The sequence below is a fragment of the Nyctereutes procyonoides genome, unplaced genomic scaffold, assembly GCF_905146905.1.
Source record: "Nyctereutes procyonoides isolate TBG_1078 unplaced genomic scaffold, NYPRO_anot_genome, whole genome shotgun sequence".
NCBI lineage: Eukaryota > Metazoa > Chordata > Mammalia > Carnivora > Canidae > Nyctereutes > Nyctereutes procyonoides.
In genome coordinates, this window is record NW_026575126.1 from 62,571,101 (window position 1) to 62,623,470 (window position 52,370).

General features: G+C 60.0%; 1 protein-coding gene across 3 annotated transcripts; it reads right to left on the minus strand.

Annotated features, from left to right (window-relative positions):
• Positions 1–25,101: 25,101 nt before the first annotated feature.
• Positions 25,102–45,381, minus strand: MICALL2 (MICAL like 2). 3 transcript variants are annotated; one of them, XM_055341080.1, is made up of 19 exons: positions 44,293–44,503; positions 44,058–44,207; positions 38,599–38,756; positions 37,771–37,819; positions 35,906–36,047; positions 34,896–35,083; positions 34,064–34,179; positions 32,572–33,357; positions 30,630–30,895; positions 29,595–29,688; positions 28,496–28,632; positions 27,922–28,083; positions 27,372–27,436; positions 27,154–27,277; positions 26,944–27,034; positions 26,734–26,807; positions 25,964–26,078; positions 25,646–25,692; positions 25,102–25,308 (listed from the first exon to the last, which is right to left on the minus strand). In XM_055341080.1, exons 2-19 carry the CDS (start codon positions 44,205–44,207, stop codon positions 25,217–25,219), a joined length of 2,856 nt encoding a protein of 951 aa, XP_055197055.1. In that variant the 5' UTR covers positions 44,293–44,503; the 3' UTR covers positions 25,102–25,216. The 3 variants fall into 3 exon arrangements, with proteins under 3 accessions (XP_055197055.1, XP_055197056.1, XP_055197057.1); XM_055341081.1 differs by lacking the exons at positions 44,058–44,207; positions 44,293–44,503 and adding an exon at positions 45,066–45,381 and having other exon boundaries at positions 38,599–38,649; XM_055341082.1 differs by lacking the exons at positions 38,599–38,756; positions 44,058–44,207; positions 44,293–44,503 and adding an exon at positions 45,066–45,381.
• Positions 45,382–52,370: the final 6,989 nt, after the last annotated feature.

Below are 52,370 nucleotides of genomic sequence, written 5' to 3' on the forward strand. Positions count from 1 at the left end.
CCAGCCGTCTACACCTTGTTCTATTGGGACACTGGCTCCTGGAACCCAGCTACCATGCTGCAAGAAAGCCCTACAGCCATGGTGAAGCCCACATGGGGAAGAAGGAAAACCCAGCTCACATCTCACTGGACTCCCAGACATAGCCATGTGGACAAGCAGACCTGAAAATGGGCCATCCTGCAGAGCCATTCCCACATTGCACATTTGAGGGCAAAATAAGTACCTGCTGTTGTTGGAAGCCAGTACTTTTGGGGAGAGGTTGTTACACAGCAGTTGGTAACTGGCAGGTCGAAGGCTGGACGCTGGCGCCCTCCGACACTGCAGCCATAGCCTTGGCTGTTGTCCACACAGAGCCGGTGGGGCCGGAAAGAATTGGGCAGACTCGGGACGTGCTCAGGGGTGGAATTGCCAGAATGTGTGGGGATGGACATGAGGGGGCAAGTGGGAGTCCTGGAGGGCTGCATGTTGTGGGGATGGCAGGGCTACGGGTTGAGCTGTGACATTTGGGGAAAGGATCAGGCAGGGGAGGGGGTGTCTGGGCTTCACTCTGGGGTTCTGGGTCTGGAGTGTATGGCCAGGAGGTAATGTTGCAAGAAGGGAAACAAGCCATGTGTGTGGGCAAGATCCTGTCCCTCCCAGGCAGTGATGGGCTGAATTGTGTCCCCCTCCCCCAGAACCTCAGAATCTGACCCTGTTTGTAAATAGGTATGATGAGTGCATCCTGGAGAGGGTGGGATCCCAGTGCAGTAGGCTCTCATAACAGTGGGACATTTGGACACAGACACACAGGGAGGACATCATGGGACCGTGATGGCAGAGCTCCAGGGTCGTTTCTACCAGTCGAGGGGCCCCGAGGACTGCCAGCAGACCACCTGCAGCTCTGGGGGTGGCCTGGAGCGGGGAGTCCTCAGAGCCTCCAGGAGTAACCAGCCCCACCACACCTCCATCCTGGACTCCTGCCTCCACAGCAAGGAGACAATGAACTGCTGCTGAAGTCACCTGGTTTATGGCTTTTTATTAAGGCAGCTCCCGGGGAAACTGACCCAGGCCTCAGTCTCTGTCTGCCAATCAGGGGACAGAGGGACGAAGTTGCCCAGTGGAAGCTACTCAGATGCAGTGGATAGCCAAGTTCTGCCCCGGTGGAGGCAGGTGGGGTGGGGAGGCCTGCCTCAATGCTTTAGACATGGAGCACAGCTGCGTGTCCAAGCCGGATCCTCACCCCCCACCCAGCAGGTGGCATATTGGCCACTGAGAGCCGATGGTTTCCAGGAACAGACATTGATTGAGCCCCTGCTGTGTGCTCACACAGGTTTCAAATATGACAATAGACAAGCTTCTATGTGTCCTTCAAAGCCCAGCTCAGGGGTCACCTCCTCCTTGAAGGCTTCCCTTTACAACTTCCAAAGAGAAGGCGAAGATCCACACCCTGAGTGACCTGGGTCCCTTAGCATCCTCTTCATTTCCACTGTGGGGCCCTAAACAAAAGGGACAGCACTGTGAGCACCTGAGAATCCTGTTCATCTCTGTGCCCAGCACTGAACACAGGGTCTAACGCATAGTCAGTTCTTAATAAATGTTTGTTAAGTGAATCAATAAACAAAAGTTTAGTCTAGTGGATTTGGTCCAGTGGAGTTCAGCTGAGTTTGCTCATTTTGCTAAATACAAGGAGAACGTGGCCTGTTGCCTTGCCGTGGGCACCTGTTGGACATCGGAGTCTAAGGGGAAATCCAGGAGGTCTTCGTGAAGGAGGGGACATCTGAGAACACTCTTTGAAGCTCAAATAGGTTCACCATGGGGATGAGGAAAGGGAAAGTGAAGTGATGGGTACAGGACTGGAAGGGAGAAGAGAGGGGCTGCCCAGAGCCCCCAGGAGGCCCCCCACATTGCAGTCCTGCCTCCCACAGGCCCCCATCCCTGCTATCCTGGAGGGCTAACGTGTCCCTGCTCTCAAGTGCACCTCATGAGAGGTAGGGGGTGCTCTGGGAAACAGAAGGGAATGAGCATGGGCAGTGGGGACCCTCTAGGCCACCCACCAATCACCCTGGATGTGGCTGCTCCTCAGCGTGCACTGGACTGTCCACTCGATGTCCCCAAACTCTCCTGAGACCCTGGGCGCCCCTGCACCCTGCTCTAGGCCTCGGCTCCCCATCTGTTCAATAAGGGGTCTCTCCCTCCCAAGCCGGTGTGCCCTTCACGCGCTCCTCGCCCCTTAGGCCCTGGCAGCCTCAGTGAAGCTGACCCTGACGGTGGCCTGGCCAGCGCCGCTGCCCAGGGTCCCCGCCAGGAAACCAGGGATCAGGCGGGGTTGGGTGGACGGGGCGGGCGGGAGGCAGCAGCCCTGCCCAGCGCACACTGGCGCTCCACCGCGGGTTGTTTGTTTTCATAACCAATTCAATATTTAAGACGCGGCCAGCCGCCGCCGGAGCTCTCGGGCTCCCCCTTCCTTTGTCTCCGCTGCTCCCCTCCGCCCCTCGCACCTCCTCTGACAAACCCTGCGATTCTGATGGAAAATTCATTAGTCTCTCCCTCCCCTTCCCGCGTTCCCAGGCAGCTCCGCGCCTGATGTGTCAGCCTCTCCATCCTGATTATCTGGAGACGCCAATTTCAAAGAGACATCTTAATAGTGATGTCAACGAATTAATTAGATGTGTTAATGAGCTAAAAGCAACCCAAATTAAATTAATGCGGCAATAAGCACAGACAGCAAAATTAGCTCCGATTTCTCTGAATGACTCTGAACTGTACACAACACCTCATCTCGCTAGAACATCACCATCCCCCAAAGCTAATCAAGAACCCGGCGCAATTAACTGCTTAATTACAAACAGGCACGCGCGCACACGCACGCGCACACATGCAAACACGCCTACAAGAAATTCAGCAGGCAGGGAGGGTCCAGCCGCGGCCAGCCTGGAGGGGTGGCTACGAGTGCCCCCAAAATAGCACCCATCACCAGCACCCCGCCATCCCACCCCGATCGGAACCCCGACAGAGGGCAGTCAGAAGGGCCTGGCTTGGAGGCCCCGGCGTTCGGGTGTGCAAGCCACATCAGGTGGCTGGACCGGCCAGCGGGGAGGAGGGGCGGCTGGAGTGCTCATCCAGAGCCCCTGGGCCTCTACCTGGGGGTGCAGAGTGGCTGAGGGGGAGGCCACAGGAAGAGCCAGCAGGGAGGAAGAGGAGCAGGGGGAGGGAGGAGCCCAGCGCTGACTTGTTTATTGCTTGCATCAGAATCTGAGTTGCAACTAAAAAGCTAATTGTCCAGCCGGCTGATTTCCCACCGGGCAGGGAGAGCTGCTAATAGCTTCGCAAGCGGCTCAGGTATCTGATTAGCTGTAATTGCAGCTAGAGACAGGAGACGGGTAAGGACAGAAGTGGAGAAGAAGGGGGAGACTGGGGCCAGATGGATGGCGGGGTCCCAGGCGTGGAGGGCACCAGGCAGGTGCCAGGGAAGAGGGACCAGTGACCAGAGGAGGTGAAGGAGGAAACAGAGGTGATGCGGGGGCTTCCCCAGCAGCCTGTCTGAGGACCCGCCCCCCATGTGTGAATATGGGATCCCGGATCCCGGCAGGACCCCCAGCATGACTCCTAGGCCGTGCCACCCCAGCGGACGCCTGCACCACTGTGGGCCCGTCTATAAGACAGGGGCATGGCTGGCCTAGCCCGGCCCTGCGTGATGGCTGGGCCCATGACCCAGAGGCCTGGTGCAAGGAGCAGGCCAGAGCTGTACACAGTTGGTGCCAGGCATCAGGGGCACGCCCAGGCCAGCAGACAGTAGGCCCAGACCCCTGCCGCTGCTCCCACCCTCCCACCTTTGACAGCCATGAGTTTAGTCTCCTAAGTCAAGGATGCTTTTTGTTCATTTCAGATCAGGGTGATTGATTCGGGGAGAGAAGGAAGGAGCTGATCGATCTGGCCCCTCCAGGCCAGCCTCCTGGGGCGCCCAGCCCCCATGGAGAATGGCTCTCCCCAGAGCAGGGCAGGGGAGGGGGTCGCCGGGAGACCCACAGGTGGGGGCTGGGGGCACAGGGCACAGGCCCTTCCCTCCCTGTCCTTCCCTCTTCGTTCATCCACCTGTCTGTTTCTCAACCGATCGATTCATTTAAAATATGTCCATTTCCATCCTTGCTCCACACTGGAAACAAGGCAGCACTGCCTCATTAACCTGTGGCTGTGGGCTGTGCCCTCATGGTGGACACCGAGCCCCCAGGACCCCAAGACAGCCATCCCTGGCCTCCAGAGCTCCTGTGCACTGGGACAGGAAGAAGCAGTTGAAACCCGGTGACAAGTGTATTAATGGTGTACACACAGGGCACTGGGGCTCCAGAGCACCCCGTGGGGGCACAGGAGAGTCCCCAGGAGGTGGGCTTGGAGGGAGTGGGGTGCAGATTAATGGGGGGGAGAGTTGAGGACATGTTCTGTGACAGGAAAGCTAGGGGCTGCTGCTCAAGGAGCCATGGGGGACTGGGGGGCCTAAAGGTTATGCTCCCACATGTGTGTGAGCAGATGCAACCACATTGCCCTGCAGAGAGGTGCTGGGCTGTTGATTAGACCCCCAGATTGCAGTTACAGGGAACCCACCCCCAACTTCACCCCTCAACGCCAGCCAGGCCTGTGATTTCACAGATGTGAACCACAAGCATGCTTTTAAGGAAGGAAAATCTTCAAGGTCTTTAGAGCCACCCAAGCCACAGGCCCACGGAGGTGGCATCATGCAGTTCTCAGGAGGGCGGGCAGGGCCGCATCCATCACAGGTTCAAATTCTCAGGCTGGGTGCCTGCCCCACGTTACAGGCAAGGAAGAGTGAGGCAGAGGGTCCTTAGTCTGTGTCACGCAGGACCCCCCGCTTGCTCTCCTCGGATGCCGTGCCATCACCTTTGGATGTTGTTACAGGATTTTATCTCCCAGCAGGAAAAAGGATTGTTTTGCTCAGGCAAGTGCTCCAATGAGCTTTCCAGTCCCTGAGCCTGGGTGAGTCCCAGAGGCCCGCTGGGGGCGGGGACAGCAGGATGGGCCAGGCGTCCCTGACCTGCTCTCCCCTTGGTGGCCGCCCCTTGGTCTCTGTCCTCTAACTCAGGGAGGCACCAGGGCATGAGGTGGGGGCTTCTGTGCTCGCCCGTGTGCACACAGACAGGTGTGAGTGTGTGGCGAGGCTAGGGGAGTAGGCTTGTGCCGTGTCAGGCACACACCTGGAGGCTGCCCAGGCCCCGCAGCCCACACCAATTAGGAACTCACTTTACATTATTTTAATTTGTCTCTGGGGCCCTGGAAGCAAAGTCATGCGATTATTATTATTATTTTTTTGGCTGGAAACTCCAGCAGCCATTATATAAATTACATATAATTGAATCCATCAGAGGCAGTTTCCCTTAAACATTCATGTTTTCCCTTTCCCAACAACTGGGCCACCCACTCCTCAAAACATGTTCTGAGGAGAACAGAACCTCAGTTCCCCTGGGAGGAGGAGGGAGGCTCTGCATCACCCAGGCCACCTCGCCTATAGGGGACAGGGGCTTTGGAATCCATCCCTCATGGGATCCACCTGCTGCTGCACCACTGGCTTGCTGTGCAACCTGGAGTGAGTGGCCTAAATTCTCTGAGTCTCTGTTTTCTCACTATCAGAGTGCTGATGTGAGGTTTAGAGAGAGAAAGCCTGGAAGGTTCTCAGTATGCTGCCCATGCGGAGTGTCCCGGTCAGAGAATTCAGTGTCCAGACACCTAGTACATGGGGGTTTGGCTTTAATCAAGTGCCAAAAGACACATAGACATGGAAAGGAGTGTCGTGAAGGAAAAGTTTGTTATTCTCACAGTCCCCTGGAAACAGGAGGCCACACACACACACACACACACACACACACACACACATAGGACCACAAAGGAAGCACCAGGGTTGGGCAGGAGGTGGGAGTGGGAAATGTGAGGCAGGATGGGCAGGCCTAGGATTGGTTAGTGTGAATGATCTCAGCAGGTTCTGGGCTGTGGGGGCCATTCCTGGTGTCTGGGGTGATTACAGGCAAGCAGATAGGGCTTAGGAGGTGAGGGCTCCACAAGGGAGGGTTGGGGTGGGGGCTCTGCACTCACTGGTTTGTATTTGGAAAGTGTGCTCTCATTTCTGGGACTCCGTTAATCAGGGAGGGAAAGTCCCTCCAGGGTCAGCAAGGCCTAGATGTCAGAGCATCAGACATGTAAGCAATGAGAAAACATAGTTAATACAAAGGGAATCAAATGGATGCCAGCAGTCCATGGGAGGGCTGTGTCCCGACTGAGGAGCTTAGCCCTTTCCCTCAGCTTTGTGGACACCACAGTCTGAGCTTGGATGCTGCCCCTGGTGTATAGCTGAGGACACTGAGGCCCAGCAATGGAAGCCACTGCCTTGAAGTCACCCAGGGAATTGTGCTGGGCCAGGGTGACCTCAGCCTCCTTGGAGTTGGCAGAGAGAGGAAGGAGCTTGCCAGTGGGTCACATGTGGGGCCGAACGCCAGGCTCCCCATCTGCGTCAGGGCCCAGTGAGGCTCTATCTGTAGTGCGCTGGCGCCTAACAGGTGCCAGGTAAGCTCTCACTCTCTAGGTGAGCTTGGACAAGACCCAGCTCCTCCCCAGGCCTCCGTTTCCCTATATGTACCTTGAGGGATACAGTGGTTAGGCCATGGGCCCAGGCTATAAGACAGCATACACCATTGGCCCTGGCATCCTTACTCTGGGAACCCACCCCATCCATACTCTTGTACATGGGAGCTGGGGTGGGGGTCCCAAGCTGCTCCTTCCCTCTTGTGCAAGGCAGCAAACACTCCAAAACAAACTACACAAGGGCTGGTGGACGTTGTGGTCACACCCTTTGTTGGCACACTTGGTGGCTGACAAAAGGGACAGTACAGCTCCACATGGAAGCACAGTCAAGTGACATGGGTTAGGCCAGAAAGACACAGGGCACTGTGTGACATGCTATCACTGTGGGGAAGGTGGGGGGCTTCCTCGGGTCCTCGTACAACTGTAGTGTAGAGTGCTTCTGGATACACTGGACGCTGGGGGGGGACACTGCAGCCAAGGGACTGGCAGTCTGGGGTCCATAATAGAAGGGAAGCATTTTCAATTCATCCCTTCTGTACTGCCTGTGATAGCTTTTTTTTTTCGTATTTGTTTTTTGTTGTTCTTGTTTTGTTTTTATTTTGTTTTGTTTTTACCAGGATAAAGTTTTATCTTTTACGAAAAGTACCTGTACTTTATCTTTAAAGAAGTTTTGAGCACTTCTGGGTATATATCCAAGAAAATTAAAAATGTACATCCATGCAAAAATTTGTACACGAATGTTCACAGCAGGATTACTCACAATAGCCAAAAAGTGGAAACCACCCAGATGTCCACAGACTGACGGATGGATACACATGGTGTGGTCAGTCCATATGAGGGAAATTGCTCAGCCATAAAAGGAATGAAGCCCCGACACCCACTCCAATGTGGGCAACCCTTAAAGACATTCTGCCCAGGGATCCCTGGGTGGCGCAGCGGTTTGGCGCCTGCCTTTGGCCCAGGGCGCGATCCTGGAGACCCAGGATCGAATCCCACGTCGGGCTCCCGGTGCATGGAGCCTGCTTCTCCCTCTGCCTGTGTCTCTGCCTCTCTCTCTCTCTCTGTGACTATCATAAATAGATAAAAATTAAAAAAAAAAAGACATTCTGCCCAGAGATAGAAGCCAGGCACGGAGAACATATAGCATACTACGACTTCTTTACAGAAGATGTACAGCATGGAGAAACCTACAGGGATAGGGCAGTGGTCTGGAAGCAAAGGGGGGAGTGGCTGCTAATAGGTTCGGGGTTTCTTCTGGGGTGACGAAAGCGCTCTCAAATTAGACAGTGGGGATGGCTGCACAGCTCTGTGAACTCACTAAAAACATGCAAGTGAGCTTTAGAAGTGAGAACAGTAGGCTGTGTTGCCTGAATTTCTAGGGCCACGGGGACAAAGTCCCACAAACCAGGGTACATGAAACAGTAGGAATGTAATGTCTCACAGCCCTGAGGGCCCTAAGTCTGAGATCCAGGTGGCAGCAGGGCATGCTCCCTCCAAATGCTGTAGGGGAGGAGCCTTCTGGATTTGCTCCTGGGCCCCCAGCAACACTGGGCATTCCTGAGCTTATGGCCATAGGACCTCCTCCTCCTGTCTACACACTGCCTTCTGCTCTTCTTATGAGGACACCATTCCCCCCAGTGACCTCATCTGAGTCCGATGACCTCCACGCAGACCTTACTTCCAGTATGGCCACATTCACAAGTACCAGAGGTTAGAGCTTCAGCGTCTCTTTTTGGAAGCACAGTTTAACCCAAAGTTTATGTGACTTTTATCTCAATAAAGCTGTTATTTTTCTCAAAATTTTAAGCTATATAACACAAAGAGAGACAGAGAGACAGAGAGACAGAGACAGAGAGAGAAGGAACACAGGCCATGGTAGGGATCATGAGCCTGATCGGCTCTGGGTGGCAGGCACGGGGTGCTCCTGAGGACGGCAGTGGCAATAATGCTACCCCTGGCCTGCATCCCCACCTGCCCTCCCTGGGGGTACCCCCCCCACCCTCTCTCCTCCTCCCCCAAACCTCCCAGGCCTGTCACGTGCACACACCCCCAACTTGTGAAGTAACAACCTGTCACACGCACAACCTCTTTGCACCCAAAACGTTCTCTGATCTGTGTAAGCTGCTGGATGCTGCACGGCTTGATATTAATATCTTTTGTTTGTGTGTCAGGGTTCTGCAGAATCTAATTAAGGCGTGTTCCCGGCGTATCCGGGGTGTTCAAACAACTCCGTGGAGCAGACGATGCAAGCTGTTGACCTGCACAGATAAACTGTGCGTCTGGAGGGTCGGGGGCTGCGGGCGGGGGCTGCTCGGCTGTTCTTTTCTGCCGGGGAGGCGCGCCTTACCGGCATTCACTCACACTTGTATGAGGGCACCCTGGCATCTCCTTTGGGGGGCTGACCACAGCAGTTTTCCGTATGTACTTCTGTGTATACACACATGGGCACACACGTGCACCAAATATGAGAGCCAGGCCTCCCTGGATGAACGACCTGTCTCAGTGTTCTGTCTCCTGTGTCACCGTTCCATGCACAGAGGAGGCAGCTGAGACGTTGGGTGGGACCTCAGGGCTGCCTTCAAGTAGCTGTCAGGTACCAGAGAATCCCACATTTGGGAAGGCTCGGCCGGTCAGCAGGTGAGATGACACACAGGCCTGCCCTACAGCCTCCGGGGCCAGCCCAGGTAAAAACTGTCTCCGCCCCCCCCCTCCAAGATGGGAAAACTGAAGTCCAGAGAGGTCGGGGCCTTGTCTGAGACACACAGTGGGCTGAAGGCAGTGCTGGGCTTTCCTGACCCTGCAGGCCACAGCTGAGCTCCCTTTCTTTTTTTTTTTTTTTAATTTTTTTTTTTTATTTATTTATGATAGTCACAGAGAGAGAGAGAGAGGCAGAGACACAGGCAGAGGGAGAAGCAGGCTCCATGCACCGGGAGCCCGACGTGGGATTCGATCCCGGGTCTCCAGGATCGCGCCCTGGGCCAGAGGCAGGTGCCAAACCGCTGCGCCACCCAGGGATCCCCTGAGCTCCCTTTCAAGGAATTTGCTTAAGCTCAGACCAAGAGGCCAAGGCCAGGAATGAGTGTCCTTCTGTCTGAGAGCAGCTTTGGGACCCCAGACCTGGCCCCATCTGCCCCTGACCTTGGCTAGGTTTGCTCCCTCCACCCTCAGTTATTCTCAGCCTGGGAGATAACAGGACCCAGCAGGCAGGTTGGTGAGAGCCTTACGGTAGCGAGATCTGCCCATCAGATCCTGCCCTGTGCTGGAGCCCAGGAGGTACAGCTGCTCAGAGTTGCCACCATCACTGGTGCTGTGGTCAGCGACCCTGCTGCCCAGTGGATGGGTGTGTTCTGTGCTGTGCACACAGGACAATGTCCATTCCAGCCTCCACCCCAGTTCAGGGTCTGTCCACCCCCCAGTGTGGCCAAATAGAGATGCTCGCTCCAGGTGGGAGGGATGTGCTCTTGACTTGCCCCTGACCTTGACATCCCCCAGACTCTGGAGGCCAAGTCTGCTGAGGGGCAGGTAGGGGCAGGCCCCAGGCCCTGGGGCTGCAGAGTGGAGCCGGCTTGCAGAGGAGGCAGGAGGAGAGGTGGTGAGAGCAAGGCTTGCAGACAGCCTGGCCCAGCCATTCAGGATTGGAGCACCGGCTAGGGTAAGGACCCAGCGTGATCGGTGGGCAGCGAAGGTCTACCCCCACGTGTGCAAGTGTGTAATGGATGCGCAGGCACGCGACTTACGTGTGCGTGCAACCGGGTGCACAGCGCCACATCTGTGCTCAGTACCTGCCCCGCGCCGCTTAGGAAACGCCGCAGCGCCACCTGCCGACCGCGCTGCGGGCCACGGGGAGGGCGCGAGGCTGGACGCGAGGCCCCGCCCCCTCAGGGCCCCGCCCCAGGCCCCGCCTCTCAGTCAGGCCCCGCCCCCAGGCTCCGCCAGGCCCGCCCACCTGCCCGGGGCCCGCCCCAGGCCCCACCTGTTCCCCCGAGGCCCCGCCCCTCTGCCAGGTCCGCCCGTCAGACTCAGGCCCCGCCCCTCTCCCGTCCGCAGCCCCGCCCATCTGCCCGCGGCCCCGCCTCGTGCCCTTGGGGCGCAGCCCGGGAGGCAGGCTCCAGGAACCCTGACCCTATAGTTCCCCAGGGAGGCAGGCACCCGGATCCCAGCTTTAGGGTCCAGCCTGAAGTGGACCCAGACGCAAACCGGGAGTGCAATCAGAGCGCTCACTGTGTCCATAATTCTGCCGCTGGCTATAGGACCCCATCTTACGGATGAGGAGACCCGGCGGACAGGTGTCACCGGCCCAGGTCCCACAGGGAGGAGTGGGTTTTGAGCCCCACAGCCTGGGTGCACAGCGTGCACTCCACAATGACCGGCAAATTGAGATGTATTTGTTGCCTGGTAATTAAGTTGTTTACAACTGTAAACCGGTGTGACCCTCACACTGCTGTGCAATAGGTGTGCTGACACCCGTTTCACAAGTGAGGCGCACAGATGCGCCCGCACCTACAAGTGTCAGGGCCGGATGCACCTCAGCTTTCTGAGCCGTCGCCAGGACCCGACTTGAGCAGGAGTTTGGGGCAGAGGCCGAGGGCTCTCAGGGTGTCAGAAAAGAAGGCATAGGATCAGGAGCCGGGTGGGCAGAGGGCCACGTCGTGGGCAGCACTGGGAGGCAGGGCCCCTGGCTGCTCTCCACTGAGTGGCCTGTCTCCCCATCCTCACAGTGGGGGGGCAGTGGGAGCTGGGGTACATTCTCAGGGTCTGCCGGCGCCCCCTCCAAACAGTGCTATTCCAGGATTCCAGCAGGGACTGTGCTGGTGCGGGGACTCAGGGTTCACCGGTTTTGTGGCCCTGCAAGCGCCCACAGGCCCCTCCCAGAGCCTGTGGCTGTCCCTGAGGGGGAATTTCAGGGCCTCTGTCCAACACAGCTCCATCCCCTGCCCCATCCTCATCTCTAGTGTCCCACCCCGAGGGGAGGTGTCTCTGGGGATTAGGGGCTGCCAGGGGCATATGGCACCAGCCTGGGTTCCACAGAGCCTGCTGCCGTGGAGAACCTCTGCCAAGAGTGTGGCAGGTCCTGCACTCGCGGCCACCTGGGCATGGGAGAGGACAGCCACTGGCTAGGCTGGCTCAGCAGTGCCCCTAATAAGCATGACCTTGGGCAAGTCCCTCTGCCCGGCCTCCTCCCCCAGCCCCCAGCTCTCCCTCCACCAGCGACTATGTCACTGGGGGCCCAGTCACACATGGCTCCCTGCACACCCCAGCTGGGATGCTGGCTGACTGTGTGGCTTTGGGTGAGTCACTTCACTTCTCTGAGCCTTAATATCCTCATCAGGGGCCAGAACCTGAGCCTCGAGCAGAAGAAGGTAGGTCTGCAGCCCCCGGCCGGACCAGGACGGTCTTGGGAGGCCCTACTGTGTGCTGGTACCGCATCAGACTCGATGTTGCTGCTGGCCACTGCATCCCACAGCTAGCCGGCCAGCCAGGCTGGAGGGCCTTGGTCAGCCCCATTTTACAGGTGGGAACATGGAGGGTCAGAGAGGCAGTGTGATTTTCCCAAGGAGTGAGGAGAACAGGTCTCTAACCCCATCCCAACCTCAGGCCCCGGGGCCCCCAGGCCCATCTGGCCTGGCCTGGACTCTGGGACCCTTGGAGAAAGGAAGGAAGTCCAGACCCTTTGCAGATGCTGGGAATGGGCTCCTCCCACAGAGTCACAGCAGGGCCTTCAGAATGTTTTGCAGACAGGCAGCCGAGGCTGGGGTGCAGCTGAGACTGGGGTACAGCTGCCAGGAGCCAAAAGTATTTGTCTCCAAAGAGCAGCAGGATGGTCACACCATGGGCAGGAAAGGCCACCATGGGCTGCTATTGCCCAGCAAGTGCACACACGGCCCTCTACCCACAGCCACACCCCACACCGGTGCACACACACACACCCCTCTGGGGTCCTGAATAGTAACAAGAGCAGAGACCAGCCTTCCACCAGCCTTGTGGGGTGAGGAGTATCAGAGCTCCCACAGTTCAATCCCCAGCCCCTGCTTGGGCAACAGGCCTGAGACCAAGGTGGTTCAGAACCATCCACGACGTCCCTCCAAGCTGTAACCACTTGCTTGGTCCCTCTCAACTCACATGGGCACACCTGCATGCAGGTGTACCCAGGCTCACACCTGCCCACCCACGCACTGTAGATGTGCCTGCTTTTGTAAGTTCAGGCGCTGGGCAGCTGATATAACTTACAAATATCCACTTCAGGGCAGCCAGGTGGCTCAGCAGTTTAGCACCGCCTTCAGCCCAGGGCCTGATCCTGGAGACCCGGGATCGAGTCCCACGTCCGGCTCCTTGCATGGAGCCTGCTTCCCCCTCTGCCTGTGTCTCTGCCTCTCTCTCTGTGTGTGTCTCATGAATAAATAAATAAAATCTTTAAAAAAAAAAAGTCCACTTCAGTTATTGGGTGTGTGGGAGGCTGGATGGAGAGGGAGGGACAGATGGATGCTGGGCACTGGGCGCTGGGCGGTGGGTGGCCAGCTGGAGGGACTGAAGCTAACGGACGAAATGCACTGCTAACTCCCCCATGGCTGCGTAGTGGATGTGGGTTCCTCTAAGTCCTGCCATGAGCCCCATTTCAGAGGGAAGAAACTAAGCAGGAGGCAGGCACCACTGGCATAGGCCCCCAGCGGTCTCCGCAGAGCTCAGGACCTGTGGTCACAGAAGCCCCTGCCCCGTGGAGGTGGCTCGGTGGTGTCAGCACACCCCAGCCCCGCAGACCCTCCGAGACCCCAGATGGGCCCCGGCCCCTGCACCTCCTGCAGTCTTGTCCGGAGCCATCCACCTCCTACCCAGAGCCTGCATGTCCCCCCCTTCCAACCCCCTTTCCACTAGCTCTCCAGAGACCCCTCACAACCTGGGCCGGACACAGGGTGCTCAGAAGCAAGGCCTGACGGGATGGGCCCCTCCCAAGGCTCTCCAAGTGCATCGTTACACAGAAGTTTGTAATTAAACACTTGAGCCCCATCAGACTTCCCCACAAGGTGCCTGATGTATTAATTAGGAGGACGCCAGACCCCAGGTTTGTGGCCTCACTCCTGAGCGTCGAGTGGTGGCCCTGAGCCTGCACTGCGGGGGGAGATGCTGTGGGGGGGCAGGGTGTGACAGAAGCAGACCCAGCTCTCACCCTGCAGCCCTCTGCAGGGCCCCCCAGGCACACTCAACAGAAATGGAGGTCCTCCTCGCCCACTCCTCACCACCCTCAACGCCCCCACCTCCCCAAGTGCTCCAGACCCACCTCCATGAGTTCCAAACGTGAACCCCTGCTCATTGTCCTCTGGCACTCCAATCCCTCTCCCACTGCCCTCCTGACCCCCAAGGTCTGCTCATCCCACCCTAAAGTGCCCAGATGTCCCCCCCTTCCCCCAGTGGCACCTCCTATGGCACCTCCCCAGGTGGCCAGATCTGAAGATGGCAATCTTCCTCCCAAAACCCTGAGCCATGAGGAAAACCCCAGACAAACCCTAATCGAGGGACATTCTGCAAAACGCTCAACTAGTACTCATCAAAACTGCCAGCGTCATCAAAGCAAGGAAAGTCCGGAACAGGAGTCCAAGGAGCCGTGACGCCAGATCACGGGGGATCCCGCATGGCATCCTTGAGCAGCAAAGAGGGCTGAGGGAAACAGGAAATCCCAGTGATGTGTGGGCTGTCCTTCCTGGGCATGCACCTGCACAGGTGTCTCAGCGGTGACCTAGAGGGACGGGGATGCTAATAGTGGCACACAGGTACCCTCCATGCTGTCGCTGAAGCTTTTCTGTAAACCCACACTCTCCTAAAGTAAAAGGTTGATTTTAAAAAGAGAGAGCCCGTTCAAGAGATCTGCTTGAGGGGATCCCTGGGTGGCGCAGCAGTTTGGCGCCTGCCTTTGGCCCAGGGCACGATCCTGGAAACCTGGAATCGAGTCCCACGTCAGGCTCCCGGTGCATGGAGCCTGCTTCTCCCTCTGCCTGTGTTTCTGCCTCTCTCTCTCTCTCCCTGTGTGACTATCATAAATAAATAAAAATTAAAAAAAAAAAGATATCTGCTTGAAATACGTAGGAACATTGACATCTGTTTCATCATGGTGACGGGTTAATGGGGATCCATTATACTGTTTCTTGCGCTCCTCTGTGTGTAGGAAATGTTTCATAATTAAATACATTAAAAAAAAAAATCCAGACCTAGCGCATCGCCCTGGTCTGACACCCTCCGCGCTTTCCCTGGAGTCCTCAGTGTCAAGTCCCAAATGCTTAACCAGCCCACAAGGGGGCAGGGGACCCTCCCGCCACACACTGCCTCTGATGCCACTCAGGGCCAGGTGCCTTCCCGTCGCCCTGCTCCAGCCCCTGGACCACATGCCAGCCTGCAGCTCTAGTGGGTCCAGCACTTGGAGAGAGGGGCCCGGGTCCCAGCCACCGTGCGGTCACCTCGCTGGAAGCCACTATGTCCTCCCTGCTCGGCTGGCTGCTCCTGGGTGGGACCCATAGTAAGGGCTCGCTCCCACACAGGCAGGGAAACTGAGACTGAGAATAGACGGAGCCTCTAGCAGGGACAGCTCAACTGTCATTTGCTCCCGATTTGTCTTCTAAAACTCACATTTCACAGAAATACCCACACGTGTGCACGTGGGTGTGTTCACATGCACACAGGTAACACAGGTGTAATCACAAGTGCACACGCTAGGGCTGGAAGTCTGTGGTGGGCTGCTGGCCAGGTCTGTCACTTACAATGCACACGTGTGATGTGACAGGTGTATGACGTGTCCTGTGGCGGTCCTGCGCCGGAGGCACAGCATAACGCACGGTGGCACGTGTATGTGACATACTCCCTCTCATGCAGCGTGCGGATGGGCAAAGTGTTTTATTCCCATGTGGATGCACATGCACGTGCGAGGGAAGGCTGGCTGCAGTGGGCATGCAGCACTCTGTGTCAGGTGTGGCTGGCGTTGGTGACAGTACAAGGACTTCGGGTGTGACTGCTGTGTACAGTGTGTACCCTGCGCTATGTCTAAATGTTTCCAATGGGATCAATACATAGCAACAAGGACACCATGGCAATCAATCGATCGATGGATCAGTCAGTGGATAAATTGAGAAAGATGATGTTGAGCACTGCTATGTGCCAGGTCCTGGGGATACAGCAGTGAACAGATCCAGTCTCTGCCATTATGAGACTTTCACTCTGTGTAGTGGGGGGGGGGCTCTGACAATAAATAAGCAAACATATGGTGTCCTGACCAGAACATGGATGAATAGGAATGCAAGAGGGAGAGGGGATGGGAAATCCTGTGGGGAGCCATGGGAGGCCTCAAGCAGCTGAGGGAGCCACACGAATACTCCAGGAAAGAAGCATTCCAGGCAAGGAATAGCAGGTGCAAAGGCCCTGAGGCATGGGTAAGTCTGCCCTGTTTGTAAACCACAGAGAAGCTGGCGTTGCTGGAGAAGAGTGAGGGGGCACCAGGAGACTGGTAAGGGGCCCTACTGACCCCGCTGATGACAAGCCCTCCAGCAGGACAGCCACAGTCCTGGACCACAAAAGGCCAGGCTGCTGGAGTCTGAGGACTGACCGGGTCCGCAGGACATAAGTATCCTGAGCGCCAGCTGCACCAAGCTGACTGCCGTCCTCAGAGACCCTTCTGGTTTGGTGAATGTCCTCCCCTCCCTGTCACCACAGGACAGGCAGGGAAATGGGGAGGGGGGTGGCAGGAGGGGCAGCAATAGTCTTCAGTGTCCGTGCAGCTCAACTCCTATTGTCCCAAAGGTAACTGAGACCCAGAGAGCATGAGGATCCCCCAGGACCTCCAGAACCTCAGGACAAGCTGCTGGGACTACCTATTGGGTCCCTGCCTCCCTGGTCAGGTGTGTACAGGTGGGTAGGCAGCTGCAGGGCACGCCTGGTGGGCAGGTGTCCCAGGACACAGCAGTGTCTTTTGATGGGAAAAACTTGACCAAAGCACCAGTCAGAGCCAAAGGCCCTGTGCAACCCCAATGGGCTCCCAGAAAGGGAAACTGAGGCCCACAGAGGGCCCGCCCCTCCCCTGAAATGCTGTAGTGCCCCCCGGCCAGACTGGGTCCCCGCACCTTCCCACCCTGTCCCCCTGGGTCTCGTGACAAAGAGAAATCTGGGCCGGGGGCTGCATCCCACCCTGGACTCTCCCCGCCCCAACCCCCGAGGAACAATTTACCTTTCAGAGCCGGTCCAAGATATTAATTAAGATAAATCTACCTCAATTTTGAGATTCTCTTATCATGTAATTTATCAAAATTATGTTAATTATTTCTGTAGGGCAGCAAAATTATTACCTCTTTTGTGTCTGATTTGTATTAATATTCATAATTTAATAATTCAGCATCCTGGCCATCTGGTCCGAGAGCAGGCTCCCTTCCCTCCTTTGGTCCCAGCCGCCGCGTCTCCACCCCGCCGGGCGTCCCCGGGGCCCAGCCCGCCCTGTCCCCTCGCCTTCCCGCCTCCCGACCCGGCGGCACGGCCCCTGGCCCGGACCTGCCTGCCCCGGTGGCCCCACGCCGCCTGCGGCGCCCGGAGGCCCGAGCACAGGTACGCGCACAGCACCGCCACCCCCGCTTGGCAGGTGAGCCAAGCTGAATTGACATTTTCCACACTTTGTGAGTTTTACACTGTAATTTGACATAATTAATGCCTACATTACTGCTGATAATTTAGCTAGTTAATTAAACTCAGAGGAGATAATTAAGGAAAGGCTACTGCTTGGATTGCTAATTGTTTTTGTCATTATTTCAGGGGGCCGACAGCTGCCGGCTGAGTCATCCTGTTTTGTCAGCTGACGGGTCATGTGACGTGGGGGTCCCCTGGGGTCCCCCACTTCCAGGGAGGGAGGTGTGCAGCCGGCTACCTGGCTGCTGCCTGGAGCCCTGCCAAGAGTCAGGCGCTACTGGCTGGCTGAGCCCCACGTCTCCTCCTCCACCTCCTCTCGGGCCTCCTCCTCCTCCTCTTCCTCCCCTACCCTCTCCCTCCCCACCTCTTTCTCTTCCTCCTCCCTCCCTCTCCTACCTCTGCCTCTCCCTCCTCCCTCTTCCTCCTCCTACTCCTTTCTCCTCGCCCACTTCCTCCTCCTCCTCCCCTTCCTCCTCCCCTCCTCCCTCTCCTACCGGCCCCCCCCCAAAAAAGCCCCTAGAGAACTCTGGCCTGGGGTCACACGAAGGTCAGCCTAAACAAGCTGAAGGAGGAGAGACCCCTCCCGCCCCGCATCCAAGGGGCAAAGTGGCACTGGCAACAGCCCAGCCTTCCACAGTGGTCAGATGGGAGGTGGGGCTTCCTGGACCTGCTAGGTCATCTCTGGTCAGAGAAGGGCAGGGAGGTCAGGGAGAGGGCGGGGTGGGGCCCCTTCTTCAGACATCTTGGGCCTATGGGGCGGAAGCTGTGCTTGGGGAAGTTCTCCACATTGTCCCCCACCGCCAGCCCTCCTGAGGCCATGTGCTGCTCCCTGCCTGGTGGCAGGCAGACCTGAGCCCCCCACGGCTGCCTGATAGAGGGGCCGCCACACCTGGGACCAGCCGTTGGCCGCCACCGGCAGCACCTCCTGCCCACAAAGCCAGTCCTGCACACGGCATAGCATGGGGATGTGCTGTTACCACCATGTCCCCACCTTCCTAGACAGGACCCCAGGGCCCTGCTCACGGTAACACGACAGGCCTGATGCAGGGCCCCTGGGAGGGCAGAGCAGTGTCAGGACGGACGCCAAACCCAGGGCCAGGCCGTCCTGGACAGGCCGGAGGCAGGATACATGGTCAGGGTCAGGTCTTTGCCTCCAAGGAGCTCCTGGTCCCAGGTGGGACTTGGGACTCACGGTACCACAGCAGCCAGCTTGGGACCATGAGGGGAGAGATGGCTGCCGTGCGGAGACTGGCAGGGCAGGAGCAGGGAAGGTGTCTGGGTCTCTCTTGATGTCCTGCTGATGCCAGTGAGCCCTGAATCAACCAATCTAGAACCTTCTTACATATCAACCTCTTGTTCTGGTGGATAATAAACCAGAATTGTTTGGGTTTCTTTGACTTGAATGACCTGAGAGTCAAACTGAGCACCGTCATGGTTGCCCATCCAACAGCATAACCGTCTCCTCACCCGAGGCACCCCAGCAAAGATACGGGTAGTGTCTGTCACGTAATCATATTATCGTCTTCATGGGTGGTTTGCGGGGTGGGGGGCTGGAAACTCCAGGTTTTCTCTTGCGAAGACTTCTACTTCCTTCCTCACCTTCTTCACCCCTGGTGAGCACTTCCACTTCGGCCACAGGATTGGCTCCCCCACCACGGCAAGGCTCCAGCTCCCAGAATGCTTGATCAACCTGGCTTCGGACAAAAGCCCCCTCTTAGCAGATCCCAAAGCTCCTTCCTACAACTTTCACACTGGCCCCTTCACCGAGGCCCCCCTCTCTTGTACGACGCCAAGAGCCACAAAAAGTGGTCCACTAATCCTGATGTTCTGTTTTCCCACTGTGTTCCCAGCCTTGCTGAGCCGTGGTCTGGGAGCCCAGGGCCCCACGGTGTCAGCTGGGTCTCATCTGATGTGGGTGCCTTCCAGTGGGTGCAGCCCGAAGGCTGGGGTTCCCACTAGTCAGCACCCCACCATGGTTCCGTGACTTACCACACCCCCAGTCCTGGAACCGAACTCCGTATCAGCTAGGACCCTTTCATCGACACATACCGGGAGATCTGAGAGAAAGTTTAAGCACAAAGAGGACAGTTACCTCGTGTGTAATGGATTAGATGCTGGCCCCCAAATCTCGTGTCCACCCAGAACTTCAGAGCATCCAGAGCCCTGTATTTGGAAATCGGGTCTTTGCAGATGATCAAGTTGAGGTGAGGTCATTAGGGTGGGCCTTAGCCCATTGTGCCTGGTGTCCTTATAAAAGGGGGGGTCATTTGGACATAGACAACACATGCAGGGGAAGGCCACATGCCAATGGAGAGAGAGATGGGAGCCATGTGGCCACAAGCCCAGGATGGCCAGTGGCCACCAGAAGTGGGAGAGGGGCCTAAAACACTTGTCCCCACAGCCTCAAAAGCAACTAGCCTTGCTGACACTTTGATTTCAGACTTGTAGCCTCTGGAATTGTGAGGAAATAATTTTTTTGTGTGTTAAGCCACCAAGTTTGTGGTATTTTGTTATGACAGCCCTAGGAGATTCATACATCTTAAGATAAATCCAGAGATAGGAGGTTTCAGGACTGACTAATTCAGGGGGCAACTCACTGATGTCACCGAAGACCCGGGTTCTTCCATGTTTCTGTCCTGCCATCCTCAACATATCAGCCATATTCTCCCTCATGGTCATAAAGTGGCTGCTGCAGCACCATGCATCCCAGGGAGGCATGATGTTCAGCAAAGAAGAGCATATGCCTCCTGGTGCCTCCTATATCAGGAAGATGCCATGATTGGCTTGTACTAAGGATGATTCACTCTCTGGGCTTGCAGGTGGGGGCACATCTGAACAAATAGGGAAAAGCAGCAGCGTCTGCAGGGATGCACACCCAGGACCCTGGGAGAGGGTGGCAGATGGGATTGCAAGAAAAGTAGACAGAAGGGGGCCGGGAGTGGGACAGGGGGTAGAATAGGTGTGGGGGGCATGGCCAGGCCGCTGATCCTCAGCCCTTCGTGCTTCAGGTCTGGCCACCGCCACCATGTACGCGTGAACATGGCCTTACTTGGAAGCAGGGACTCTGTGGTGGTGATGGTTATGTTGAGGTCACGCTGGAGCAGGGTGGGGTCCTCACGGAGGAGGGGAGCATGGATGTGCATGCACGGAGGAGGCCACGCAGCCAGGAGCTGGACAAGGCAGGAAGGACCCTCCCCTGGAGCCCAGAGAGGGAGCGCGGCCTACACGCCTTGGGTTCACATTTCTGGCCCTGGAAAGGGGGGAGGATCCAGAACGTGCTGGTTTGAGGCCCCCGACCTGGCGCTCTGTTCCCGCAGCCCCAGGACACTGGGAACCCCAGAACCCACTCTCCCTGCATCCTGTCCCTACAGAGCCTCCACCCCCAACCACAGCCCCCACGCCAGGCACCAGCCCGGTACTTGATGCCTCCACCCACAGATGCAATCACCCCTTCCAGAAAGTTCTCCCTCGTAAATAAATGAGAATAGAAATGGCCCATATGGAAATATAATGTTGTTAAAACCACTGATTAAGTTTTACACAACCGTGTGAAAGCAAACGAAAAGGTTTTAGCTTTTTAATTTAAGAAAAGAGGAATATGATATAATTTCAATTTGTGATAAGATAAGATGTTCTCGATATTGCGGCTTCAATTGGATTACATCCTAATGTACTTTGTAAAGTGTCAGGCCGGCTGCCGATTACGGTGTGTGTGTGATATTCTTTATTAACAATGTAATGGGCCACGTTCGCTCTATCCGTCTTCATCAGCGTTCCTGGCCCACCTGGGAGACCTCGTTAGTGGGGGATCTGCAGCCCCAGCCCTGGGGCGGGAGGGCTGGGAGGGGACCCCCAGGTGGACCAGCTTGCAGGCAGGACTGGGGATGCAGGGGAGGGAGGTCCCAGCCTGCAGGAGGTGGCATGCAGAGGGCCGGGTCTGCCACACTGTGGGGAGGAGGGCTGAGACCCTGGTCCTCCGGCCGCAGCCTGAGGGACCCCGGGCATAGGACCCAAACTCACATCCAGGGCCTACGAAGTGTTCTGGGTACCCGGAGCTCCAGGACTCCTGGAAACCCTCTTTCCAGGGGGTCTTGAGGAGCCCCTCAACCAATGGTGTGCACAGTCCTAGAAGGGAAGTGGGGTGCACGCATGTCCTCCCGGGGCAGGACAGGCCCCAGGGGGCAGGAGGCGGGAGCTCCAGGGAGGCTGGCTGCTGGGTGAGCCCACCTAGCCCCCCGGCCCCCCAACCCCGGCCCAGGACCTTCTCCGTGGTCACGATGAAGGAGCAGCTGACCCCAGGGTTGGGGAACCCAGGAGGGATATGGAGGGGAAACCCCTGGCTCAGACCCAGATGATGTTGCATGAAGTCCTGGCCACTGTTTCTTCCAGGGACCCCCAGACACACAGGTGCAGAGATGGAGTCCATGCAGGGATTTCATGTGCGGGGTGACTGTGGGTCCTGCCCAGGCCCAGTCAGACAAGGTCCCCGTGCCAGGGAGTCCAAGCTCTGAGGCCTGTGTCCTCCCAGATCAGGCCAAAGGCACCCAAACCCAGGCCCTGCCACTCCAGACATGTGACCCTGGACGTGCCTCTGTGACTCAGTTTCCCCTGCTGCCTAACACCCCTCCTTTCTGTGGGGGAAACTAGGTGCCCCCCATGATCCCCTCTGCAAGCTCTGCTGCAGCCAAGGACACCCCTGCCGCCTCTTCCTCATGCCTCTGTCCCTGCTCTGTGACCCCTGGGAAGGCCCTTCCCCTCCTGAACCCTGATACCCTCCTCTAGGATGGGAAGGGGTCATGGGAGCTCAGTTCCCGCCCATGGGAAGGGCCAAGCCAGGCTAGCTGCGCAGCCCAAGACCCCAATGGGTGCATGCACCGGGGCAAGGGCTGAGGGAGGAGGGTTGGGCCGAGTCAGCGGAGGTTGCACGGGGCGAGGCATGGCGGGGGTGGGTGCCCTTCCCATACCCCTCACCCCCCTCCCCTGCCCCAGGCAGGGGCCTGTGTGGGACGGGCCGCCAGAGTGAGCCGCTCCCTATGACGCCCCTGGGCCTCGGGTGCCCAGAGCATGTGGTGCAGACCCCCAGGTGGGCAGGGGGCAGAGATGCCTGGTCTCTCCGTGTCCCCGGCACCCAGCAGGGGCTCCCAGCCCGGGTGAGGCCGCTGATTCTCCCAGGCTGGGGCTGCATCTGCGCCAGGCCAGGGTCCAGGCAGGGCCTTCCTCCTGCGTCAACGGACACCCAGCGCCATGGCCACCCTCGCCCACAGGAGGCAAATGGAGGCCTGGAGAGGCCACCGGCCCAGCCAGTGTCATAGCTCGACATATGCATTTCATTCATTTCCTCCACACATACGTTTGTTGCACTTGCACCACGTTCTGGGCGCTGGGGACCCCGCGGTGCTAGGAACAGACAAACTCCCTGACTCAGGGGCCATCTGTTTTCAGATGAGATCAACACCTGAATCCAGAAGGTGACTTCCAAGTGAGAAAATCCGCCGGGGTGGCAGGCAGAGAGCCAGGGGACTCAGGAAAGCTCTCTGAGGAGGGCACAGCTGAGGAGCCAGCCTGGTGGGTGGGAGTTCTAATAGACACTAGCAAGTGCAAAGGCCCAATGGCATCTGGGTGGAGGCCAGTGAGCTGTGGCAGAGCAGAGTGAACAGGGGAGGGGCAGCAGGAAGCCAGCCCAAGCCCTACCTTCCTGGGGGTGGGGCAAGGGTGTGCCCCCATACACACACACACACCCCAGCACCCCATCCCTGGGCTGGATAAGCCTCCCTCCCCACCTCCAGCTACAGCCACACTGGCCCACTTCCTACCCTGAGATCCCCCCCCAAAACTTCTAGCCGGTCAGTGCCTAGTTCACAGGTTCCCTCTACACCAAATGTCTTCCAGACGTTGGGCCATGAGCCCTAGACCCACGCGGTAGTGGGGGCTTCCAGGAAATATGTGCCATGGGTGTGAGGGGTTCAGCCCAGGGAATAGCCCACCTAGCAGCCCCCATCCCAGGTCTACTGATGGGACACTGGTCTTTCTGGGCCCCATCGGGGAAGACAAAGGCTGAGACGCGAATTGAGAGCCTGCTGCATGCACACAGTGTAGCCCCAGGAACAGCACAGCAGACAGGTCTGGCTGGGCCGCCCCCTCCTTAGCTGTGCCTTCTGGAACCTGCCCAGGCGTCTCACACTGGGGTGGGGGCTCCCTGGCCTCCTTGCAAGTTGTCAGAGGTCCCCTCGAGGTAGACCTGGCTCCTCAGCTGTGCCCTCCTCATGAGGGTAGATCCCCTATGCTAGGGCAGGGCAGCAGGGCAGTCAGCGCCCACCTGCACCCCACGAGCAGCCACAGCAGTGGTTCCCCTCCTGCTCTGGCCCCTGGCTGAACAGACACTGCAGGACCTGGCAGTCCTGTGTTCCCAAAGACATGTCCCTGCTTGTCCTGCTCTGACAGTGTCCACAGGGTCTGCAGGCACCAGGCTCCCGCAGAGAGCAGGGCTCTGTTGGGGAGCGCCAACATGTGCCCACGTGGTCCCCCAGGCAGTGGTTGTGACGATGGGTGTGTGCCCCCAGCAGGACCCCCCACCCCTGTGCCCCTGGCCTTCCAGGATGGACAACACACCCTCGTGGGTTCCTTGCCTGCCCCCGTCTCAGAGTGCCCACACGTGCCCCAGCCCACCAGGCGTCCCAGGGCCTGGGGGATGAGGGCCCCAGAGGCCAGGCCCAGGCCCCACCTAACTTGCTGTGTAGCTTCAGGGTGTCTGGAGGCCTCTCAGCCCATTTCCTTGTCTGAGAACCAGGGCTTCTCCCAGGCTCAGAGCCCGGTCCCTGCTGGGTGGCCCTCTGCCTCCCTCTGGTGGTGAAGAGCCCACACTTCCGCGGGCCCCCGGGGGTGCGCCCAGGGGGACCTCAGGAGCTCCAGGGTCTCTGCTGGAGGGACCAGCAGCCCCAGCCACTCTCCACCATGCCAATCCCACCCTGGAGCCTCTGCTCAGAAGCACTCGTGGTGCCCAGCACCCGGGAACGACACCAAGCCTGCGTGGCCCAGGCCCTGCTGACCACTCTGGCTGCCACCCCTCCACTGCCAGGCCCTCCAGTCTCTCCAGGGCTTCCTGCTGTGATGGGACAGCCACTAGGAGGACTCGAGTTCCTCCACCTCCACCGCAGCTGGTATAGACACATGACCCTGCCAGTCCTCAGAGCTGAGCGGCTCAGGGTGGACTGCAAGCCCATCTGTACCCACCCCATCCCATGTCACAGCCTGACCTCAAGCCCTAGAGTCCGAGGCTGAACCCTCCGGCACCCTGTAAAGGCAGCAGGATGCAGTGGGAGCTCCGTGGGCCCATGTGGTCCTGAGCCCATCTGCCACCAGGCTGGGGAATGGTGGCGCTGTGCCATTGTCGAGGGTCCACCAGCTCGGCCATGATGGGCACCCACAGTGGCTGGAGATGGCACCAAGATAAGCCCAGTCCTCTCACACACAGGGACGTTGAGGCCCCTAGTTACTCTCCCAGGTCACCTCCACGAAGGCAGTGCTGGGCAGGGACTCAGAGTGAGCTGCAGGGACCTGCTCCCTTCTGGTCCTCTCTGCCCAGCAGGCATGGGGAAGGATGGTGAGCCCCCTCCCTTGCAGGACACAGGGGTCCAAGGCTCGAATCCTTCCATCCCAGGGCACAGCTCACCTCCACCCCAAAGTCAAGGGAGCAGACTTCAAGCTTTGGAGATGACCGCTTGGGGCTAGCCCCTGAGTACTGTTGGGGCAGAGAGGATCAAGGCCACAGATGTGTCTACACTGGTACAGAACTGGAAGTCGACCAAGACCTCCGCGCCAGGCCACCCTGGAGTGTGGTGAGTGGAGAACAAGAGAGGGAGCCCAGGCCATGTGGTTTGTTCCTTTATTGTGGCTGCTCAGACCCCACGGGGAGGGTGGTGCACATCCCCACACCACACCCCCACCCCCACGGTGGCCACCCTCCCCGGGCCAAGGGTCAGGGTCCTGCGGCTGGCCAGGCAGCTCACTCGGGGTTCCTTTTGCTCCTCAGGGACAGGACTCTGGACAAGCTGAACTTGGACTTCTTCTTCTGATCCCCACTGCTTCTCTGGAGATCTGGGAGTGGGGAGGGCGGACACTAGGACAGGTGCCACCTCTCAGCACCTGCCCCTGCCAACATGCCCTTCCCTCCCACCTGCAGGGAGCCAGGCCCCCACAGAAGCCCTGATCTTCTGCCCTTCCTTCTAGGAAGCGCCTCTGCACCTGCCTTCAGAGCACCCACCGGCCTGAGCATGGCCCTTCCCCAACTACATGGTCAGGAGCTGCTCTTGGCTCATCTGAATGATGGGAAGCTTGCTCCCTTGGGGCTGCATCTGCCATAGGGGTCCTGGCCCCCAGTCCCACAGAAGGTGTAGCCCCGACCCTCCCACCTCTGCCCTGGCCCTACAGTTACCCAGATTCTGGATCATGTTCTGTAGCATCTCGTCCTCCTCCAGCTCTCTGAAACAGGACAGGATAGTAGTTGGGTCCTTCCACCTGCCAACAAGGCAGTGCCTACTCTCTCTGGGTGCTGACCCTCATCGGTGACACAGGATGGAAGGCCCTGGGAGGACCTGGGCCAGGGCTCCCTCAGCCCAGAGAGTAACATATTTAACAAACTTGGCCGCTGACTTTGTGGCCTTGCCAGGTCCCTCCCCTGAGCCCCAGAGGCCCTGCCCTCCCCTGGACCCCCGAGGCTCCTCCCCTTGGGCCCCAGAGGCCCCGCCCTCACCTGAGCCGGTCCTCCTCCAGGACGTCCACGATGTTGCTGCGGTCCTCCACTGTGCTTATGTACCGGCTCAGCAGATCCGCCTCCCGCTGCTGGTCCAGGGGTGACTTCAGACTCTCTGCAGGGACAGCCTGCCCTCAGCAGCAGCCCTGCTGTCCCGCCCTGCTCAGGGCATGGCGTCCCCACTTTCCAGGGTCAGACTCCTCCACTGGATGTGGGGGAGGGTTTGGCGGACAACAGGGACAGAGTCTGCCCATCTGCGGTGGGCTCTTGGCAATGCGCATGGATGGGTGGACCGGCGCGTGGACCGGCGGACGGATGGATGGATGGGTGGGTGGATGGATGAGTGAATGAGTGGAAGAAAGACCAGATCAGAGGCAGAGCGCCCCCATCCCACAGCAAGGAAGGGCAGAGGCAGGACTGCCAGGACCTGAGCCCCCAGCACTGGGCCCTCAGCCACTCCATCCACGGCACCTGCAGGCTGAGCTGGTCAGGGCTTACTGCCCTGGAATCACTGCAGCTGATGGGGTAGGCGTGAGTCCTGTCCCCACTTTGGAAGCACAGAGAAGTTGAGTGCCCTGGCCAAGGACGCACGGCCAGGAGTGGATGGGCTGAGACTCTACCCTGGGCTCCGGCATGTGGGCCATAACCACATCCCATCAGCCTCTCCAAAGGGTAGCCACGCAAGCAGCCAGTCGGAGGGGCCTGGAAGGGCCCGCCCCCATCACCCTCCCCAGCCCAGGTTCCCAAGGGTGAGGGTAGACGGGACGCACGAGGCTTGGCCATCAGCTGACGCAGCTCCCCCTCCAGGTTCGACTGCTCCTCTGCCAGCTGCTGGTCCCTGGCCCTGCCGAGGTGACGCAGGCGTGAGGCCCGGCCTGCCTGGCTGACCTCCCCCGTGCCTGAGCCCAGCCCGTGCAGACAGGAGGTGGCCATCCCGGAGAGGACCCTTCGGGCCGAGGTGGAACGGCTGGACCCCTCACTTGTACATCAGCTCCGACTCCTGCCTCAGCAGCAGCTGCTTCTTGTGAATGAGCTGGAACCAGTCCACCATGAGGGTGTCCTCAGAGGCATCTGTGGAGGGGGTCCGGGAGGGTCAGGCCAGGGCCAGCGAGGCCCCTGGGTCAAGCTGGTGGAGGCCCGGCCAGGGCCGTGGGGAGGGGGCAGGCCTGTGTCGGGTAGACGAGGCTCACCCCCCTCAGCCGCGCGTAGACGCTTCTCCAGCTCCACACCCCTGAGCTCCAGAATGTCCAGCTGTCTCTCAATGTCCTGCATGTGCCTCTGGATCTCTTCTGGAGGCATGTAGTTCGGGGGCCGCTGGGGATGGAGGGGAGGTGAGGGGCAGGTGGAGAGGCCAGGTCATGCCCCAGAGGGCTCAGCTCCTGGCCCACCTGCACCCTGGACTACTCACCGTGGCCGGGTTGGTCACTGCCTTGCTGGGTGGAGTGGGGACACTAGATGAGCCCAAGGACCTCCCTGTTGATGATAAGACAAGTCTCCTGGACCTGGGGGCACCAGGCCCAGGCCCCCTGCCCGGGGTTCCCCTGCTCCCTCCCAATGGTGTCCCAAAGCCAGAGCACACACACGGATGCAGGCACCATCCCCACCATCTCCATGTCCTCCCTGGCCCCCCAGCTTCCCCAAGTCAGTGGCCCGGACCCCCTGCAGGCAAGCTGCCAAGGGCAAGTGCATCAGCATCCCCAGGTATCTGTGGCTCCAGCACCAGGAGGAGCTGGGGCCTCTGTCCTGTCCTCCCTTCCCTTCTGGCGGGCCAGGGCTCTGAAGGGTCCTCCAGGCCCCCTGCCCCATCTCAAGGGAAACCGGCCACCTGCAGGTGCAGTCGACACTGCTCCCTCCCCTGGGGTACCTTCCCTCCACTTGTCATTCTGCAAACCCCTGCAGCCACTCCTTCCTCAGACGAGCGCCCTTCATCTACACTCCAACTAGGAATGGGGGCTGACCTGGTGTGCCCTGAGCAGGGGGCTTCCTCTTCTCTTCCTTCCAGCCCCAGGTTGGGGCTTCCTGCCCTGAGGGCTCAGAATGAAGCCAGTCGCCAGAAACATCCAGGCTGGCAGGGACAGCCAGCTTCTTGCGGTGGGACAGGGATGGGGAGGGGGAGGTGGCTGCCCGAGGGCAGAGGACAGGGTCACATGTCAAGCCAGCAGGTCTGGTGCCCCCCCCCCCACTGCTTCTCTGAGCAGGGTGGTCACCCAAGGGGACCCCACCGGCTTCACCGGCCAGCACAGGGTCAGTCTCCTGTGCCCGTGTCCATCCAGGGAGGGCAGATTCTGTGTCCTCGACAACACAGGGGCAAATGAGCCCAGCGAGTTGGAGACTGGCTTGAGGTCACACAGGAAGTGACATAAGGGCTGGACATGGATCCAGGGGCAGCTGAGAATGCTGGGGACAGCACACTCACGTGCAAGTGTAAAGACACACACATGCACACACGAGCTGCCACCCGACTGCTCTGGCACCACAGGGCCATGTTCCCGGGCTGGGCATCTGGACCCCCGGGTTCCTGCCCAGCATTACCTGAGAGGCCAGGCCCAGGGCTGGCTGTGCCCGCTGTCCTGTCAGGCCAACGAGGGGGCGGAGGGACGTGGACATGCCCCTCGGAGCTCCCGGGGGCTTTCCCAGGGGCCTCATCTGTCCGAGGCTCTCCCAGGACCCTAGACAGAGGGCAGGGGGTCAGCCGAGGGCAGGACAGGCTGCCCCACACCCAGGTGCAGACCTCCAGAGGCAAGAGAGGAGTGCACGGAGCACGTAAGGGCTACCTGACTGGCTGTGATCCTCCTAGAGCACGTGTGTGTGTTCACCCGTGTACTCACCTTCGTGTGTGTGTGCACATGCTCAGGTACTCACAGCTGGTGCAGGACCCGAGTGTGCCGCCCACCCGTGGGCCACCCACTGCTACAGTACACACAGGGTGGCCACTCATCACGGGTGACCCTGGACCAGCACGCCCGGCCCCCGGGATGGCTCGTGTGACCGTCCAGCCCTGGCACCTGCGGCTTCACGCAGGGATGCAGCATCTCCTTCCCCGTCCCATCCAAGCTTTCTGGGGGGGGGGGGAGCTGTCCCTTCCCCGCTGTAGAGCCAGCATGGCCGGTCCAGGCTTAGGCCTGATGGGCTTTCATCCCTTGGCCACCATGGCTGGTTCAGGTGAGTGAGGACCCCGGGCCTGACAGACCCTCCCCACAGCTGCCCACCCTCCTGACGCTCCAGCCACACAAAGGGAATGTGGTCCTGTGTCACAGCCTGGTGTGACTGCTCCCCTGCCACTCAGGTCAGTGTGACGGCTCCCTCATCATTCAGGCCCACGTGACTGCCCCACTCCATCACTTAGGTCGGTGTGACTGCTCCCCCCATCATTGCACCCCTGTCACTTAGGCTGGTGTGAATTGGCTTCTGCTACACCCAGTGAATGGTCCAAGCAGATATGCACACATCCGTCTGTGGGTGTGTCCATCAGTCCACATGCATGCCATCATTCACCTGTAAGCATCTGTTGAGCACCTACTGTGTACCAGGCCCTGTGCTAATGCTCAGCTTCATGAGCACAAAGCCACAGGCCCAGGTGCAGGTCCCAGGGAGACCCCCTGCCCCCGAGCCCTGCCCACCCTCCCCTCACCTCTCAGCAGGGTGTTTCTTCTCCACCGGCTTCAGGCGGGCCCTCCATCCTGCGGGCCCGTCTTCCTGGCCTTCCTGGGGGCTGGTGCCTGAGCCTAGGGGGGGGCAGGGACACAGGTCATGAGGGGGTATTCTGGGTTGGGAGGCTGGGCTCTGCCAGAAAAGACTGGATCTCACTCACCCCACCCCATCTTCCTGCAGCCAGCCCCTCTCAGATACCCACACAACCAGCCCGGCCCATGGGACAGTTGGGCTGGGAGTCGGGCTCAGGACTTCTGGCCTGACCACCTGTGCCATGTCCCCTCTCTGGGCCTCGCTGGGCCTCAAAGTCCCCAGCTGCCCAATAGAGAGGGTGTGACCAGCTGAGTCCCGTGGTTGCGGAGTGCCTGTGTGTCTGTGGGCTGAGTGGTTCAGAACAGAGTGGCTTTCATGATGGGGGCTCAGCCAAGGAAAGGTCTCAGTAAAAACCTATAATGTGCGGGGTGTTCTCTGAGCCCAGCTCAGTCCCTCCAGGGCTCTCCTAAGAGATACCCAGGCACCCAGAAAAAATCCAACTCCATAGTTACCCAGAAAGCATATGCAGTGACAGTAAGCAGTCCAAGGGGGCTTCTAGGACCCTTAGGGCCCTGTTGTTGGGACAGAGCAGGAAAACAGACACAGACAGTGGATGCAAAACCCCATGGGAGGGGGTGACCTTGCAAGGAGTGCAAAGCAGGAGAGAGTAACTGACAGCCGCCTGGTGTCGTCACCAGGGAACAGTGACGAGGTTGGGCCATGGCCGCAGCAGGACATGCAGGCGGGGGCAGGTGGGCAGTGAACAGTGATTGTAAAGACACACACAAGCCCGAAGGGGCATCTGGCACTCCGGAAATTGGAGTCAGAGTGGGGAGAAAGTGGGGTCCAGGGGGCGCCAAAGATGGGGGTAACATGGGACCTGGGCTGGTTCTGCAGAACCAGAGGCCAGGAAGCAGAGCAGCCACAGGCACCACACAACCCACCCCACACCTCCCCATGGCGCATCAGTGGGAGAGCTTACCCTTTGCCACTGGGGTATCTGGCTTCAGCCTGGAGCCAGCACCCACCCTGCTGGCCCCTGAGGACACAGGCGGGTCCTTCTTGTCCACCTGGGGTGACGTGGATGCCCGTGAGGTGGTGCTCACACTTGGGGCTGGTGGCTCAGTCCTCGCAGGGGGGCTGAGGACCTGGGCAGGTGCCACCTGGGACAGCTTGGCTGATGGACTTGCTTGTGGCCCTTCAGCTTTGCTATGGGATTTCAGAGCAGGGGAGGTGGCCGGGGAGGACCTATGGGTGAGAGGGTAGGCATCAGGCACAGGTGGATCCAGGAGCCCCCTCCCACCATGACCCTCAGGCAGAAGCCCCTCAACCTCCCCTGCCAGAGGATTCCTGACGTCCACCTACAGATAGTCCCTCCTAGGGATAGGCCAAGGGCACCCACTTCTGGCACAGGTGTATATGGCACCTGATTTTACCTTTCCATTTAACTCTGGCATCAGCTGAGATTAAAATGGCCCCAAAACACACTGTGCATGGGGTGTGGGGACGGGCCATACCCACAGCCCCTCCCTCTTTCATCTACCTGCCCAGAAGCACCTGGGACTTCCCTGTGGAAGCCCTGCCCAGAGCTGTGGGCCAGCCAAGCCTGCTTAGCCCCATCTAAGCAACAAGGATGAGCCCCCCAAGCGGGCTGCCCATCACCAGGCCATCCTGCATCCCCAGGCACACACACATGCAGGAAGCAGGGCCACCAGCACCCAGGAGAGCCCAAGGCAGCAAGCTGGGCACCTCACCAAGCCAGAGCAGCTCCTCCATGTGCCCTGTGCTCCCTATGAAACCAATCTCTCCGCACTGTTCTCCCTGCTCCCTAGGCCCAGGGTGATCAGGAGGAGCTGGGCCCTGCCCCAGGCAGACACCCCGCAGGACGCCTCCGAGAGAGGCTTCACAGCCACGCAGCCTCAGTCCCCAGGTGCTCTGGACACCCCCAGGCCTGGAGTGGCAGGGCAGGCTCACTCTCTTGGGGCACCACCAGCTAATCCAGTGGGCCCAAGCAGCTCTAAGCCAGAATGCTCCCCCAAAATAAAGGGCAGCATGAGGCAGCAGGCGCAGCATTGTCAGCCAACCTAGTATGCAATTTCCTTACTCATGAGGCCACCGTTGTATGAATTGTGTCCCCCTCCCCCAATTCATGTCCACTCGGAAGCCCAGGGTGTGGCCTTATTTGGAAATAGAGTCTTTGCAGACGTAATCAAGTTTAGATGAGGTCATCCTGGATTAGGGTGGCCCTCAGTCCAGCGTCGGGTGTCCTTAGCAGAGACAGAAGAGTAGAGGACATAGACACAGATGGAAGCCAGGTGACCCCAGGGGCCCAGATGGAGGCTCTGGCTATGAGCAGGGGATGCAGGGTGAGCAGGTGCTAGAAAAGGCAGGAAGGACCCTCCCCGAGAGCCGGCGCAGGGAGTGCAGCCCTGCCCACCTCGAGTTCAGCCTTCTGGTGTTTAGAGCCGGGTGAGAATAGGTTTCTGGTGGTTTGGGTGCTTTGTCCCAGCAGCCTCAGGACACAAACACTGGGACCCTCCATCCCACCAGTGCCTGCTCCGTGACCAGTGTGTTGAAGGCACCAGGCAGGCACTGCCACGCAGGCAGGGGGCGGCGATGAGCTCCACCAGGCTCAGATAGGACAATCCAGGGCTTCTCACAGCCTCTGGTTTCCCGTCTGTAAAACGGGTGTCCTCAGGTGCGACTCAGTGTGTGCCACATGGTGACCCCAGGGGCAACATCTGTGCCCCCACACCTTTGCAGTCACAACTGCATCCCCTCCTGCTGAGCACCAGGCACTCTGGGTCCCGTCTCATTCCCAATTTCCAGGTGAGGTAGCTGAAGCTGGGGAGCAGAGCCAGGCAGGGCCTGGAAGCCTCCTAGGCTGCCCCCGACCCCGCCTGCCCCAGCTCCTCCCCACCCACCTGCCAGGTGCCAGAGCACCAGTCTCAAGCCTGGGAAGGGCCTTCCGGAGGCAGCTCAGCGCCTGCTCCCTGCTGTTGGCCCCAGAAGGCACATCTGCAGGAGCCAGGGCCCTGCCAGCTGGGCCAGGGCTGGGGGCAGCTCCAGGAGTCTGGAAGAACCTCTCCCGGGCCTGCTGCATCTTGGAGGCTGCTGATGGGGCCCAGTCTGGGGTGTCTGCTGGGCCTGGAGACGTTGGGCCCAAGCTGACCTTGGTGTGGGGGGGTGCCACTTGAGGGATCACCCGGCCCTGTGGGGTGGCTGGGCGAGAGTCCGGGGCATTTGGCGTTGGGGCAGAATGGGGGATTACTGCTGCTGTGTGCTGTCCCGCCGATGACCACCCTGCTGGGGAGCTGTTGGCCACACGTGTGCTGGCTCTGCCACCCTGGAGGCCCGCCAAGAATGCAGGCCTGGCTGGGCTCCCTGCGTGGACATGGGAGGAGGCGGTGGCCAGAGGGTTGGCCGTAGCAGGGACGCCTTTGGCAGTCGAGTTGCCCATCACAGGCTCCCGGGCCGCTGGCCTGGACTCTGGCCCTGCATCTCGGGGCCCATTTGCCTCCTGGGCCTTCTGTGGGGCACTGGGCGGCTTGGAGTCTGAGGGTATGGCCCCTGGCTGTCGTGGGGCTGGGCCCCGCAACGTGGGGCTTGCAGAGGCAGCTTCGGGGTGGTGGCTGGAACACACGAAGACGCCGGGCTCGCCGGTGGCCCTGTAAGCCCCAGAGTGCAGTGTGTTGGAGCACTGCTTACACCTGGCACAGGGCAGAGAAAGACCCATGAGGACACTGCAGGCAGGCGTGCATTCCCTTATTCACACACACTCCCATGAGTACACACTCATGCAGCCCTGTGCCAACTCCTATGGCGATTGACTCAACAGTCATTTTGAGTCACAGACTCCACAAATCCTCATTAAGGGTGCAAACACCTAGAGTGTCCATGCCTGTGTACATGCATACTCACAAATGCACACATAAGTGCACATGCATACATTCATGGGTGCAAGTGTGCACAGGTGAACACGCATGCTCGCAAATGTGCACAGAAGTGCACATATGCATGGACACATACAGGGGCATGCACACACATGCACAGGCATGCACACATATGCACGGGCCCACACACACAGGGTGCACATGTGCATTCACAGGCACATACACACATGCATGGGTACACACGCATATTCACAAGCACGCACATACACGTGCACAGGTGTACTACACACATGCATAGGTGCACATGCATACACATGCATGGCCGCACTCACACACACACATGTGCCCAGGTGCATGCACATGCACAAGTGCATGCACATATGCACAGGTTCACACACACAAGGGTGTGTGTGATTATGCACACACATGCATAGTCACACACATGCACATGCACACATGCATGCCTGAGTGCATGAACATGCACACACATGCACAGGCATGCTCAGGCACACACCAGCTCTACCTGAAGCAGCTCCGGTGGTAGAGCTTCCCGTCAGCCAGGTGTCTCTGCACGAGGTGCACGTGCTTGCCGCAGACTGCACAGGTGCTGCTGACTGAGCTGCCTGCCGAGGCCTGGCCCTTGGGAGGGGTGCCAGTTGCTATTTCTGAGCCCTCACCATAGGCTAGGAGAGGTCATGTGCCCCAGCTTTCCTCCTGACAGCCGCCCCATCAGCAGGCAAGAAGATCCCACTTTACAGACCAGAGAACTGAGGCCCTGAGGGGAGCAGCCCACCAGGCACTGATGGACTCTAAGTTCAGGGGCTGCAGCCTGACCTTGGGGGTCTGGGGGGACAGGGGCCAGATCCCGAGGCTCCTGAGGCCACCAGAGGTACAGCAATCCCAACACCAGGCCGCAGTTCCCTCATCACTTGGACAGCAGGGGGCGCCCGACTACAGCACATCACTCATCCTCCGTCCCCCCCCCCCCGCCCCCCCACCTCTGAAAGTGGGGGTGCCTAACGCCTTGGGCAGGCGGACAGGATACACCCAGGATTCTCTCCTGGCCTACCCAGGAGGGAGGGGCGGGAGGCCAGAAACCACTCAGGAGCCCAGAAACATCAGGGTTCAATGTCTCAGATCTGCTTGGCCTGCATAATCTCCCTGGGCCTCATTTTACCTATCTGTACAACGGGGATCATATCCCGACATGCAAGATTGAAGGGGTATGTGGAGTCAATCCTGATAAACAGTAGCTGAGGATGTGCTGGGGAGCCAAGGGGACCCCCATCCCAGGCCCTGTGGTGTAGAGGTCACAATCCCAAGAGTCAGAGGGAAGGTGGAGCTGGGGTGCTTACGGTCTTCAGCAGGGGGCCTCCTAAGCTCCCTTCCTTCCGCTGGACGGTAGGGTTTGTGCTGACTGGAGACAGTGGCTGCCCCCGGGCTGTAGTGGGTGAGGGCCTGGCCAGCTGGGATGGAGCCTTCTTCCCAGATGGTTCCTCATCAGAGTCCGAAGGGGGCCTCTTGATACCAGCCATACCCCCAACTGGCATGAGACATGTGAGATCAGGCTCTCAAAGTATCTGGGGCCACCCCCCCCCGTTCTGGGTTCTCTGTGGGTGCCAGTGGATAACATAAGGCCTGGAGCCCAGGGCTGTTGGAGCAGGCTGAGGGGCAGCCGGGAACAACCACAAGCGCACATTCCCAGCAGGGGCCTGGTCTGACCCACACCCCTCCCCCCAGGCTCCAAGAGCCCCGATCTGGGGTCAGGGAAATGGAACTTTTCTGTTTCTCCACAAAGTGGAAATATCAAGGCGGGGCTGGTCCTATGCCCAGAGTGGTTCCGGGGATTTCTAAGGCCTGGATGAGGAATGTGAGGGGAGGGGAAGGAGCTGAGCTTCGGGGTGCGCAGAGCAGCTGGAGTCCAGTCCCTTGGGCCCATCCCCCACCCGCCTGCCAAATGTCAGGACCAAACGGGGGTGGGGGGGCGCCTCTGGAGCCAGGCCTCGGAGCCCACACAGGGCCTGCCAAGCTGCCTGAGGCGAGACTTGTGGGCATGGGCTCCAGGGGTGCAGAGGGGAAGGAGAGGCAAGATCTGGGTGCCTCTGTTTGGTGCACAGGTGAGTGTGGGGTCTGGGGGCCTCAGACCCTCATGGTGGCAGAAGGGTGGGGGCTACTCCCCCCGGGAGGAAGCCACAGCTCAGGGAGACCCATGTATGTGGCTCCAGAGGGGCCTCCCTGCTGCTTTCTGCCCTGCCGGGTGGTGCTAGAAACCACCACTGAGCTGGCGGCGGGGCTCACTTGGGCCCAAGACAGAGGGCCAGCCTGACAGATGCAAGGCATGGGGGGGCCTCCAGCCCCAACTCACTGGGGGAGCGTCCGTGGAAGTAGTTGTAGTACTGTGACACGTAGGTCAGGATGCTCAGCCGGTCTGGCACCTTCAGGGCCACCATGTCCTCAGCGTCCAGCAGGGCTGGGATGCCCAACTGCTCCTCGGCCACACAGAAGGCCTGGGGGGAGTGGTCAGCGCAGGTGGGCTGGGGGACACCCCCTCTGTCTCCATCAGGACACCAGCACCCTCCAGGAAGGAGGCCAGAAACCCACCCAGGCCCAGAAAGGTCTAGGTTCAAGGTTTGAGCTCTGTTCAGGCTGCGTGACCTCCCTGAGCCTCAGTTTACTGGTCTGTACAACAGGGACCATATCCTGACTATGCGGGGTTGAAGGATCTGGGGAGCCAGTCCCCACATGGCCAGCCTGGCATCTCCTGCCTGTAAATGCCCGTCCCTCACCTGACAGTCCTCAGGTCCCTATCCATATCCTTCCCTTAAACTGCTGAGATGCCCATGCCACGCCTGAGGGCCACATGTCCATCTCCATGTGCCCAAAACTGGGTTCCTGAGCTCTCCCAGACACACAGCCCAGCCAGCAGTGACCTTCCTTCCAAGGCTCAGGCCAAAGGCCTCGAAACTCCTTCGACTCCCCTTCAAAATGTGTGCAGGATCTGACTATTCATGATGCACCTTCATCCCCTCACCATCCACGTGGCCGTCAATATAGATCCTACAGACCTGAGCACCCCAGCCCAGCAGCCCTGGGAGGGGGCCAATTGCTTCCCATGCCCACCTGCCCCCACCTTCCCCAGTCTGTCCTGCCTGAGCCCCCACTCTGTTCCCACTGCCTCCCCTACTCTGTTCCCACCGTGCCCCCTTGCTATTTCTCCTACTAGCCAAGGTGCCCTCCAGAGGGGACAGCCTCGTGCCAGCAGCCCTCCACCAGGCTGGCCCCTCCTAGAGGTGCCCATGGGACTCCTCTTTACCAGGGGAGCCTGCCCTGTCCCCTCAGGACAAACACGCGGTGGCCTCACACACCTGCTCTGCACTGTCCCACGTGTTCATCCGGCCCACCCGCTGTGGCATCCCCACAGAATTTTCTGTGACAATGGACGAGCTCTAGTCCACGCGATCTACTGTGAGCATCTGACAGGTAGAGAGCATGGCGGAGGAACTGAATTTGTCACTACTTCCTCTAAATTAAGTCAGATGGAAATGCAAGTCGTGCAGGAGCCGAGCGGAGCGCGCATCGGCTGTGCGGGTTTGACCCGCAGAGCTGGGCCTGCCTCCCCAGAGCTGGGAGAGCCAGCTTGGGGAGGCCGGGTGCGTGTCTGCCTCTCTGGGCATCAACCCAGCGCGATAATGGGGCTTATTCTGCAGCAAGGAAACTGAAGCTGGCACAGGGAAGCGTCTGGCAGCGGGGCGGCGGGCAGGACCCTGGACCCAGGCTGGCCAGAGCATGAGGCTGCAAGCAGTGTGTTCAGGACCCAGCGGCCAGGCCAACAGGCGGGCTCGGGGCAGCTGGTCCCCACAAGGTGGGGAAGGGCCACGGCCAAGCCAGGACTCACCCCAGGGCTGGTCCTCCCAGAGCCACCTCTGGACCCACTCTGTCTTGGATGGGAAATAAAGTCCCAGCCACCCCCAACCTCTTCCTTCTGTGACAGGAAGAAGGAGCCAGGAGGGCCTGGGCACCAGATTGGAGGCTATTTCTGGGGTTGGGGTCCGCCGGCTCAGGACAGGCTGTGGAGCTCAGCAGCGTGTCTCTGGCCTCCAGATGCTCACCTGCTGTGCCAGCACCTCCCACAGCTGCCCTGGTGGTAACTGAGGGTGGTCCCTGGGACCTGGGTGACGGCACAGGACAGACTGGCCACAGTGGCTTTGAGGCAGGAACAAGGACACTCACCAGTTTGTTGTTCTCATAAACGTTTTCCTTCCTGAGAGCATCGAAGTCTCTGAAAGAGAAAAATACAGGTGTCCAAAGCAGCTCAGAGGTCACCCTGCCAAGATAGAGAAACCGAGTCCAGAAGCAGCAATTGTGAAGGAATGAGGTCCCAAGGCAGCCAGGAGTGAGCAGAGTCGGCCCTGCTCCAGGCTCAGCAATGCCGGCCAACACCCTGGCAACCATCGGGCCCTGCAGCCACGACCCTCACCTCTGGTGCCCTGCAGAGACCAAGTGCTTACCCATGGCCACCAGGCTGATGGCAGGCTCAGGGTGGCTGGTCCCCACAGGGTGGGAAAGGGCCACGACCCACACCAGGACCCACCCCAGGGCCCTGTCCTCCCAGAGCTACCTTGGGCCAAGATAGGCCAAGCACCAGCTTGGGGAGTACAGTCAGGCATACCTCCAAATGGCCTGCTTCCAAACTCACAGAAGGTTATGGACCTAGTGGGTCATGGGAGGCCCATGTCCCAGGGGTGAGGCCACAGGGTGGACACAAAAGGCAGTGTGGGATAGAGCTCCACGCTGCCCACTAGTCAGGGCACCCTCTGCACTTGACCTTGGGGGTACAAGACGTCCCAGGTGCTGGGGCCCAGCCTGGGTGGTGGGTCTGCCTGGGGATGTCACACGCAAAGCCGACGTTTGGACAAAGAGAGCCCACTGCAGCTCCAGGCTGGTCCCAGGACTCGGAGCCCCCACCCACCACAGGCACCCCTGCAAGGAAGCTTGGAGCAGAAAACACAGCCGGGCCCAGCAGGCGCTCATCCTGACGCAGGCTGCTCAGATACGCACTGGCAGGGCAATCCACGGCAGCTCTGCCCCTTCAGCGCACGCTGGATGGTTCTGCAGGGTGGAAAAGGGCTCGGGCTGGGAGCTGCCTCCCGACCCAGCCGTGTTGCACCGTCAGACTCTGGGGGAGCCTCTCCACTCTCAGGCCTCAGGATCCCTGTCTGGAGGAGGATGTAAGCCAAGAGGCCTGGCTGTGGCAGGGCCCTGTGGCCTCGACCTGGGCCACGGGGCGGGGGAGGGGACAGGGCTGCCTTTTGCCTGCCTCCCTCCAAGGAGGTCCCCACCAGCCTCCAGCCGGACGTCCATCACCCTGCCGGCTTCAGGGAGACCTCACTGTCCGCTTGGACCACCTCCCAGGTAACGTGTTCCAGATGGTAAGACCACCCCATGAACACAGACGGTGCTTTTGTGCAAGGGCAAGATGGCGGGCAGCTTTGTCTCCAGGGGGACAAGGGGGGTGGCAGGGGCAAGCAGGGCACCCTCCTGCTTCCTCAGTGCAGCCACACGCAGGTCACCAGGGCTGTCCCACCAGCGTCCATGGCACGTTGAGTGGTCCGTCTCCATCGGTGGCCCAGGGGGCTCTCGGCATGCTGGGCCCTCCCCCACCCCTTCCCTTTGAAAGTTCAATCTCTTTTCCAGACCTGCCCCAGGTCACTGACCCAAACGGCCATGTCCTCAGCAAGATGCCCGGGTGGCAGGAGGGCAGAATAACAAGTTCTGTTTTGTCTCCAAACACCAAGGAGAAGGAGGCCCTCTGCCCCCTGCATCTGCCTCGGGGAGGGGATGCAGCAGCTCTGCCTGGAGGATTCAGCAGTTGGGGGGTGAGGACCCTCACTTGGCCGGGACCCTGAGTGAGCATCTCAGTGCCCTAGGCAGGCCAGGACGCCCAGTCCAGCACCCACAGCAATGATGCTGGCACCCGCTGAGCACGGGCAAAGGCATCCGGGTCAAAAGATGCTGAGGTGACCTTCCACTCAAGGTCAAAGGCCACGCCCCGCTCAGCACCTTGCCCAGCTGCTCCCCTGGACCCCTAAGACCTCCAGAGTGGGACTGGACACCCTGGCCAGTATCACGACCGCCCCGCCCCTCCCAAAGCAAGCTCTCCGCCACGGGCCCTGCCCTCCCGGCCTCCCAAGCTCGGCCCACGCTTCTCCCTACGTGCAGAACACACCCACCCTGAGCCTCAATCACCCCCTCCCCAGAGGCACCCTGCAGGTCCCCGAGTGGACACGTCTCTGCCTCTGGCAGGCAGCTGCGTGAGCACACATCCCCCGCAGCATGGGGTGCGGGTAGCGTTGCCTTTGTCCCTGAGGGCTGCCTGGCCCGGAGCTCTGGGGCACTCTAGGGCCAGCGTGCTGCCTCGCAAAGCCTTCAGAGGGTGCCAAGTAGAGACCACGCCCATCCCAATCAGGAAGTCCAACAGGACCAGCTCTCTGCCGTCGGGCACTCTTGTTGGGATGGGCTGAACTGTGCCCCCCGCAATGATCTGTTGGAGTCCTAACTGCCAGGACCCCCAAACATGAACTTTTTTGGAAATAGGATCTCCCTGACAGAGAGAATCCAGTTAAAATGAGGTCATGATGGTGGGCCCTAATCCAAAATGACTGGCATCTTATAGAAAAAGGGAAATCAGGACCCAGATGCATACGGAGGGGAGCTGGCCCTCCACCAGCCACGGGGAGGCCCCGGAACCTCAGGAGGGGCCTACCTGCCAGCACCCTACTCAGATGATGCATGTGTGCGGTACCCCATAGGGCCGGCTTCAGTGATGGTCCCACTTTGGCCAATCCTCGGAGAGGGGGCACGTAGGGACTCGCTGGACCAAATGCCCAAGCCTCGCCCTCTCAGGCTGTGAGTGGCTGCCCCTTGCCAAAGTGGCAACAGCCCAAGAACCTGCACACCGGGTGGGCTGTGGCTCAGGGCACCCTGACCCGTCATCCCAGTGAGATCAGGATTTAGTGGAATCCCTCTCATTTAAATTCAGATCCGTTCTGGTATGACTCCACGGTACCTGCACACAGCTGGCGCTCTGTAAATGCTCGCTGATGAATTCATTCTTCCAGCGCTTGCCAAATGAGGGGACTTGTGTCCATCTATTCTTTCAACTTCGGCCAATGAACGCACCCATCGGGTCTACATGTATGTCGTGTGACCGCTGACTTGTCTGCCGTTGGCCGGGTGCCCACCTATGCCCGTGTGTGCCCAGCCCCAGCCTGGCCACCAGAGCCTGAGGCATGGCCCCTCCTGTGGCCACAGCTGACCAAGACTGTTGACCTCACACTCTTAAGCCAGCCAGCCTCCTGCTCCCAGGCTTTTGGGGCTCTTGGGAATGTGTACCCCTTCCAAATTCCTGGAGAGCTGACCTCACGCTGTTTATTTCCCGGAACAAAATGCAGCCCTGCGGGGGGTGGGCGCTGGGCGGGGAGGGGCTGACCGAAGGGAAGGCGCCTTTTCCAGGCACCCTCAACATATCTGGAGCTAGTCCCACCAGGAGGGGAGCAGGGATGAAGGGGGGACACACGGAGATGGATAGGAGCCACGAGCCAGAAGGGCAGGGAGACACTGGGCAGACGCTAGCACAGGTCCCGGGGCAGGGTGGACACGCGGGAGGACTTGGGACATGACCAGGTGCCCGAAGCCTGAGGCTGGGAGAAGTGTCCTGGGTGGGTGCAGGGCCAGGGCCCAGGGTTCCACCTCCTTACACCCCATGGACAAAGAAGACCCCTCAGCCTTGGCTACCCAGCCGCAGGCCTCCCCCTGGGCCAGAACAGACCCTGACCCTCCAAGCCTGGGCCCAGGGCAGCGTCCAGGCAAGAGTCAGCCCTGGGGCTTCTGCAGTGGCCTGAGGGGGGCATCACAGGGCACTGGCCCCGGGCGACCCTGAGGAGGTGGGCTGAGAGCGCGGCCTGTGTCCATCCTGGAGAGTCTGACCGGAAGGCAGCAGCGGGGGCCTGGGCAGCAGGCCCTGAGGCTGGGGAACAGAAGGCCTCTGTCCCCAGGCAGCTTCCTGCTGGCCAAGAGGCCGGTCTGGGAGGCGAGGCCAGCCCGGCGCCTGGGCCCAGCCCACCCTCCGCTCTGGCCCGGGGAGGGGAAAGAGTGCGGTCTCCGAGTGCCCGGGTGGGGACCTCTCCTGGCTCCCGACTACGTGCGAGTCTCAGGGTGGGTCTCAGGGAGCCCTGCCGTGGCCAGGGAGATGCCTCACCACCACAGGCTCTGCCCCAGGCCTGACACTGGCCTCCCAAGCTGGAAGGTCCTGGAGGAAGATCAGGGACTGAGGGGTTGGGAGGCGCGCGAGTCTGCAGCAGAACCCACACTCACTGACACCCTGCCCTGGCCCCTCTACAACCCCTACAAATGGCCCAAGGAAGCCGGGGCACTTATGCTCGCTGCTGGGAAGGTCTCCTGCACCCTCCTTCCTGGCGGAAGCCGCCACCCCTACCTCCTGCCTCTCCGCTGAAAACCTCAGTCACCCCTGGTCAGCCCAGAAGGGGAAGGAGCCCAGTGGTGTGCTCCAGCCCTGAGAAGTCTACTGCCCCGGGGCAGGAAGGGCTGTTTGTTCTGGGCGGCTCCCGCGCTCACCTGGCTGCTTGGCGGAGGTGGCGTCACTGGGGAAACAGACCTCAGGTGGAGTGTCACACACTCTGCGGGCAGGCGCCCTGCAGGCCCACCTGAGAAAGCCCGCAGCTCTGGGGCAGGCTGAGCAGAGAGGGGCCCGGGCGGCTGCTGCCCGGCCAACTCCGGTGGGGTGTCACGGGTGCGCCCGCCTCCCAACCCATACCCACCTCCCGGGGTCCCCTCATGGCCACCAGCACGTCACACGTGCCTCCTGGAGCAAGGCCGCAGGATCTTGGTGGGTAGACGCAGACGTGGAGCTGGCGTCGGAGCTGCCTGACCGCCACCTGTCTGGCTCAGCGCCCGGCACTCCTTCACAGCTGCTCCCAGAGAGGCTGCCCTCTGGGAGGAAGTGGCTCTGGAGCAGGAAGGCTGGGGATGAGGCACGGGGAAGGACTTCCTGGTGGCAAAGTCAGGAGACACAGAGCCAGATGTCCACCCTCCGGGGGGCCAGAGGATCTCCAAAGGATGGGGAGCACAGAGGGAGATTGCCCCAGTCTGGCCAAGGAGGTGTCCTGGGGAGGTCGCGATCCTGCACTACTCCGTATTGTGTATTTCTGTGCACCCCTGGGGGCAGGTGGGCAGCACAGGGACTGGGAGTAGGGGACGGGTGTGTAAGGCAACAAAGGACACATGTGTGCTCACACTCGGGTGCAGACACAACACCAGCAGCCTCACAGCACCCCACCAGGCCTTCCAGCACCCCCCATGTATCAAAAGCCGTACTAATGTTCTACTGCTGAACACAAACAGAAACCCATTCCCTTCCAGTTCCGGAGGCCAGAAGTCCACGATCAGGGCGTCGGCAGGCCCCTGCTCCTTCTGGAGGCGCTCCTTCTGTTCCTTAGACCTCCCCGTTGGCCCACTGGCTCCAGGCAATCCTTGGCTTGCGGGCCCCATCACTCAATCTCTGCCTCTAAGGTCACATGGCCTCTTCCCTTCCCTACTGCACACAGGCACCTGCAGAGCCTCTACCTTGCAATGACACTTACCAAAGTCCTACCCTACCTACTGAGCCCCAAGTGTATGTCCTTATCTGTAGCTCTCCAACTACGTGCTTGTATCTACCAAATACCTGTCATGGGCCAGACACAGTTCCAGGCACGGAGGATTAGCAATGCCCAAGACAGACACCCTCATCCTTTTGGAGCTGAAAGTCCAGTGGGGGCAGGTGAACGAAAACCAAGTCAGCAATAAATGAAATAACCGAAGCTCTTGATATCACTTCCCTGGGCAGGGGCCAAGTCCTTCTTCAGTTTGTGCTGCTGAGAATACAGCAGGCACTCATTAATGGTTAAAGGAGCCATTATATGACCCCTGCTTGTGCTAGCATGGTACACACCCATATGTGCACACCTGTGCTCATGCTCGGGCAGTGCATGCTGGGACAGGCTCATGCACCCCCCCACACACACATGCACACACATGCACACACAGAAGCCTCTAACCCAGCATGGCTAGGAGCAGATAGAAGCTCCCAGGGCTCAGAAAAGCCCAGATCTCCAGTGACACCCATAGCGTCGCCCAAGCCTGCTGGCCAGCAGACAGCCGTACCCGATTTGTCCACCCTTGCAGACTTCTCGAGCCGCGCTGTCTAGGCTGCCTCGGCTCAGTCCCCAGCCATGCTCCCAGCAGGGGATCAACCTGTCCCACCCTTGGCCCACCTCCCCATCAAAGCTCAGCTGAGGGTGTTCACTGTGGGAGCCCAACATTTCTGCCTCCAAGGGTGACTGAGGTGCATCCCTGGACAGGGGGCAGAAGCTGCTGCCCAAATGCCACCCAGGGCCTCCCCAGGAGTTTCCACAAATGCATTTCACAACCGTGAGCAGGAGGAGGAAGTGCGTGCCGACCTTTGTTGAGACTAGCTTCCCTGTAGGGTGCCTGGGGGTGCAGGGTACATCTGGGTGCTGGGGAGGAGCCCCAAGTGCCAGCCCCGGCTCTGCCGACGTGCTCTGTGCCCTGAACAAGGGTGTCTGGACTCTGGGCCTTGGTTCCCCCATCTGTACAGAAAGGGGACTCACTGAGCTGCTGGCTCTGGCCTCTCCCAACCTGGAGACCTCTCTGGCAAACACACACCCCACCTACCCCTGGATCCAGCCATGGCTTCTCAGAATGCTTTTGAACACCACTCTTTTTCCAGAAGGCAGGTGGCCTTCTGGGGACAGCTTTCCTGAGCCTCTGTCCCCCGAGTCCAGGCACCCTCTCTTGGGGGTTTTACCCATCTCCTGTTCACACGAGTCGGGGGGCCAGGCCCTGGTCACACAGACCTCTATCCCAGCAAGCCAGGTCCCAGTCTCTGCTAAAGAGCGTTTGCTGAGTGAATAACCCATGCAGTGGGTTGAGATGGAGACAAGATCCAGCCACCATTCCAAGACCCTCCAGGAGGGAGTGGCCCTAATCCCATCCCTTAGCTCCCAGGGATGGGGGCTCAGCCTCCACCCCACACCTGTCACCCAGGGGTGCCCAGGCAGGCTTGTGGTCAGGGGCTGGGAAGTCTGGGGCTTTGGGCTCTGCGACCCGCCCTTCTCCATGGGGCCCTGGGCTGCACTCCGCAAGGTGCCTGGACCGGCTGGGGTGGGGAGGGCAGCACCCCGGATCTGGGCGGCAGGGCGCCGAGGGGAGCAGGAGGGCAGCCCCGCTGGCCCTCTCCAGGGAGGCCGCGGGAGGGGGGGCAGTGGCCGGAGCCCAGACGCCGGCCTGACTCACGGACTGACTAAGCCCGCGGGGGCGGCCCGCCTGGCTCCGGCTCGGCTCCGCTTGGTGGACGGACACACCGGGGGCCCCGGGCGGTGGCGGCTGCAGGACCCCGCTGGGCCCCCCCCCGGGTCTCGGCGCCCCCTCGCCCGCGGGGCACTCACAGGAGGTCGGGCCGGTGGCGGTGCAGGATGGCGCAGAAGGCTAGGCCGTCGCGGAACGACGTGGTCATGTTGGTGATGCTCACGTCCCGGTAGCCCTCGCACTGCTGCCGGCACCACTGCTGCAGCGCCTTGATGGCGGCCATGCGGGCGGCGGCGTCCCCCGCGGCCGCGAGGCTGCGACCGCACCTCCCGGGACCGCGAACCCACCCCGCGCTGCCCGCGGGGCCCGCAGAGCGAGCCCCGCCTGGGCCCCGGCGTCGACCCCCGCGCCGACTCCCGCCCGCGCCCCGCGGGAGCCCGGGCACCACCGGTCTTAGCCGCGCCGCCGGCGGGAGTGCGGCCCGAGGCCGCCCCCGGGAAGGACCCGCCCCCGCGAGGACCCGCCCCCGGGAAGGACCCGCCCCCGCGAGGACACGCCCCCGCGAAGGACACGCCCCCGGGAAGGACCCGCCCCCGCGAGGACCCGCCCCCGCGAGGACACGCCCCCTGGGCTCGCTCCCGCCCCTGGGCTCGCTCCAGCCTGGCTCCGCTTCGGCTTGGCCACGCCCCTCTCCAGGACCCGCCCCCTCGGGCCACGCCCACGCCCGGAGCCTCGCCCACCTCTCCTCCCCTCGGAGCGCCCCCCACCCCGCCCTCCATTGAGCCTGATCCCCGTGGCTTCGGGACTTTCTTCTTTTTTTTTTTTTAATATAAATTTATTTTTTTATTGGTGTTCAATTTGCCAACATATAGAATAACACTCAGTGCTCATCCCGTTACGTGCCCACCTCAATGCCCGCTTCGGGACTTTCTTTTCACCGCCTCCACGCTCCAGCATCGTGGAAAAGTGAAGGACAAAGCCCCGCTACAGACGGGGAGCCAGGCTAGGACGTGGCGGGCCCCCCGGCCTGCCTTTGGTCCTGGGAGCCCTTGCCTGCCCCTCTCCAGCATGGAAACGCCCCTAGCGTTTCTGGGCTTTCAGGGGACTTTTCCTCCCTGGTGCTCACGCTGGCGGGGGGCCAGGCGAGGCCGCTGAGGCTGGGAAGGGGGCGAGGTCCCCGCGTGGCCCCGCTAGTGGGGGGACGTGCCCGCCAGGAGTCCTCCCCCACCCGCGGGCCTGTCCTGCACACCGGCTGCTCCTGGAGCCCCTCGGGAGTCGTTCTGGTCCCTTGTGCCCTGGATTCCACTGATGCCGGGTCTTTGGGGAAGCACCTCCCGTGGGGACCCCATGTACCCTGCTGGCTGTCCTCCGCACTCTGAGCCCTGGCTGAGGCCGAGCAGAGGATCAGCTGGAAACACTGACACCGGCCACGGTTGTCCAGGCTTGTCCAGACAAGGCCAACAGGAAGGGAGGTGTTTCTCCACTACTGGACCCCAGCAGGACTGTGGGGTGGCTTCTCTGTGCCCACTTGAAGGAGCATAAACTGAGGTCTTCCAGGCCAGAGCCAGCATGTGCACTCCTGCTCTTTCCTGTGGCTGGGCTCTGAGGGTGGACATCCAGTTGTTCTACAGTGAGAATGAGGCTTGGGTGTAAGTAGTGAGCTCCCCATCACAGGGGGCATGCAAGCAGGTACTAGACAGGGGGGCCCCGGGCCTGGGATCAAGGCTGGCCATGACCATTGCCCTGACCTGCTGGGAGTTTCCCAGCATGAGGACAAAACACAGTGCCATGCCTGTTTAGCTAGGTTGGTGGCTGGTCCTGAAACAAGGAACCAAATGGGTTTTCCTAACCCTCGGGGCAGCAGTCAGGAGAACTGGAAAAGCCAGTGAGGACAGGAGAGGCCTGGGGGCAGAGGTGGAGCTCACAGGAGATAGGGCTGGAGGCCCACCTCCATAGAAGGAAGAGTGGGGGACGGCTGGACCTCTGGTCTGCAGGGGTCACCACGCAGCTTCCTCTAGGGGCAGTGGCTCCGAGAGTAGCGTTTGTGGTGGTGTCCCCCTGAGCATGTCATTTCCTTCCACTGGCCCTGCTCCCTCCAGGACCTCTAGTCCAGACCTCCAGTCTGGACACCATCTTTCACCCCTCCACAGCAGCCGGGAGAGCTTTCCAGAAAGCCAAGTGGACAAGCACTTTCCTGCTTGGCCTCTGCAGCACTCCAAATAAAGTCCAGGCCCCTAGTCATGCCTCCTGGCCCTTATCAGTGCTGCCTTCCCTGACCTCTGCCTCTCCTTCCCTTTCTGGCCTCAAAGCCTCTGTCCTACTGGTCCCCTGAACTCAGCCACTCTTCCAGGGCTGCAGACAGGCCCCTTCCACGGCCAGCCACACAGAAAGGATGGTACCTTCCCCCCAAAGGCCACCAGCCTGGGAGTGCCCCTTGCTTCCTGTCCTCTCAATGCCCACGTGCAGTCCAGCAGTAAAACCAACCACAGCCACCACCCAGTGGTCTGGATTCCTACTGGAAGCCTCTGACCCTGCCTCTGCATCTGCTTCGCCACCTACAAACTATTCTCCACACACATCTGCAACAGCAGAGGTGAGGGCATGCCACCCATGCTCACACCTGTCCTCCCATTGCCGCCCCTCAGACCTGCTCAAGGTCCTGCCTCTGGACCTCCACATTCATGCTTTCCTCTGCCCGGAGTGATCTTCTGGCCTCCCCTGAGGACAGTGGGGCTGCGTGGCTGATTTCTGGCTCAGGAGGGGACGCATATGTCTCCAGACTCACCACCTTCCCTGGTCTGCCTGCCAAATGTGCAGGACGCTGCAGGGGAGGCCGTGTGGGCCTCTGGGCAGGGGAGCCACAAGCGTGCACTGTGTTGAGTTGTCGTTACAGCGGCTAGCTGGCAGTCCTTGTCCCTGACACATACCCAAGCACAGGTAAAAGAGCACCTGGGACGGCCCTCTAAGGAGACACACAGCACCATTCACTCCACAGTGGAAGAAGGACCCTGTCCTGGTTGATGAGGGGGCATCCCTTAGGAGGCAGCATGGAGACTGAGATCTGAAGCACAAGTGGAGAGAATTTCCCAGGCAGAGGGAATGGTCCATGCAAAGGCCCTGAGGCAGGAATGAAGATCTGAGGAATACAGAAAGGGGAGTGTAGGTCCCTCAGAGGAAGTGGGGAGGAGGGCGCAGGGCCCACTAGGCCCCCTACTCCAGCCTACCAATTTTCATACCTATTTCCCCTTTTATTGCAGCCACCCTTTATTTTTTTTTTTTATTTATTTATGATAGTCACACAGTGAGAGAGAGAGAGAGGCAGAGACACAGGCAGAGGGAGAAGCAGGTTCCATGCACCGGAAGCCTGACGTGGGATTCGATCCCGGGTCTCCAGAATCACGCCCTGGGCCAAAGGCAAGCACCAAACCGCTGCGCCACCCAGGGATCCCTGCAGCCACCCTTTAAAAGTGGGTTGGTCAGGGGCCTGGGTGGCTCCATCTGTGAAGTGTCTGACTCTTGATCTCAGCTCGAGTCTTGATCTCAGGGTTGTGAGTTCAAGCTGATCATACCTTTCCTGTAGCCCAAGGAGCAGAGGCTCCCTGCTCACTGAGGAGCCCTGGCCCTGACACAGGTGGGGAGGACCTGAGCCTGGGTCAGCGCAGGCTGGCGTCCTGCCTGAGTGGCCACCTGGAGGACACACTGGCTACTGGGCCCCAGGAAGAATCTCAGTGGTGAGGTGGGGCCCGTAGACCTGGAAACTGGATTCAATTCCAAGTAACTAATTTTCTCCAGGCTGATGGGCCAAGCTAGGACTGCAACACCTCGAGCCTCTGAGGCAGAGGGGAGAAACCACGAGAGAGGGGGTGACGGGGATGGGGGAAAGGGGAAGGGGCGGGGCAAGAACAAAGGGAGGTGCCCTGGCTCTGCAGCTTTCCTTGCAGGACTTCTCAGAGCCTTTATGTCCTGCGGCACACCAGGACTCCCAAGGGAGCGGCCCCACTGCACAGGGTTTCCGAAACTGACCTGCCCCCAGAATCTCTGCTGCAAGAACATGTCACAGAACAGAAGTGGGGGCCCTGGCTTCCTCAGAAGACACGGCTTGGTGTCAGACTGGCAGGCTGAGTTGGGAGTTCTCACTCAGACACTGGTTTGCCCTGGGACCCTATGGAAGGTTCTCCATTTCTGGAGCTTCCTCATCTTCACAGCAAGACAGGGCCTCTCATCCCCGGGCGTTTAGGGAGGATGGCGCCAGGCATGATCTGTGGACATGTGGCTCCCTTCCCCCAGCCACTGCAGTCACGGTTGTAGGAGATGGACACTGGTGGGGCAAGGCGGACAGAGCACCCCTGGAGTGGACCACAGCCGCACCATGCATGCCCTGCCCAGGAAGGACGGTTTGGGGGTCACACCGGCTTCACAGAACATCCAAGGGCTGTCCCTCCTCCCCCAGCTCCCAAGGCCACAGTCAGGTTGGCCACCGTGGAGGCCAACGCCATGACCGCGGCCCCAGGCAGGAGAGGGAGCTGGAAGCTGTGACACCCCATTTTAAGGGGCCACCCATTAATTAATTAGGCCCAATGAATAATGCATGCCGCCTTGGGTATATTAATAGCATATTTATATGGCGTGCTATGGATAGTATACATCCCCGTCTGAACACTTCACAAATAATTCATGACCCCGCTCCTTCCCCGGGCTCCGGGAGAGCCTGGCCAGTGCTTCGGCGAGGGCTCGTGGGTTGCTTCCAACAGCCAAATTTTACATTTCATTATAAATGGCTTTGCTGGGCATGTCGGTAACTTCTCCATTTCCACCCACTTTATTATTAATGGCTTTCCTGAACTGTAGCAGCCCAACGTCGCACACAATGCGTTATAAATATTTGATCCAGCATCTATAGTTTGCCATTTATCATTTATAACGGGTTACAAAAACATTATAAAACATTTACCGCACATTTATAGATCATTTTCGGCTACCACGACGATGTGTTATAAATACATTATTAATCCTCCTCACGCCATTTATAGGAGCCCCTTGTAATGAGGCCTGGCCCGCCCAGCCCCTGGTAAACAGAGCATCCAGGGGCTGGTGGGGGTGGCCAGGCGGCAGGCCCAAGGCCCACGGAAGCCCAGCCCTGCCTCACGTGGCTGTGTGTCCTTGGCCAGATCACAGCACTTCTCTGTTCACAGAGCAGGTCGTGCACGGAGCACTTCTTGCGTCAGGTGTCAGGTGCCGCTCAAGGCCACCCTGAACTTTGGGCTGTACCTCCAGGCCATTTCACAGACGTGAACACACGCTCTGGGAGGGGAATAATTTGCCCAAGGCCACAGCTGAACTGGTGTCAGAGTTGCAGCCGTCTGTGCCTTCAGGGTCCCCCATCCCAGGGCTGGAGGGGGGGTGGTCAGACGAGGCTGACCCTGGCCTTAAGCAAGCAGGACTGGAGAGCTCCAGGGCGTGGGACTCAGAGTCAGGGTGAGGAGGACCCGGGGCCCATGCTGGCCTCCGACCTGGCGGCCCCTCAGCTCCTGCAGTCACGTCCTTTGCCATCCCAAACGCTCTCAGGGCTGCAAGTCTGGCCCGTGGGCTCCTGGGATGCAGGCTATAACGCTGGAGAGGGAGGAGATGGTCTGAGGGGTCTTTGGGACGCAGACACCCCCTGCCCCCACCAATACCCCAGCTCCAACTCTGCATCCCCAGGAGGTCTCCCAGGGAGGTTGAGGCAGCAGCCATGGTGTGCAGAGCACATGGTGGTCACAGGGACCCTGGGCCCCGCAGCTGTTAGTCTTGTGCTAACCCAGATCCTCCCTCTGCCTGTGGCCATGACCTTGGGGTGTGTGGCTCCTCCACCTGGAACAGTTGGGACCAAACCACTTGCCGGACAAGTGACCACCCAGCCCCACCCCTTGTTCCATCGAGCCCCACTGTCCTCCCTAGACCAGAAGGGCACAGAGAGCCAGAGCTGTGGGGTCACCACTCACACCCGATGACAGATAAGAGCCCTGTGCCTCCAATTGTGGGTTGATAAGCAGAGTCCTCACCTGAAAAACTCCTATTCACCCTTCAAGACCCCCTTGACATTTTACTTTCTCTAAGAACTCTTCCTGATTCCCCCTGGGCATAGGCCTCATGGGTCCCCTGGAGGCCCAGCCTGGGCCAGGCACTAGCACCAGAGCGTGGACTGGTGAGTGGGTCCTGGGGCGAGGGAACTGGATAGTCCTCCCAGAGCGTTTCCAGCAGGTCCCTCGTCCAGCGGGGAGGGACAGCAGGCCCTGGGGAGGCCTCCAGCCACACCCTCCCCTCCAACACCTGAAATCACCCTACCTCGGCCTGGCTGGGCCTAACTGGGTCAAGTCCTTGGTTGCTCTAAGGAGACAAGGAGGAGGGTCCCAACCCAGAATCTAATCAGATCCACCCTGTGTGAGTCTGGGCCACTGTCTGGGCCTTGTCACCTTCATCTGAAAAATGGGGGCATCAGCCAGCCCTCCCAGGGTGAACGTGGGGCATGGGCCCTGGGGAGCCTGTGGGGAGAGATCCAGGCCGGGCTCGCCTGTCTGTAGGGCGGGACCCATCCCTTCCCAGGACTGAAAATGAAACCAGGTGTTTGTCCTGAAGCTGCCAGGGGCAGCAGGTGCGCTGGTCACCATGGCAACACCTCCTCTGGCCCCACCCCTTCCCACCAGCTGACGGGAGCGGAGCAACTAGCTGCCCTTGCAGTCGGCCTGGCCTTGGCATATCCTCCTCCCCCGGGCCTCTTCTCTTACAGAGGGGCCACAGTCTGGCACTGTTCTACTTTGGAGCCCCTGAGTGGTCCAGGCCATGCTGGCCTCTGTAACGGGGAGCTCACCACCAGCCTTTGCTGATCCTAGAACAGATGGGCAGGGACCCATCCTCAGGGGTCCTGTTGATTGTCCCCTCCCCACAGCTGGACCTTGGGGCCACTGGGCATTGGGCCCACTAGCTCTGAGGAGGATGGCCACAGTGGGGGTGCTTGGGGGATCAGATAGGCGGAGGCCAAGATCATGGGTGGGCTTTTTGGGTGAGGAAACCAGGAGGGGAGACCAGGCCAAGGTGAACAGGGGTCCAGGCTGCGTCCAGCCCTGAGCTCCCATGGGCCTTGACCTTAGGCCCTTATGCAAGTCAGGGAGCCTGCCTCTGCCTGCTGGGACCCCTCCCACATGCCAGGGCCAGGGGCTCCCTGCACGCACCAGCTCTGACAAGGAGTGTACTACCCACCTGCTGGGACCCTGGGGCCCTGGGTGAGGAGGTGCCACTGTGGGGCACTGTGTCTGTGACGTGATCCTAGCAGTCAAGTCAAAGCAGCACTCCAGGAGCTCCCCAGCTCAGGGTCTCAGGGCTGCAGTGGGTGGGGGCTGGGACTCTGCCTGCAGAGAGTGGGCATCGGGCCACTGCCATGTGCCCTAGGCTAAGCACGGAGAGGCAGG

Coding starts and splice junctions, on each gene's coding strand:
- MICALL2 (XM_055341080.1), bottom strand. CDS start 44,207: ATGGGGGAACCAAGGCCCAGAGTCCAGACACCCTTGTTCAGGGCACAG. Junction 33,358..34,063: donor TACCACCGGAGCTGCTTCAG/GTAGAGCTGGTG, acceptor GCCCTGTGCCAG/GTGTAAGCAGTGCTCCAACA. Junction 30,896..32,571: donor GGTGCTCTGGCACCTGGCAG/GTGGGTGGGGAG, acceptor TCTCACCCATAG/GTCCTCCCCGGCCACCTCCC.